The sequence below is a fragment of the Ochotona princeps genome, chromosome 4, assembly GCF_030435755.1.
Source record: "Ochotona princeps isolate mOchPri1 chromosome 4, mOchPri1.hap1, whole genome shotgun sequence".
NCBI lineage: Eukaryota > Metazoa > Chordata > Mammalia > Lagomorpha > Ochotonidae > Ochotona > Ochotona princeps.
In genome coordinates this window covers 46996510-47059511 of record NC_080835.1, presented here as the reverse complement: position 1 = coordinate 47059511, position 63002 = coordinate 46996510, and the positions used below count along the sequence as shown (strand labels likewise).

The 63002-nt window shown below is 46.4% G+C and overlaps 1 protein-coding gene across 4 annotated transcripts; it reads left to right on the top strand.

Moving 5' to 3' along the window:
* Positions 1-8875: 8875 nt before the first annotated feature.
* ZNF143 (zinc finger protein 143) lies at positions 8876-43736 on the top strand. 4 transcript variants are annotated; one of them, XM_058663400.1, is made up of 16 exons: positions 8876-9015; positions 16066-16184; positions 16822-16914; positions 17721-17804; positions 18334-18417; positions 19370-19566; positions 21763-21837; positions 24445-24564; positions 24725-24800; positions 25389-25514; positions 26859-27038; positions 34603-34830; positions 39361-39509; positions 40329-40490; positions 41182-41328; positions 42957-43736. In XM_058663400.1, exons 2-16 carry the CDS (start codon positions 16073-16075, stop codon positions 43038-43040), a joined length of 1917 nt encoding a protein of 638 aa, XP_058519383.1. In that variant the 5' UTR covers positions 8876-9015; positions 16066-16072; the 3' UTR covers positions 43041-43736. The 4 variants fall into 4 exon arrangements, with proteins under 4 accessions (XP_058519383.1, XP_058519382.1, XP_058519381.1 ...); XM_058663399.1 differs by having other exon boundaries at positions 8897-9015; positions 16070-16184; positions 18337-18417; XM_058663398.1 differs by having other exon boundaries at positions 8897-9015; positions 16070-16184.
* The last annotated feature ends 19266 nt before the right edge of the window (positions 43737-63002 follow it).

Sequence of the window (63002 nt, the reverse complement as noted above, 5' to 3'; positions counted from 1 at the left end):
TTGGAGATCTCCCCAATCGAATATATGTTTAGGAGAATGTGAAATACATGAAAAAGGGACTAATGAGTGAGTTGAACTGACATGTGATACAGCAAGTACAGCAAAATGATAATTGTCTCATGGGATTACAACTGTCTTTACCATAACTCAACTTTCTGTATGTTTTACATTGTCACAATAAATTAATACTACTACTACTGAAAAAAAAAAAAAAAGAAATAGCAGCTGAAAGATCCTTGAAGTATTTAGGTCACAGCACCCCCATGTGAAGACAGCTAAGTCAACCAGCAGATAGATCTATCTCTCCCTGTATAGCTTTCAAATAAATATATCTTAAACTTTTTGCAGCAGCAACTACTGAAGGCAAGTGGATCTTAAGAGTGAGGTTCAGGGCCTGGTGCGGTGGCCAAGTGACTTTAGTCCTTGCTTTGTAGGAACCAGGATCCCACATGGGCACCAGTTTGTATCCACTTCCCTTCTAGCTCCCTACTTGTGGTCTGGGAAGACAGTAGAGGATGGCCCAAAGCTTTGGAACCCTGCACATGCATGGGAGACACAGAAGAAGCTCCTGGCTTTGGATCAGCTTGGCTCCAGCCATTGAAGCTACTTGTGGGATGAACCAGTGCAAGGAAGACCTTTCTGTCTCTCCTCTCTGTAAATAAGACTTTCCAATAATAAATAAATCTTTTTTTAAAAAAATGAGGTGCAGTGTTGAGCATTGTGGAGGCCTCTGGTTGGCTCATGGTATAAAAGATCTCCCTTGAGTTGGTCAGCAATAGACCAGTGTGTTCTGAAGATGGTATGATGACAACCTGATCATTAGCCCATTTTAAGTTCCTGAAAATAGCTCAGATAGTGTTAGATTTAAGTTCCTGAAAATAGCTCAGATAGTTTTAGAATGTTAATATTGAAATGATAAATTCTGGATTTTGTTAATGTGCAGTCCAGAGGGAGCAACCTGACCTTTGAACCAATCCCATTAGTTATCTCTAGTAGAGGAAGCAGGGGAGCTGACTGATCATCAGTGAGACCAGAGGGATGGCCCAAGGGAGCATCAGAGCCTGGCTGTGTACTCAAATCCAAGACATTAGCAATGGGGGCTATCTCAGAATAACCGCAGTTAATACTTGAAATAAGGGAAATCATTCAGTTAGCTACGAACAAAACACCTGTTGCTTAATTACCTTACAGTTAAATCAATATACACATTGAGAACATTTTAAATAACATGATCATACAAGGCTTCTCAAAACCATGCTTTATTTTAGCCCTAATGATCACAACTCCTATGCATGTGTCCCTTCCAGTATTGAGGCTGTGTCAGAACAAACAATTGTTTACCAATGGCTCTTAACTCTGTGTCCAAGAGATCTGCAAACTCTAGTATAAATATTTTTTCTTTAGCCTTATGAATGAGGCAATTTATTAACCCAGCATCACTTGTTCTGCTGTTTCTTGTTGGCAGCTGTCACCTGTCTGGCGATTCTTTCCAGGTCTCTGTCCCTGAGGCGTCACTTTGCATCCCTCACCTTGGTCCTCTTCCACCATCTGATGAACTGTTGTTTGTCTTTGATGGTAACTCCAGGCATTGTTCAATGTCCTTGCTGCCAGCCAGAGGAAATGACTAGTATATTTTTCATAGCTGTCAGCAGAATCTCAAGTTGCCAAAAACCGAGAATTCTGTGTAAATCAGTAAGTAGGGATCAGGAAAAGATGAGTTAACACAAAGCACTTGCAAAGCTCTAGGCTCCTGGATTCAAATGGCCCTTGCTCTAGCCATTTCAGGGGGTAAACCAGTTGGAACACCACTATTTCTCCTTTCTATACTTCTGCCTTTCTGAATCTTTAAAATAAAAAGAAGCTGCTGGGCCCAGCGCGATAGCATAGTGGTTAAGGTCCTCACCTTGCATGCGCCTGGATCCCATATGGTCACCGGTTCTAATCCCAGCAGCCCCACTTCCCATCCAGCTCCCTGCTTGTGGCCTGGGAAAGCAGTTGAGGACGGCCCAAAGCCTTGAGACCCTGGCTTCGGATTGGCTCAGCTACAGCCGTTGCGCTCACTTGGGGAGCGAAACATCGGACAGAAGAGCTTCCTCGCTGTCTCACCTCCTCTCTGTATATTTGCCTTTCCAATAAAAATAAATAACTCTTTAAAAAAAAAAAGAAGGCACCCCGGTTGGGGAGCATTCCTGAATGCTTCCAATTCAGCTCCCTGCTAATGTACCCAGGACAGCGGAAGATGGTTCAGTTGCTTGAGCTGCTACACACAGTAGGAAACCCAGAAGCTCCTGACACCTTGCTTCAGCCTGCAACAACCTGGCACTTGTGGTGTAATGGGTAAACAACCTGCCTGCAACAGCAGGTTGTGGCCCTGGTTCACAGCCCAGCTGCACTACGTCATTTTTTTGTTTTTTAAAGATTTTATTTCGTTCACTGAAAAGGCAGATATACAGAGAGAAGAAAATACAGAAACATCATCTACCTAGTGGTTCACTCCCCAAGTGGCTGTAATTGCCAGAGCTGGGGCAATCCAACGCCACGAGCCAGGACCTCTTCTGGGCCTCTCATGAAGGTGCAGGGTCCAATGCTTTGGGCTATCCTTGACTGCTTTCCCAGGCCACAAGCAGGAAGCTGAAAGGGTAGCGGAGCGGCACAGATACGAACCGGTCCCCAAATGGGATCCCAGTTCCTGCAAGGCAAGGATTTAGCGACTAGGCTACTGCACTGGGCCCCAGTTACTTCACTTCTAATCCAGCTTGTTTGGGACAAGCAGAAGATGGTCCACGTGCTTGGGCCCTGCCCCTTACATGAGACCCTGATGAAGTTTATAGTTCCTGCCTGACCAAGCCCTGACCACTACTGCCACCTGCGAAACAAACCAATACATAAATAATTTTTTTAAAATAAAACAAAGGCCCAGCGCGACAGCACAGCAGTTAAAGTCCTTATCTTGAACGCACCTGGATCCCATATTGGCACCAGTTCTAATCCCAGCAGCCCCACTTCCCACCTGGCTCCCTGCCTGTGGCCTGGGAAAAACAGTCGAGGACGGCCCAAAGCCTTGGGATCCTGCAGCTGCGTGGGAGATCTGAAAGAAGTTCCTGGCTTCAGATCGGTGCAGCTCCAACTGTTGCAGCCGCTTGGGGAGTGAATCGTCGGATGGAAGATCTTCCTTTCTGTCTCTCCTCCTCTCTTTATATCTGACTTTCCAATAAAAATAAATCCTAAAAAAAAAAAAAATCCATCGCTGGACACCAGTGCAACTGGCTCAATTGCCTAATTCTCCCCTTGCAAGAACCAGGATCCATTATGGGTGCCATTCATGGCTCATGTACTCCCCATCCAGTTCTCTGCTTGTAGCCTGGGGAGGCAGTCGAGGACAATCCAGAGCCTTGGGACCCTGCCCACATGTGGGAGACCAGAAGCAGCTCCTGGCTTTGGATTGGCTCAGCTCTGGTCACTGCAGCCATTAGGGGAGTGAAAACATTAGATGGAAGATCTTTTTGTCTCTCTGTGTAAATTTACCTTTCCAATAAAACTGAATAAATCTTAAAAATCTCTAATATGCAAAACATTGTAAACTAAATGGATGGACTTTCTAGAGGCAACAGATTCTAATCAAGTGGCACATCTGTAACCAGCTTCCCAAGGAGAACATGGAATAACTTGAAGAACCTCAGTATCAATAATGAAGTTAAATAATAAATAATTAAAAAAAAAAAATCCCAACCATGGGCCCGGCGGCGTGGCCTAGCGGCTAAAGTCCTCACCTTGAACGCGCCACGATCCCATATGGCGCCGGTTCTAATCCCGGCAGCTCCACTTCCCATCCAGCTCCCCGCTTGTGGCCTGGGAAAGCAGTTGAGGACGGCCCAATGCACTGGGACACTGCACCCGCGGTGGGAGACCTTGAAGAGGTTCCAGGTTCCCGGCATGGGATCGGCACACATTGGCTGTTGCGACTCACTTGGGGAGTGAACCATCGGACGGAAGCTCTTCCTCTCTGTCTCTCCTCTCTGTATATCTGACTTTGTAATAAAAATAAATAAATCTTAAAAAAAAAAATCCCAACTATTTGTTCTTGGTTCATTGCTACTAAGAAACTGTATGAGCTTGCAAGCTAAAAGGCTTACGTGACCTTTAGTACCGAAGCACCCCAATTCTTATGAATCAAGGCCCACCTAAGACTGGTTATCTCACAGGTGGCTCCAAGTAATTAAGTAGGTGCTGTCCAGCCTAGATAGGTACGGAATGTGTGGTATTTCCCCTCACCTTGCAGGCTATTGTGGACTGCCCCTATAAATACCCTATGAATGTGCTGCTTGGGGCCACACTCCAAGTAAGGGGTGTTGGTCCCAGCTGGCCAGTCAGCCAGCTGTCTGCTTTCAACCAAGAACCCAGACTCGGATGTGCTGAACTTAAATAAACCATCCTTACATTCTTGGATCGACTTCAGAGTCCTGGTGATTTCTGCAGATCTCAAAATCTGGACACAACAAACTCAGTGTCAAATTCCTTGTGTTTATATAAATATGTCAAAACCAATCCTCCCAAATTTTTTAACTAAGTGCTTTATAAACACAGTGGTGACAATAAGCTGGCTCTTATTTAGAAAATTAGGTTAAGTGGTCTAAACTACACTTAAGAGCTTGGAATGGCAATGACAGTAAAATACTGTCAAGGCATTCATTGATAGGATGTAATTAAATACATGGGGGACCCAGCACAATTTGACTAAATCCTTGCTTTGCATTCACCAGGATCCTAATGGGCACTGGTTCATGTACTGGTACTCTGCTTCCCCTTTAGCTCCCTACTTGTCTGGGAACGCAATAGAGAATGGAATCTGCACAGGAATGGGTGACCTGGAGGAGGCTCTGGGTTCTTGATCAGCTCAGCTCCAGCCACTTCGAATGCTAACTAGCAAATGGATCTGTCTGCCCTCTCTCTGTAAATACATCTTAAAAAGAAAAAAATAAGGAAATTGGGAAAATTTTAAGTTTGTGGATGATTTTGAATACTATAAACATTTTGATAGTTGCTGGTAAACAGTGTTTACTTAAGTTTCCAATAACTGTGACAAGATCATAATGGGTGTAGGCTGGTGTTGCAGTACAGTAGGTTGTCACCACTTGCAACACCTGCATCCTTATGTGCACTAATTAAAATCCTGGCTGCTCTACTCTTAATTCAGTTCCTTACTAATTTGATTGGAAAACCAGCAGCAAATGACCCAAGTGCTTGGGCCCCTGCTCTTGCACAGGAGACATACTCCAGCTGATGGTCTTTATTTGAATCACAGAATTATTTTCTGGCAAGGCCAGTGGGGTAGCATAGCATGCTAACTCTGTCTAAACCACCAGTGCCCTATATGAGCGCTGGTTTGGTGTTTGGGTTGTTCCATTTCCCATTCAGCTTCCTGCTCACAGATCGGGCAAGCAGAGAATTACTGAAGTCCTTGGACTCCTGTATCAAGATGAAGACTCAGAGGAAGCTCCTAGCTCCAGATAGGCTCAGTTTCGGCCATTTAGGAAGTGAACCAACAGAGGAAGACCTCTGTAAAAATCTGTATTTCAAATAAAAGTAAATAAACATAAACAAGTCTTTTTAAAAGCCTTGCACCACTATTCAACTTTGACAACTACTCAGCAAGTTCTAAAAACACGTTAGTGATCCTAGGATGACATTAAGTGGCTGTCCTTCAACCTGGGCGGTGTGGTAAGGCTGCTGGGAGAGGCCCTCCCCTTCTCTCACCTCTGCCCCCAGACGTTAGGGGGGGAAAAATTGGAACCAATTGTTTCATCCACTTCCCCCCATACCTGGACCCTTCCCATCCTAATCAGTGGTCCACATGGGAATACATCCTTGTCAACTATGTAAATGTTGTAGGGTTTTTGAACCCCGAATACTGCAGCAACCTCAATTCTTGTCTCGCAGGAAAGAATTTTCATGCGGACACAGTTTCATTTTAAAGTAAGATTTATTAGGAAAGCTAAGAAAGGAGACTCCCGCCCTAGTGACGGGAGGGGGTTCTGAGATAGAAAAGACCCTTATCCCCTGCCATAGTGGCAGGAGGAAAAGCTAAAAGACCCTAGTCCCCTGCCATAGTGGCAGGAGGAAAAGCTAAGAGAGAAAAACCCGTATCAATGGTGAGGAAAGCATCTTTTAAAGGTTCCCCTCAAAGATGTTTCTCCATAAACAAAGAAAATTCCTGGTTTCCATGGTACCTGGCCTTGGGACAAAAGGCCAGAAAGGTGTCACTGGCCAACTTCCTTGGTCCCTTTCTAATGATAAAGAGGCCAGTCTGAAGCCCTCCCCCTTGGCAATGGCTGGAGACAGAATTGGGCGGAGGCTTCAGGTGGGGAATAGATATGTTAATGTCACCCTTGTCTCCTGGGGAAGCATTCCTGATAAGATATGCATTTGTCTTGGGAATCCAAGACATGGTGGGGAAAATAACCCTTTATATTTGAGAAAAAAATGACTTGGGGACCCAGAAAACCCTAACTGCCTACTACCCAGTCTAACTCCTCTCACATAAACATAATCAGAAATAAATTTATATACAACAAAAGATCTGTGAGTGCAACCTATAATTACAAGGCAAATTTAAAATTCTTTTTGTGATTTTGTATTGTACAGTTTTAATGAATAGGCTAGAAGCATGATACTCAAAGCTGAAAAAATATTTCCATTGGCTAAAAATAAAGACTGGGGTCCGGTGTGATAGCATAGTGGTTAAAGTCCTCACCTTACATACACTGGGATCCCATAAGGGCCGGTTCTAATCCTGGCGGCCCTGCTTCCCATCCAGCTCCCTGCTTGTGGCCTGGGAATGCAGTTGAGGATGGCTCAAGACTTTGGGACCCTGCACCCTGCGTTGGAGACCGGAAGAGCTCCTGGCTTCTGGCATTGGCTCAGCTCCAGCCGTTGCACTCACTTGGGGAGTGAGCCATCAGAGGTGAAAAGGAATATTTAGGATTAAAAGGACAGAAAGATTTGTTTTTTTTGCTTTCTGTAGTTTGCTTGCGGTAGAGGACAGTGAATAGCTGAACGAACATTTCATGATTAAGTTTAGATAGAGCCTGGGAGCCTGAGAGATAAGGGGCACCTGCAACTAGCCTCTGCCCCTAATTGAGTGGCCCCCTCCCTGTTTATGTTTACGGTTTTATGATTTTAGCCTTGGTTTAGCCTTTAAAAAGAATACTATACAATGATTCGGGGTCAGTGTGTCTAGCCTCCTGTGTGAGGTACTGACCCTGGCCCCAGCGTGCTGGTGATGGAATAAAACCTCTTGCTTCTGCATCATGCCTTGTCTTCGGAGGTCATTGGGGAAACTCTCTCGTGATAGGTAAGGTTGTCCCATCTCTGGGCGGCCTTACAGAGGGTTGATGTTTCTCTCTGTCTCTCCTCTGTATATCTGCCTTTAAAATAAAAATTAGATCTTAAAAAAATAATAATAAAGACTGACTATGAAACACAAATTTAACATCGAGAAAGTACAGAAAGCGTCTAAATCTATTTTTCATCTCAACCTTCTGCACTAAAGGTACCCACTGAGTACAAGTAGTAAAAAAGCGAAGTGCTCCAGTTTCAAGTGCCTTCCTCCTACTTCCAAGGTCGTAGTATTTTTAAAGATCTGAGGTTATCAGAACTACTTTTATCTTCTGAAAAATGTGTCCCTAGCAAAGCATTTGGCTATGAATGATGCAGTTTAACATCCTGGGGGTTTCACCAATTCAAATATAAAACACTGTATCAAACAACTTCCTATCTGTCTTTTTAAGTAGGCTCCTGATCCACTGCAGTGGCTCAGCCTCTTCACTGTCTTGGGAACTCCACTTCACCTGCCACTCCCAACTAACACATCTTGAGTCTACAAACCGCGTGTTCACTTGGTCTGGCTGCCAAAGCAATGGTATCTCCCTCTCAGACCTTTCTGAAACGGAGCGGATCGACACCTACCAGAGCCTATTCCACACATGCCACCACGAATTCCCACTTACTAATAGGTTTAGGGCGCCCGACTGAACGCTTTCTTCACCTTGTTTAATGTTGCTACACCCAAAAAGGAAAGAATAAACAAAAGAATGCAGTGACACAATACCGGACAACCTCAAATTTGGAGCCGAAATTTATATACTGAAGGCTCGGAAGCAGACACGGTGGCTGCGTGGAAAGTTCAACACACACCCCCCCCACCTCCCGGCCCGCGTAGCCCAGCTCCGACCCCGGTTCCTCAGGGCCGGAGGCTCGCCCTCCCTTCGCCAGCTGATGGCCCAAGGCGCTGGGAGCAGCGCAGGCAGCCTCGCAAGCTGGTGTCCGGCACAGAGCAGCTCGCGAGGCGGCAGAGCTCAGACCGGGGACGAAAGGCCTCAAGCCGGCGGCGAGAGTCCCGAGGGAGTGCTCAGGCCCTGTCTCCCACTTCTCCCTTCCCCAGCCCTCCCGATGGGAGAACACTCAGCAATCGCTAGGCAAAGGCCGACCATTCTCCAGAACACGATCCGCCAAGCCCACCGGGAGCTCCAAGGCCGCCCGCTCGCCCCTGTGGGGAAAATGGCGGCCGGCAATCCTTTCTCCCTCTCGGGTGATCACAAGGACCAGCCTCCCTCCCTCGCTACAAAATGGCGCCTCCCGCTGGGGCCCCAGAATAGGCATAATTCACTCGTCAGTAAGGCGGTGTCGGTCTGGGTTGGGCGGACCTACCCACCAGTCAGACACAGGAACTTCGATTCCGCCCTTGGCGCCAGCCATTCAAGCGCGAGTTGGAAGGCCAGGTTGGCCTGACGTCAAGAGGAGAGGACGGGATGCAGGCGGTTTCCTTGGGTGTCAGCCACTTGTGAGCCAATGGCAAGTCGCAGTCGGCCAATGAGGGACATAATGCTAGCCCAATGGCGGCTGGGGGCCGGGCCTGAGCGGCGCTATGCGGGTTGCGGGGCCTGGGGGCCGGACGGCTGTTTCCTGTCCTGGTGCATGGTGGTCGGACGAAGGAATTGTTGGAAAATTTTCTCGGAGGTTCGTATATAAATGTGTTTTTACCCAGTGTGCATTATTCTCCGCCCGGCCGCCGCCCTCAGCGCGGCGGCGCGGGCCCGCTTGGGCCCGGGCTCCAGCTCCCGCTCCTGAGCCTGGGCCGCAGGCCCCGCCGCTCCTACGCTCGGCCTCGGCAGCGGCGCCGGGGCAGAAGGGAGTTTATTAATAACCCGCGGCGGCCACTCCGGGGCGGCGGAGCTCGTCTCGCTGCGGACGCACCCCCCTCGCCCGGCGCGCCGCGCCCCGCCTGTTCCCCTCGGGGGACCGCCGAGGGAGGGCGTGGAGGAGGGGAGGGTGGAGCCGGTGGGAGCCTGGCGGCGGTTCTCGGCCTGACCTCCGCGCCGAGCCCGGTCCCCAGGCACGCCGAGACCGAGAGCCCCAGCTGGACCGCCGGCGGCGGGGCTGGCCCGGGATCCGCTCGGGACCCGCCGGCACAGCACATCCACGATTTCGTCCTAACCGGATGGTGGACAGATTGCTAGTTTCGTCCGATACAACAACTCGGCAATTCTGTTATTCGTCCTTTTCTCTATTTTTGTCTCAAGAGTAAACAAGTGTCCGCAGTGGTTTTTGTTAGCATTTTTATAGTGGATGTGAGCCTAGTCTAGCCACCCCACCCCCTTTTTATGTTTTAAGTTTTTTGCACATCGTAACAAAAGTTGAGAGACCAGTCCCATTGTCGACCCATTATTTGTTCAAAGTTAGCTTCAGTGTTTGGACCTGTATAAATTGGCGTACTTGTTGCGGTTAGGCTGCTGGGAGAGGAGCAGGTTGGGGATGTGATGTCTGCTCCATTTTTAATAAAAGATCATGTACACGTTAGGCTGTAGTTGACAAAAACATGATCCGTATTTTAGTTTTTTCTTACAGAGTACTAGGTTAAGTTCATTGTTGGCTGTTTAGCAAAGAAAATACATACATATGCTACCACAAAACATTGATTGGATGTGTAATGCTATCCTAGCATCTTTTGTACACTTGAAAATTCTTTAATTGATTTTGTGCGGTTTGCCTATTTTGTAAAACTTTAAAAAAATGCAAGTTTGTTCATGAAAGTCACATGCCTTCTACAATGATTTTTAAATGTATACTCAAATTTTGTGCAGCTGGACAACACAGTCAATTTTTTAGCACATTGATCTGCAGAAACCTACCCCTTCAAACTGCGTTTACCTGCTCTGGACGTTACATGGAACTGAGTTATAAAGTTACATGGGCATTTGTGATTGGCTTTTTTAATTTACCATAGTATTTGCTAGGTGTTGCAGCTACATCAGCAGGTCATTCCTGTATATCAGCAGATAGTATTGCGTTATGTGGGCATGCCACGTTTTATTTATTCGTGTTTCCTCAGCCATGCAGCTTTCTACCCCCACAGCTGCACTGCGTGCTTCCATGAACATTGATGTACAAAGTTGTGTGTGAATATACATTTTCATTTCTCTTGGATATAGGAAAAGTTGATTTGCAGTGTTATTAATAAGTTCGTTCACCCTTTTGAGTAGCCGTCAAAATGTTTTTCTAAGTAATTGTATTTTCCATTCCTCCAGTTTGGTGTGTAAAGATGCCAGTTTGTTTAAATGCTTGCTAACCTTATCTCAGTCTTGGATGAAGCCGTCCTAGTGGGTGTGACATGGTGTCTCGTGCTTTTCGTTGGCCGCTTCCCTTGTGGCTGAGGATGCTATGCTTCTTTCCATGTGTTTCCTGATCATTTATATCTAGAGAAATGTTGGGTCATATGTCTTTTCTAAAGTTTGAGATACTGCCTTTTTGTTGTTCAATTCTGAGTTTCCCTTGTCAAATGTGTGATGTGCGGAATGTTGGTAGCCCCTGGCTGAGCACTGGGAGAGTCCTGTGAGGTGAGGTCGTCCTGTTTGCTGCGAGATGACCAAGCCGCCTTCAGGAACTGTTTTTTTACTGTTGTGTTAGCTGTTGTGAATTATGCCATGTATATGGCTTATAATCATTAAGGAGAACTTTTGAGTTCTGCAATTTTCATTATTTTTGGGTTTTGAGATTTTTATCTTGTTTTTCCTGGAGGGAGTGGAAGTGTTGCTTAAATCTGATGTTTTGCCTAATTTTGAGTATTTTTGTCCCTGGCTTTGTATCAGGACAGTGAGTTTTGTTTTGTTGTTTTAAATTTTTATATTTTGGGCCCGGCATGGTAGCTTTGTAGTTAAAGTCCTCACCTTGCATGCCCCTTGATCCCATATGGGCATTGGTTCCTGTCCCAGTTGCTCCACTTCCCATCCAGCTCCCTGCTTGTGGCCTGGGAAAGCAGTCGAGGACGGCCTAAAGCCCTGGGACCTGCATGGGTGGGTGGGGGGCGGGGAGGAAGCAGGGAGAGACCTGGAAGAAGCTCCTGGCTCCATTCCAGCCATTGCGGCCATATGGGGAGTGAACCAGCAGGTGAAAGATCTTTCTCCTCCTCTCGGTATATCTGACTTTCTAATATAAATAGATAAATAAATTTTAAAATTTAAAAAAAAAACTTCATGAGCCGTTCACTGCTTTTCCAGGCTACAAGCAGGGAGCTGAAAGAGAAGTGGAGCAGCTGGACACAAACTGGCACCCATATTGGATCCTGGTGCGTGAAAGGTGAGGGCTGCAGACACTAGGCTACCGTGCTGGGCCCTGTTTTTGTGTTTTTGTTTTCATTTTTTTTTACAGATTTATTTGAAAGGCAGACCAGCAGGGGTGGGCAGTGTTTTCACTTGCTGTTCCACTCCCAAATGTCCGCAATAGCCTGATCTGGGCCATGCCGAAACAAGGAGCCTAGGATTGCATCCTGTTGTCTCACATAGATGGCAAGGGCATCGGCACCTGGGTCATCATCCAGTACCTTAGCAGGTGCATTAGCAGTAAGTCGGATGGAAATGGAGATTGGCACTCTGATACAGGGATGCTGGTGTTATAAGCGGTGGGTTACGCCACTACAACACACCAATCCAAATCACTGTACTAGCAGGCGAGGGGTCTTTCTTTCTTTCTTTCCTTCTTTCTTGCTTTCTTTCTTTCTTCCTTTCTCTTCCTTTGGTGAAGAGGTAGAAAAATTTATTTTTGGGTCTGGGGTGATAGCATAGCATAGTGGTTAAAGTTCTCGCCTTGAATGTGCCAGGATCCCATATGGACGCTGGTTCTAATCCAGGAGGCCGTGCTTTCCATTCAGCTCCCTGCTTGTGCCCTGGGAAAGCAGTCGAGGACGGCCCAAAGCCTTGGGACCCTGCACCCACATGGGAGACCCGGAAGAGCTCCTGGTTCCTGGCTTCGGATTGGCACAGCACCAGCCTTTGCAGTCACTTGGGGAGTGAACCATCAGACAGAAGATCTTTCTTTCTGTCTCTCCTCCTCTCTGTATATCCGCCTTTCCAATAAAAATAAACTAATCTTTAAAAAAAAATTTATTTTCACCTTGTATTGGGCACTTGGAAAGAAAATCTTATGAGCAGTCTCTTGCATTTACTTACTGTTCTTTTAGCTAACTCAGCTTGGATACAACTGCTTTTTTGTCAACTCTTAGTTACACTGATGTGTTCAGTTTTGCATTTTCACGTTTCAGTTGATTTTATGAAACATTTTAAAATGTAAAGATATGCAGAAACAGCTCCGTCTTTGTGTCCGGTGCAAGTAGTTATTTTCCATAGGAAGAATGTACCCAATGCTTCCATACTGCATTTTCTTCTGTCCTCATTGGCAGGCATTACGTGGGTCTGCAGATTTCAAAAACATTGACTAAGCTTGTAAAAAACATTTCTATTAATTACTGATTGTTTTAAAATTTATGTATTTATTTTAATTTGAAAGACAGAGTTACAATCCAGATGGAGATAGAGATAGAGGAAGATCTTTCATCTGCTGCTTCTCTCCTGAAGTGGGAGTGAATAGCTGAAGCTGAGCCCATGGGAGTCAGAGCTTTCTCCTGAGGCTTCCACACAGGTGAAGGATCCCAAGGCCCCGGGGCATCCTCCAATGCTTTCCCATAGGAGACCAAGAGCGCTGGATAGGAAGTAGAACAGCCAGGACTGCAACTGGAGTCCAGACCTTTATCTAGCACCACAGACAGAGGCTTAATACCACTGTGCTGGCCCCACTACTGTTTCCTAACGCCAATTAATCTGTTTGAACGTACTGTAAGATCTATAAAAGGGCCCAGCGTCGTAGCCTACTGACTAAAGTTCTCACTTTGCATTTGCCAGGATCCCATATGGGTACTAGTTTGTGTTCCAGCTGTTCCACTTCCCAACCATCTCCCTGCTTGTGGCCTGGGAAAGCAGTCAAGGACAACCCAAAGCCTTGGGACCCTGCACCTGCGTGGGAGACCTGGAAGAGGGTCTAGGCTCCTGGCTCCTGGCTCCTGGCTTTGGATCAGCTCAGCTCCTACTTTTGCAGCCACTTTGGCAGTGAACCAGTGGATGGAAGATCTTTCGGTCTCTTCTATATATATATATATATATCCTCCTTTAATTAAAAATAAATAAATTGAAAGAAAATCTATAAGAAATGATTGAACTAAAATGTGTGAGTAAGGGTTGTTAATTGCATTGAGTTTATTGGTTTAAAAGAGACCATTGCACTTGAGTCTGAGGGCTCTCTCATCCAGTGGTTCAGTCCCCAAAGGCCTGCGGTGGATGAGAGGAGTTGTGGCCAGAGCTGCAAGCTAGGAGCTCAATTCAGGTCTCCTGTGTGGGTGGCAGGCAGGAATCAGGAGCTGCGATCAACCCCAGGTCCTGTGTTGTGGGATGCGGCGTCCTAACTGCTAGTGAACACCCGTCCACCCCACCTTACTTAACCTATTACTGTGATTTAAAGTTTTGAGGGGGTAAAGTATTTAGACCAGTGGTTAAATCACCATTTAGGACTGTGCATCCCATATTGGAGTTCCTGTTTCAAGTTCTGGCTACGTTTCCAGTCCAACGTCCTGTTAATGAGCACACTGGCAGGCAGCAGGTAATAGCTCAAGTATACCTCAGATATTGGGTTCCAGGCTGTGACTAGTTCTGGCTCTTAGGCATTTGAAAGTGACAGCAAATGGAACATCTTTCCTTTTCTTTTTCTCTGCCTTTAAATAAAATGAAGGTAAAAAGCAGTCATTCAAAAGTTGAGTTTAGATGGTCTTATCCTCATTGAATCAGAAAGGTTGAAAAGGTTTTACTTAAATACATTGATAATAAAATGTCACGTCAGGCTTTTTTTTTATTATCATTCAAGGATTTTTTTTGAATCACAAAAATTAAAAGTTTTTATAATGTTCACAGGTTGTTCAGACTGGGATCAGAGTGAGGAGATGGTCTGAAAATAAAGTAACACTGATTCAGAGTAACATTATGCCTCAAAACAGAAAATCTGAAGACTTGAAGAGATTCTCTTTTTCCATCACTCAGAATTAGAAGACAGAACAAGAAAAAATATATAAATCATGTGTGATGAAGGATTAATCCAGAATATAACTCAGCAATAGGAAGACTTCTCTTTTTTTTTTTTTTTTTTTAAGATTTATTTTATTTTTATTGGAAAGTCAGATATACACAGAGGAGGAGAGACAGAGGGATAGATCTTGGGTCCGTTGAGTCACTCCCCAATTGACCATAACATCCGGAGCTTCAGTGATCCAAAGCCAGGAGCCTGGAGCCTCTTCCGGGTCTCCCACACTGGTGCAGGGTCCCAAGGCTTTGGGTTATCCTTGACTGCTTTCCCAGGCCACAAGCAGGGATCTGGATGGGAAGAGGGGTTGCTGGGATTAGAATTGATGCCCATATGGGACCAAATAGTTGTGGGAAATCAAGAAATCTTCTCAGCAACTTTTTTTTTTAAAGCAGCAACTTTTAAAGAAATCTAGCTGTAATAAGGAAAGGGAAGGGCAGGCTGACACACGTGAGAAAGCAGCAGAAAATGGGCTAAGTCCTTGGGCTCCCGTACCCACATGAAAAACCCAGATGGATTTCTAGACTCCTTGTTTTTGCCTTGCACATTCCCATTTTTCTTCATGTTTTGTAATTGCCTTTCAAATAAATAAGTAAATCTTAAGAAGAAGCTGGCCTGGCACGATGGCGTAGTGGTTAAGGTCCTCACCTTGCACGTGCCGGGATACCATATGGGCGCCGGTTCTAATCCTGGCAGCCCTGCTTCCCATCCAGCTCCCTGCCAGTGACCTGGGAAAGCAGTCGAGGACGGCCCAAAGCTTTGGGACCCTGCACTCGTGTGGGAGACCCGGAAGAGCTGCTGGTTCCTGGCTTCGGGTTGGTGTAGCACCAGCCGTTGCGGCCGCTTGGGTAGTGAATCATCGGATGGAAGATCTTCCTCTCTGTCTCTCCTCTCTGTATATCTGCCTTTCCAATTTAAAAAAAAAAAGAATAAGAAGAAAAGAGGACTAGACAGTGAGTTGGAGGTGAGGTTTTTATTTATGGGAAGGAACTCGCAGCTGGCGTGGGGGCGGCCTGGAGGTTGGGATGTTTGCAGCAGAGGCCCCTGTGAGCCCCAGGAGGAAAGCCAGGTGCCTCACAGAGAACAGTCTGGAGGCTGTGGGGAGGATGTAAGATGGGAGAGAAGGAAGAAATAATGTATGGAACCACAGGAGTGACAGGTTTGTTTCAGACCTTTCTGATGACTTGTATGTGTATAATTTTCTGTGATGATTAATTTGCTCAGAGTGAGCAAGGGGAAGCAGAGTATTTAAGGTGAGTGCAAAGTATTTTGAATTGTCATTTTGAAGAAATGAAACCACTGGGCAGCTTTGGGAATCTGAAGGTTGAAAAGAGCTCAAGAACTTTCAGGGTCCTTTGAGACTATTCTTGCTGGTAAACTGCTTGGGGGACTTATGCCCTTCATGGCTACGTCATTAGTGCCACTTTATTGGAGTTTAAGAGCCTTTATTTTTTAACTCTAATTATCTTAACCCACACAATAAGTGAAATTTCATCTTATTTCAATCATGACTCACATCTTTAGGAATTTATTTTGTGTTGTTAAAGTTATTCAAGGTTTCATTTTGTGTGTACCAATCATTGTCCTCAAATGCCTCTCTTTTTCCTTAAGGTAGAAAATGTTGTTAGCCCAAATAAATCGAGATTCTCAGGGGATGACAGAGTTTCCAGGAGGAGGAATGGAGGCTCAGCATGTTACCCTGTGCCTAACAGAAGCAGTGACCGTGGCAGGTGAGTAACGTATTCCAGGGAATCATGTGGTTTTGCAAATGCCATTTACCAAAGCAAAAATGAAAACTTACAACACTGTGTTTGCTTCCCTGTTTTTCATTTAGCTAAATGTAATACAAGCCTGCCTTTCCTGGAGCATATTTACCTTGGCTTGGATGCTGGATACAACAGGGAGGGGAAACCCCCCTTTTTATTTATTTATTTTTTTAAGATTTATGTGTTAGTTATTTCAAACACAGAATTCTAGAGCGTGGAGCAGAGGCACAATCTTCCATCCTCTGGTTCACTGTCTGGCCTCAGTAGCTATGGCTGGGCCAATCCGAAGCCAAGAGCCCAGAGCTGCTTCTGAGTCTCCCTTGTGGGTACAGGGCCCTAAGGACTTGAGCCATCCTCCACTGCTTTCTTTAGCAGGGAGCTGGATCAGAAGTGAGTGAAGCAGTTAAGCTGAAGCTTCGCTTAACTGTTATTCCACAACACAGGCCCTAAGATAAATGTTTCTGTAAATGCTAAAAGAAATCCTATCTGAGTCTAAGTTAAGTAACTTGCCTCTTGTCTACCCCCATCCTCTTAAAATTTAACTTAATTGGCATGTGACTATGGTAATTGTCTAAAGAAAATAATTATTTTTGTATAATAGATGGTGACAATTTAGAAAATATGGAAGGTGTAAGCTTGCAAGCAGTTACACTAGCAGATGGCTCTACTGCCTACATACAACACAATTCTAAAGGTACGTGCCCCACATAGAGCTGATTTAGCTAATTAACACCAGCCATTCATAACCCACAGTTAGAGTGGGTTATGAAGCAGCTATACTTCCTTTTAAGTCTCAATAAACCGTACTGCATTGCATATGATAATTTTAAATAATTTTATTCTCACTTAAATTTTGTTTTGATAATTTAAGAACACCTTTCAGGTTTCTGGGAAATACTAGGGTATCAAAATTCAATGGTGAATGAAGGTGAGGAGAGTGTTTTTGACCTATTTCTAGTAAGATTTTTCTTGTTTTTATCTCAGCCTATTATTTGACTTTTTTTTTTTTCCAGAGCACACTGAGTAAAGAGCTTTGGTTTTGCTAATACAGTATTGTCTCTGAATCAGTGTTTACTTTGGTCTAACCTAATTCTCAAGCTTCTTGTTTTTATGAAAACCCACTGAGCACAAGTGTATGTAGACAAGGGTCTTGCAGCTCCCAGAGGTGGGAGTGACAGCTAGTCTCATACAGATGGAGTCAGGGTCACTGGTTCTAGGTGGTTCTGAAAGGTATATTGAGGTTCAACTCATGTGTCCTGCCATGAACCCTCTTGCACTTGTCTGATTGAAAATTGGAGGGGAGGAAGGATGGCTGAGGGAGCATTTTCTGCTTTCTGTAGGATCACTGGATGTGTAATTGAATTGCCTCAGAACATAGAGGGAAGAATCAAGATGAACATGAGCTTAAGTAGTGTATGTTTTTATAGTTGATATCATTTTGAAATTGTATGAAGATTAGTTTAGTTTAGTTTTGCTAATTTATTGTCTTTTTTGTTCCAGATGGAAAACTCATAGATGGTCAAGTGATACAGTTGGAAGATGGTTCTGCTGCCTATGTCCAACACGTACCCATACCTAAAAGTAGTAAGTATTTAAGCTGGAGTACAGGAAACTACCTCGGTCTGACTACTAGTTTTGATGCCTTCAGCTCCTTCTTAAACTTGATTCTGGTCTCTAGTCATCCTCTGAAAAGTGCTATCAGGTAGATGTCACGGTGAGATGCTAAAGGACTTTTTTAACTTAACACTTTATCTGAAAGATAAAGGAAAAGAAGTTACTAGACTGTATTCTACAGACCAATGGTCAGTAATCCTAAGTGAATGTTTGTTTCTGTTATTTGAGCTGAACTGTTCATGCCCCTATTTTTTTTTTCCTCTTTCAACTCTCTTCATATTTTGTCATATAGAAGATTATTCCTAAAATAAAAACTCATGCCTTTTTTAACTTTTAAACATTTCCTCCTCTGAGATTATGTAAATGTTCAATCTCAGAAAGCAAGTCTAAGCTTTTCTTAATGATGGTTTTAATGGTTTACTCTAACTTTGCATTGGTAAGTGAGTGTATCAGAACCAGCTAGGAAACATGGCATCTAAATGTATGTGTTGCTCTCGAGCAGGGGACAGTTTGCGTCTGGAAGACGGTCAAGCAGTGCAGTTAGAAGATGGAACCACAGCCTTTATTCATCACACCTCCAAAGGTAAAATAGTTTGGAAATATGACCAAAATAAGGGAAAAGGGCAAATGTGGAGAACATAAAACCAACCTTTTGCTACTGAAGTGTTGTCATATGTAAGCACTGTGTTCTTCAAAGAAGTGGGGATACAGATTCGAGCACAACTTTTAAGAAAATCTTTCTCTTTTTTTAAAAGGGGAAAGTTTTCTTATAATTTGAAGTGTCCAATAATAGGGTGGAACAACAAAAATCCCTGGCCCCTGGAAGACTTCAAAGAGAGGCTACTTTTAAAATATAAACTAGAACCCTTTGTGCCCTAATCAACTATGTAAAGATTATCAAAATAAAAGAATTTTTAAAAATGTAAACTAGGGTGGGCCTTTTGTGTAATAACTTAAATTTCTTCTTGGGACACCCTAATCTCATATTGGAGTTCGGCTCCAAGTTCTGGCTCTGGACTGGTGTGTAGCATGAGGGTTAACCTGTGATGCCAGCATCCCATGTGAGTCCTGATTTAAGTTCTGGTTGCTCCATTTATGACCCAGCTCCCTACTAATGCTTTTGGGAAAGCAGCAGAAGATGGCTCAATGCTTGGGTCTCTGCACCCAAGTGGGACAACTGAAGACCAAAATGAGCAGATATGAGCTGATCCAAAACTAAGAGCCAGAAGTTTGTTTTGGGCCTCCCACATTGTGCAGGGTCCCAAGGCTTTGGGCCATCCTCACTTGCTTTTCCAAGCTATTAGTAGGGAGCTTGATGGGAAGTGGAGCAGCTAGAACACAAACTGACACCCAGTGGGATGCCATGCTTGGAGGTAGAGAATTGAACCATTGTATTGGGCCCAAAACATAAATCTTTTTTTAAAAAAAGAAAGTTCTGGTTCCACTTCTGACCCAACCTCCTGCTAAAGTGGCTTGGAAGGCAGCAGGTAATGACTTCACCTTTAATTCAGTGCTGTTTTCTTCTGATCCCTCAGACAGTTATGACCAGAGTGCATTACAGGCAGTTCAGCTGGAAGATGGCACCACAGCTTACATTCACCATGCAGTGCAAGTTCCACAGTCTGACACCATCTTGGCAATTCAGGCAGATGGGACAGTGGCAGGTCTGCACACTGGGGATGCTACGATTGACCCCGACACCATCAGTGCTTTGGAACAGTATGCAGCAAAGGTATTGCGTTTCACAGTGTTATGAACATCCCAACTATAGCTCCTTTATTTCTCATGGGAGGAAAAAAAAAGGAATACTTTGTCAAGAAACTAGCAATTCAAGATCAAAGTTGACCTGAATATTTAAAAGAAGTGACACGTTAAAGACACATAGGAAGAAAATAAGAGACTGGGATAAGGGCTTATGGGGAGAAAGTAGATAACAAGTAACTCACAAAAAGATCCCCAGGGCCCGGCGCCGTGGCCTAGCGGCTAAAGTCCTTGCCTTTAATGTGCTGGATCCCATATTGGCGCCGGTTCTAATCCCGGCAGCTCCACTTCCCATCCAGCTCCCTGCTTGTGGCCTGGGAAGGCAGTCGAGGACGGCCCAAAACCTTGGGACCCTGTACCCATATGGGAGACCCGGAGGAAGTTCCTGGCTCCTGGCTTCGGATTGGTGTCGCACCAGCCGTTGCGGTCACTTGGGGAGTGAATCACCGGAGAGAAGATCTTCCTCTCTGTCTATCATCCTCTCTATATATATCTGACTTTGTAATAAAAATAAGTAAATCTTTAAAAAAAGAGATCCTCAGGAGTGAGCACCATAAAAGAAATAAAATGTAGAAGAAACTAACTATGAATTAAGAAGTAGGGGCTGACACCATGAAGCAGTGAGCTAATCTGCCACCTGCAATTCAGGCATCTTCTGTGGGCACTGGTTGGGGTCCTGGTTGATCCACTTCCGATCTAGCTCCCTACTAATGTGCCTGGGAAAACAGTGGATCGTAGTGCATGTCCTTGGGCCCCTGCCACTCACAGGAATTACAGAGAAGAAGCTCCTGGTTCTTGGCTTTGGCGTGGTCCAGCCCCCAGCTGTCAGGGCCATTTAAAGCGTAAAACCAATAGATGGAAGGCTGTCTCTCTCTCTTTCCTACTATCTCTTTAATTCTGCCATACAAATAAGTAGATAAATAATTTTTTTCAAAAACAGAAATTATAGGGCCAGAGCCACGAGATGAGCCTCCTCCTGCAGTTCCAGCATCACATAAGGGTGCCAGTTCAAGTACCAGGTGTCCCACTTCTTTATTATTTTATTTTATTTTATTTTTATTGGAAAGTCAGCTATACAGCTAGGAGGAGAGACAGAGAGAAAGATCTTCCTTCCATTGATTCACTCCCCAAGCGAATGCCGTGGCCAGAGCTGTGCCAATCTGAAGCCAGGAGCCCAGAACTGCTTCTGGGTCTGCCACACAGGTGCAGAGTCCCAAGGTTTTGGGCCGTCCTCGACTGCTTTCCCAGGCCACAGGCAGGGAAAGGGGTAGAAAGTGGGGCTGCCCAGATGTGAACTGGTGTCCATGTGGGATCCCAGCTTATGCAGGGCAGGACTTTAGCCACTAGGCTACTATGCTTGGCCCCCGACTGCTCCACTTCTGTATATCTCCCTGCTAATCTGCCTGGGAAAGCATTTGGGAAGTGCCCAAGTGCTTGGGTTCCTGGTTCCTGGCTTCAGATCAGCCCAGGTTTGGCCATTGTGGTCATTTAGGGAGTGAATCAGAGGATGGAAGATCTCTCTCTGTCTCTATCTGTAATTCTCCCTTTCAAATAAAAACAATATAAACCTCAAAAACAAAAAAAGTAGAAGTTAGAGGAAAAAATCAAAGGAAAGTCTCAAGTTCCACGTTGAAAAGGTTAATTTTTTTAAAAAGATTTATTTATTTTTATTGGAAAGGCAGATATACAGAGAGGAGGAGAGACAGAGAGGAAGATCTTTCGTTCGATGATTCACTCCCCAAGTGAGCGCAACGGCTGGCTCTGAGCCAATCCGAAGCCAGGAGCCAGGAGCTCTTCGGGTCTCCCACGTGGGTGCAGGGTCCCAAGGCTTTGGGCCGTCCTCGACTGCTTTTCCAGGCCACAAGCAGGGAACTGCATGGGAAGCAGGGCCTCTGGGATTAGAACCAGTGCTCATATGGGATCCTGGTGCATGCAGGGCGAGGACTTTAGCCACTACACTATCGTGCCGGTACCAAAAAGATTAATTTTTCTTCCTGCATTTGAATATGCTTCTCTCAGAATTTAAAGATTTTTTTTTGGTACTTTTTTTGGGAATTTTCAAGCACACACAGAAATAAATGATAATGAATCTCTGCTTTTACCCTTGTCACCCAACTTGAACTATTATCAAAATGAAATTTTTTTAAGCTTTATTTTGTTTCTGTAGGTTTCCATAGATGGAACTGAAGGTATGACAGGTACTGGAATGATTGGAGAAAATGAACAGGAGAAAAAAATGCAGGTATGTAAAGCTGCTTTTTTATATTATTCAAAGAAGAATCAGCATTTCTAAGTCTTTTGTGGATGAACATGAGAATAGGGGGCTCAGCACCTGTCTAGGATAGTCACCCCAGATCCACGCAACAATGTGTGTTTGCACAGCTTTCTCGGGAACATGGCGCAAGGTTCAATAAAGTGGTTGCAGAAAGGCGCTAACATAGCATGAATATTGCAGAAATCTCAGTGCAGCTTGTGTTCTGGGACCTGAGGCAGTTTTGGAGACCGGATCATCTTCCTCTCCTTCCGTGACTGTTCATGGGTCCTTTTTCAATGTGACTTTTGGGCTAATGGGCACAGCAGGTTAACCTGCCTCATGGAATATCCACATCCTATATCTGAGTTCCATCTGAGTGCTGGTGATTTTAATCTGGCTTTCAGATCCCTGCTAACGTACCGGGGAAGGCAGCAGACGAAGGCCCAAGTACTTGGACTCGTAGAAAACCCAGAATCCAAACTAAAATGTCTTGCAAATGGATTTCAGAAACTTACCATAAAAAAATGTAAAATAACTGATTTTACATGGATTATATGTTGAAATGATAGTTTCAAACACATGGGGTTGAATAAGATAATTATTAAAATTAATTTCACCTTTTTTCACACAGTTCTGTGTGTGGCTGTTAGACAGTTTTTAATTACATAACTAGCTTGTATTTATAATTCAGTATTTCTCCTCATCACTGCTGGGCGAGAACTTCATGGTCTACTCATTGTTCTCTAAAATAGTTACCCTATTCAAGGTTGAGTACTTAGTACATAACGTTAAAAAGCTAGATTGTTCCAAAAGAATCAGAGCAAACAAGTAGAACCAGTAACTTCTTTAAATTGCCTCGCTTCAAACACTTGGCAATATCTGAAGATAGTTTTGGTTGCTACACTTCGACGAGTACAGCCTGGAGCTAGTGGGTAGGTGTTCTGCAAGGCACGGGACAGCACCCTGCAGTGTAGTCGTCTTCTGCTCAGGATGTCAGTAGTGCTACACTTGAAAACCTCCCTCTAAAATAATGTCATTGGGAATGTCCAGATGTTCATTCTTACTTGATAAAAGGATAAAAGGGAGAACATTTGGGAGAGGCGCTAGTGACTGTCATGGCCCTCATACTATATTTTAAGTAGAAAACAACAAAATATTGAAATACTGTATAACATAATAAAATATTCTGGGGGCTGAATTTCTACTCTGCTGAATATTAGCTGTGTTAATTTGGACAAATTCTGTGGTTCTGGGATTTTCTTATCTCTTAAAGGAGAGCAGAAATAATCTTTCACTTTAAAAAAGTTATTTGTGCGTTTGAAAGATACAAAGATTATTTCCGTTTGCTGGTTCATTCCCCGGTTAGCTTACAATGGCCAGGACTGGATTGGGATTCCCACAAAGGTGGTGGGAACCCCAGTACTGGAGCCTCAGCACTGCCTTCCCAGGGCTATGTTAGCAGAAAGCTGAGATCAGGAGCCCAAAGTGGCTATTGGACACAGGTACTTAGTATTGCAATATGAGTGCAGTATCCTAACTGGTGTAATAACCTGCGGGCCAAATCTTTGCCTTCATTATTTTATAGGGCTATAAAAACTGGATGAAATTTTTACCTCAGTATTTTTGTAAAAGATTTTTTGTTTGTTTTGTTTTTTATACTGGGAAGTCAGATTTACAGAGAGGAGAGAAAGAGAGAAAGATCTTCCATCCACTAATTCACTCCCCAAGTGGCCACAGTGGCCATAGCCAAGCCAATCTGGAGCCTAAAGCCTCTTCCAGGTCTCCCACTCAGGTGTAGGGTCCCAGGGCTGGCTCACTCTGCAAATGCCTGTAATGTCCAGAGCAAAGCTAGTCCAAAGCTGGGAGCTAGAAGCTTCTTTTGGGTTTCCCACATGGATGCAGAGGCCCAAAGCACTTAGTTCATCCACTGCTACTTTCCCAGGCCATTAACAGGGAGCTGCATAGGAAGTAGAGCAGCAGGGACTTGAACCGGTGCCCCATGGGATGTTGACACCGCAGACAGATTAGCGTGTTGTGCCATGCTGCCGGCCATGTAGATTTCCTTTTGGCTGCTTCCAGAGCCACTGATTTTAGCTGTGAAACACAATCAGACTGACTCAGAGTGAAAGAATCTTATAATAAAGTGATCACCTGAGACTAGGATCCCATAGTAATATTTTATCTTTTATTCTGAAAATAGTAGTTTTGTCTACCGTATTTCTTTTTTTATATATAATTTTTTGTTTTATTAGAAAGTCAGATTTACAGAGAGAAGGGGAGACAGAAAAATCTTCCATCCGCTGATTCATTCCACAGGCAGCCGAATGGCTAGAGCAGAGCTGATTTGAAGCCAGGAGCCAAGAGCTTCTTCTTGGTCTCCCACATGGATGTAGGGTCCCAAGGCTTTGGGCGTCCTGTACTGTTTTTCCAGGCCTGCCTGGATGGGAACTGGATGGGAAGCGGGGCAGCTGGGACAGCAACCGGTGCCCATATGGGATTGTGGTGCATTCAAGGCAAGGACTTAGGCTACTGCACTGGGCCTATCTACCTTATTCCTATATAAATAAATGTAGTCATACTCTTTCTTTCATCTAGATTGTCTTACAAGGACATGCAACAAGAGTAGCTGCTAAAACTCAACAGAGTGGAGAGAAGGCATTTCGATGTAAATATGATGGATGTGGAAAATTATATACAACAGCTCATCATCTTAAGGTATACATTACATAAATACTGTATCTAGTTATAAGAATGCCTAGAATGTGAAATGCTGTCAGGATGTACTTGCGACATTCAAGCACCACTGTTTGCTCCAGTCCTAGAGACCCGAGGACTAGATAAAGAAAGTGAAATCCTGCCTGTGTTTTAATGACAGGTCCATGAGAGATCACATACCGGAGATCGACCTTATCAGTGTGAGCATGCAGGCTGTGGGAAAGCATTTGCAACAGGTAAACCAAGAATTTTCATTATTTCCTGGTTCCTAGTCAGGTGGAGATGGGCCGGAGGCAGGAACTGACTCCTCGCCCTTGACTGCACAGGAGCACATGACCTGTTGACAGTCTTACTGCTTCCTGTCCTGCGTTCCTGTTTTCGCCACAGACTTGTCCCTGCCTACTGTGTTTAGCGCTGTTCATACCACACTAGGCTTTCTTTTAGCAAAAAAAGAAAAACTCAGCTTGAAAATGTAAGATAATATTTAATATGAAAGGCCATAGGGAACCATGGAGAGCAGTGGGAGGTGTCCTCCCCAAGGATACCTCAAGCCTCCTGACTTCCATTCCTGGTTGTTTGTGTTGATTCCACTCTAGGCTTTTGGGGTATGGCCTCTATACACCTGATGACAAAAAAGAAACTATTGAATTTTCAGTGTTGGCAGCCCTGAGCTATCTGTATTCTTCTCCATTTAAATGAGTTATTCTGTTGTATTTGCCCAGCAAGTTTTTCCTTGGTGATTACTGTATTTTTCCATAGCTTAATCTCAGTGTGCATGTCTAGAGGAGTATTGTGTCATTAAATATCTTAATTTTTTCTTAAAGGTTATGGATTAAAAAGTCACGTCAGAACTCATACAGGAGAAAAGCCATATCGGTGTTCAGAAGATAATTGTACTAAATCTTTCAAAACTTCAGGAGACCTACAGAAACATATCAGAACTCATACAGGTACTAGCATGAACAGAATGTCATACGCAGGCCAGGAATTCTTAATCCACAGAGAGGGAGCTGGGGAAGGCGTCTCTGGAAGGGCTTTGAGCAAGGGCTTCGCCTCAGCTTGTTCATTTCCATGCAGCTTGCTGTTGATGTAGGTCTGCCTCGCCACAGTGGGGACCCAGACAGTCACAGTGCCCTTAGGGCACCAGCCCTCTCAGTTGTCAGGTATTACCTAAACAGTAAGCTTATTTACCTGGGACTGAATAAACAAATGAATCGCTGAACTGGGTTTAAACAGGAAGACACCTAGTTCCTTCTCAATTTGGTGTTGCTTTTCCTGAACTAAACTGCTGTGAAGGGGTATGTCCGAGCCTTTATTATGCCACAGAAATGGACTTGTCTCCTGTCTCTGTAATTCTGTCTTTCAAACAAATAAATAAATTCAAAAAGGAAGGGGGCAAGTGGGAATCAATGGCGGCTTCCTTTCTGGGTCCAGGATTCCATACAGCAAGTCTGAAGGGACGCACTGTAATCGGCAGAGTATTTGTCGGCATTTGGATGTGTATTATGTACTGGACTATTACATTTTAAAGAAACCCAAACTTGAACTTTTCTTCAAGATACTATACATAAAATAAGAGATAAATTTTGTAGGGGATTCTAAAATTGCCCTAATTTAATCCTTCAGTCTAATCTCTTTTATATTTCTATTTTTTTTCTGCTTTTCTCAGCTCATTTTTATATTATCCATCTGGCTAATTCCATCTTTGAGAGTCATGAATTCACTGATGAGTTTAGAATATCACTCAGGGTTTCTTATGTTAATTTAAATTTGAAGTAGAACATGTTGTTTTCAGGAAAAAAAAACGAGAGAGAGAGGGAGGTGCCTGAAGGGAAAGTCAACCCAAGAATGCTAGAGCTTGAAGTCTAGTCCTAGGTGAAATTGAAGAATAAGGGCCAGGAGCAATAGTGTAGTAGTTAAAGTCCTTGGCTTGCACGCCCGGGATCCCATATGGTCGCCGGTTCTAATCCCAGCGGCCCTGCTTCCCATTCAGCTCCCTGCTTGTGGCCTGGGACAGCAGTTGAGGACGGCCCAAAGATTAGGACCCTGCACCCGCGTGGGAGACCCGGAAGAAGTTCCTGGTTCCTGGCTTCGAATTGGCTCAGCTCAGGCCGTTGTGGTCACTTGGGAAGTGAATCATTGGACAAAGATCTTCCTGTCTCTCCTCCTCTCTGTATAGCCGCCTTTCCAATAAAAATAAATAAATCATTAAAAAAAAAAGAAATTGAAGAATAAAACATTTTCATTATCTATATGTTTTGCGCTATTTAATTTGTTTTTCTTTGTATTTTCAGGAGAAAGGCCCTTTAAGTGTCCCTTTGAAGGCTGTGGTCGTTCCTTTACAACGTCAAATATCAGAAAAGTCCATGTTAGAACACATACAGGCGAAAGACCTTACTACTGCACAGAACCAGGATGTGGGAGAGCATTTGCCAGTGCAACCAATTACAAAAACCACGTGAGGATACACACAGGTAAGTCTCTGGCCTTTTGGTCTTTTATCTTTCAAAGGATTTAACCCTTATCTTCTCCAAAAACCGTTTTTAGTTTCTTTTACCTTTCCTACCACTTGGTGTGGTGGGAAGGGATTAAGGAATTTAAAATGTTTCATCTAAGCATCACTGCACTGACATCCTGCAGTTATTAAGCATCCCTTCTGTGTTCCTCTGTCAGGATCAGCTGAAATACAGCTGGGGGTGGTCCGTGGGGGGGGTCTGATGCTGAGTGTCTCCCATTAGGTGAACACAGTGCCATCAGAGCAGAGGGAGCAGTCATTTCTGCAGGGATGGGAGAAACATTGTGCTTTACTAGGGAAATTTTTTTTCATTTTTTTTATTATGTTTTTGACAATCTTTACATAGTTAATCAGGGCAAAAAGGTTCAAGGGCTACAGGAAAATGAGTAAGACTTATTATTTCCATATTTTTCCTTCATGTATCTGAGGTAAAGGCAGATATTAAGGGAGAAGCCCCACCCAGTTTCCAACCCACACCAGGTCCTGGATGTGGGGCATGCTCCGAGATTGTTGCTCAAGTGGTTTTGATAGTTCAACAGTTCTGAATCGCTGCCAGTCTTGCCACTCCAAACACAATGAGGTCGTTGGAGAATCCACTGATTGACATAGTCCATCTTAGAGTCTCCATTTGCCCAGTATTTCACTGCAAACATATACCTGAGGTGGTTGATTGACTTGTTCTGTCTTCTGTCCTCTCTTGGCTAGGGTTCTGAGTCTGGCATTTCGATTGGGGAGATCTCAAAACAAACTTTGTCTGAGGTGTTCCCAGTCCAAATTCTTGTGTGCACTGGCAAGTACAGGGCCCGGCACAGTCCATCGCCCCGATCAGTTGGTGGTTGCAATTGCTGGGTTGGTTCTGTTTTCAGCCCCGACTTTCACTGGAAGCAATGGGTGTTGCAGTCCAGCCTGGTTCTGCCCAGCACACACTCAGCCCTCACATAAACCAGTGGGAGTTGCAGCCTAGTCAGAGCGATCCACAATAACCCCCACCCGGCCCACCCCCTATCCTGGTTTGCCAGTATGTGCAGCAGACTAGTCCAGTCTGTCCCACATCCCATTTGGCTCTCATACGTGTCAATGGGCATTAAAACTTAGTTCCATCTAACCAGCCCCACTATGCAGCCCACACAGATGCTGTTGGGTGTCTCTTGTGTAGCCACCCCAGCTCCTGTACTGATTTTCGTGCCCTCCAATGAGAGTGGTAACCCAAGAGGGAGGAGCCCACTATTTCTCTCCCAGGCCTCTCCCACTCCCAGATTATGCACTCTCCAGGTGGTTCTGTGGTTTGACTTGACAGAATTAGCCACCCGTGCCACCTTCTGCCAGCTGATGCTGCGGCTAAGCCCAAACAACCCTCACCCACTCTAATTTTTGTTTGCACCAGTAGGAACAATCAGCCCAGCCTGGCTTTTCCCTGATCTAGTCCACGTGAGGCCCACAGGTGTTGTAGACCTGCTTAGTCTGGTCTGCCCCCATCCCAGCTTACACTCTCCAGTGGGAGTAGCTGTCCAGCAGGGACCCCTCACCCACATTCTCCCTGCCAGTTCTGCCCCCTCCCTCCCTGGTTCTCACATGTGTTGGTTTGGCGCTGCGGACACATCCAGTACAGGTCACTTCACCTTGACATTCCGTAATGTGCACTGGTTTGTGTCACGACTGAACCTGGCTCAACCCACTCTGTTCTGGTGCTTGGATTTGCCAGTGGATGATATGAACTGATTCAGCCTGGTCTGCCCCCGACCCATGCCAAGTGTATGCCACTGGGAAACTTTGCATGGCCTGTTCTGGGCTGTTTCCTATCATGCTTCTTGCACTTGCCTACCAGGTCTGTGTCCTGCCAGAGGAGTTGCCCAGGCTCCTCCATCAGAACCTCTTCCAGTGCCAGATTTCACGCATACCAGGGGGTCCATGAGCCAGCCCTACTCAGTTCACCTCCTGTCTTAGCAGGAACAGTGGCTTTTCCTGACTGGCCTTCAACCCAAACTGGTTCTTGCTGTTGGATGTTTCAGCCCAGCCATGGCTCGTCCATACCCACGTATATCCCACACATGGCTCAGTAGGGGCTGAAACCTAGCCTAGTCCGTCCCACATCTACCCTGGTCCTCCAGGACACCAGAGGGTGTTGGAGTCTGACCTGGCCCATGTGTTCAGTCCCAGTCCACACTTGTGCCAGGGGAGACTACAACCATTTCCTAATCAGAACACAGCCCCCATTCCAGCCCACACACCCCTTGGTGGGAATCTCGACCCAGCTAGGGTGTCGTTTTATCTCCTAACCAGGCCTGTTCCCAGCCATAGATCGTGCGCATGCCAGTGGTTGCTCTGACTCAGCTTGGCACAGCCCCTCGTTTGTCCCGGCCTCTGCCCTAGATGCTGTGGCTTAACGTCCCTGGCTCACACAGACCAGTAGGTGCAAGAGCCTAGCTCGGCATGACCTGTGCTCCATCCTGGTTTCTAGTTTCACTTGTAGGCTAACATTTGCTCAGTCCTGCCTGGTCTACCCTGTTCCATTACCAAGTGACACATTAGCCAGCTATTGGAGCTATTTTACCCAGCTTGTCTGACCCCCAGGTCTGGACCACATGTTCACCACTGGGAGCTATGACTTGCCAGAGGCGTTTTCCAAGTTCCTCCACTTGATCCACTCCCAGACCCAGTTCTCATATATGCCATTGGGTTTGCCTGGCCCACCCCACACCCTATTCAGGATGCACATTTAGGTGCTGCTGCCTTGACCAGTCCAGACAGTTGTGGGTTCCTTTACCTGTGATTGATGGAAGGCTCCTTGGTCACACCTAGCTTAGTCCATCACCACCCCAATTCTTGAGCTAACCAGTGGGACTAGTATTTCCACAGGGTTTGGCCCACACATCCCTCACAGAATCTACCCCCGGATATGGTTCTGTAGTGCTAGTTAATGTCATGTCCCTGCCCAATGTGACCTGTCTCCTGATCTATCATGTCAGGTAATAGGACATGATCCTGCTGGGCAAGCCGTAAACCTTAGCTTTTGCATGGACTGGTGTTCAGTGCTCAGCAGTATTCAGCGATTATAAGTTCTTCAAGGGAAGAGTTACTGTCTTTGGGAATCTTTAGGATTGACTTACATCCCAGAAGCACAGTGGGTTCAACCAGTAGCTGCCTAAGCAATGATTCAAAGAACCAAAACCCTAGAGCTCCCGACCAGGTGGCCAGCAGGCGGAGCCTGGCGCCAAATGGCGCACTGGCTGCCCGGGGACAGCTCACCACGTGCGCGCGGTGGCTATAGTCTGGGATCTGAGCATAAAGACGCCCTGGCCTGGGAGCCACCCGCAGCTGCTGCAGGAAGTTTAAACCCCCAGGCCAAGGTCGCGCCCCTCCCCAATCCCATCCCCCACCCAGTGATGGTGGTGGCTGAGCCCCAGAGACCCCCCCCCCCATCGGCATACTCACCCCAAAGGGAGCAGGCCCAGAGCCCAGGCAAGCCCGGGGACGGCTCACCACGTGCACACAATGGCTGTAGTCTGGGCACTAGGAAAATTTTAAACTGAATCCTGAAGTTTCCATGGCAAGGGAAATGTCACGGATAAAGTCCCAGTGTATTCTGTATGACGGGAGCAAAGGGTTGTATATGTGAGCTGGGGAAGTAGTCAGGACCCTCTGTGTGCTGTAATGATGAGGTGTCTGTCCCTAAGCAGAACGAGGTGGAGCTGCAGGGATGGTGGCCTATGAATATCTGCTCTTGGGTAAACAGCCTTTCTGAGTATGACTCACCTTGCGCTCATCCATGTAAAATGGGTGATTCTGTCTTTCAGAGTACATTCAGAAGGTGGTGCAGTCATTTCCACAGTCCAGTTTAGAACATTGGCATCCCTCCTAAGGAAACTGCAGCTTTGTAGCAATCTTTTCCTAGCCCAGCCCCCAGCCATAAACAGTCTAACCCACTTCTTTCACGTGATGAGACATTGGCCTGTTCTGAACATTTTCACATCAGTGGAATCTTGCAGGACTTTTTCTTCAGACTCCTTTCTCTTATTATGTTTTTGAAGTTCTGTCTTAGCATCTTTCCAGTTCTATTCTTTTTAAATAACTAAGGGATATCTCTACCTGGATGGGCATTTTCACCAGTTGGTTTCACTTTCTAGCTGTGTTGAATTATGCCATTCTGGGCATCCAAGTGCCTGTCTTAGGGGGTTTAAATGGTAACTATGTTTAACATTTTGAGGAACCTGCAAACCTATAGTCTCCTATAGCTGGACTGTTTTACATTCTCAGCAGCAGTTACTTGTGGGTTCTGCTTTCTTCACACCCTGGTTAGCAACCTAGTTGTTGTTAAATATCATTTTTGACTTATGCTTATCTCAGTGGTTGTGAGGTAGTATCTCACTAAGGCTTTAAAATAAATCTGAGGCAGAAAAGGAGGATCACAGACTGAGCTTCATCTGCTGGGCATTCCCCAAATGCCCACAATGAGCAGTGCTGGGGCAGGAGCACAGTCCACTTCTTGCATGTGGGTGGGAGGGAGCCAGCTACTTGAGCCACCACCTGTTACCTGTCAGGGTGTATGCTGGCAGGAAGCTGGCAGAATTAGTGAAGAGTGGTATCAGTGTGGCACAGAGGGTTAAGCCTCCTGCCTCAGTGCTGGCATTCCATCTAAGAGTGCCTGTTCAAGTCCTAGCTACTCCATTCTGATCCAGCTTTCTGCTGATGTACCTCAGAAGGCAGAGCAGATGACCTAAGCACTCAGCTCCCGCCACCTCGTGGGAAAGCCTGACTTCTTTCTGACCCACCTGGTGATTTGAGGAATGAGCCAGTAGATAGGAGACCTCTCATATTCTGGATATAAGTCAGTCAATCTATCTGTCTGTCTCTCTCTCTCTCAACAGTTTGTTAATTTGAGAAACAAATGGCCACAATGGCTGGGACTGAGCCAGGCTGAAAGCAAAAGCCTGGAACTCCGTCCTCATCTGCCTTGTGGGAGGCGGGGATCCAGGTACTCGTGCCTTCCCACTGCTTTCTGCATGAATTAGCAGGGAGCTGGCTCGGACAAAGAGCAGGCAGGATGTCTTCACTTGCTGAGTCACAACAGCAGCCCCTGGACTCTGGTCTTATCAGATACAATTTACAGTTGTGTTCTCCCATGCTTTGGGGTTGCACTTTTACTTTCTTGGAGGATACCATTTACTGCATAATAGTTTTTTTGTTTGTTTGTTTGTATTTTTTTATTCTAAAGTCAATTATATAGAGAGGAGGAGAGACGTAGAGGAACATCTTCCATCCAATGATTCACTCCTCAGGTGGCCACAACAGCCAGAGCTGAGGCTGATCCAAAACCAGGAGCCAGGAGCCCCCTCTGGGTCTCCCACGCAAGTGCAGAGTTGGCTTTGGGCTGTCCTTGACTGCTTTCCCAGGCCACAAGCAGGGAACTGGATGGGAAGCAGGACTGCCGGGATTAGAACCAGCGTCCATATGGGATCCCGGCACCTTCACGGCGAGGACTTTAGCTGCTAGGCTACCATGCTGGGCCCAGTAATTTTTCATTTGATCAGACAACTCAGGGAGGGTCTGCATCAGTCAGTAGGAAACATAAGAGCCCAAACCAAGCCATTTACTTGTGTATACATACATATAAAGTACAACTTTTTAGTTTTTTTTTTTTTTTTTTAATTTTATCCAAAAGACAGATCTTCCATCCATTGGTTCACTCCCCCCAAATGCCCACAACAGCTAGCCAATTACTTGCTTCCTTCCCAAGTGTGCATTAGCAGAAAGTGGATCTGACTTGAACCAGGTATTTTGATATGGTGTGTGGGCAGCCAAGTAGAGACTAACCTGCAGTGCTAAACCTCGGCCCCACACCCACACCCTACCCCATTCACTCCTGCTGGACTGTGGTGTGGCGCCACCTAGTGCTGATTGTTGCTCCAGCCTGGACAGCAGAGTAAATTACCTGTTGTCTACTTCCATTTCTCATACACATTTTTCCCACAACAGTCAGCAGAGATTTTAAAGAACTTTAACCCAACCTGCCCTTTTTGAGAATGCGGACTGCGCAGAGGACAGGAAGCAATCTCCTATTATCTTATGTGTAAGACGTAATAGTATGAGATCATCGTTTCCCAAAAAGGTGTAAGATGAGGAAGTGCATATCTATGCCCAATTTAGAAATGACATTCACACTAATATCTCCAAATCCAATTCAACCCACAGGACTCATTTTTCCTTCTTCCATTCCATATTTTTATGCCTGTCTCGCAGCCAGAACCCTGGCTTTTAATAGCATTGAAGCAGTTAACTACTCCTGTGCTAACACTCTGGTCACATTTGAAATAGCTTCAGAATTGCTTAGCTTGTACCACTATAACTTACTGGATTTTTTTTTTAAAGTTAGATTTATTGGTATTTGCCCCACATATGTTTGCAAGACTGAGGGCATTACTCAAATTCCACATAGATAAGCTGTCTCATTTTCTCCCACTGTCACAGCCCCCTTCTCTTGCCAAAACGTGGTCTTTTAAACCATAGTTAGGTTCATTTGTGCCAGCTTGTTTTATTTTTAGGTCACTATTTCATCACATGTTGGCACTGCCTAGATACGTTGATATTAAGTGGTTGTTTTTGTCTACATTTTCTTTTGTAAAAAAAAAAAGACCCATTGGGCTCAGCACGATAGCCTAGTGGCTAAGTCCTTGCCTTGCATGTGCCAGGATCCTGTGTGGGCACCAGTTTGTGTCCTGGTTACTCCACTTCCCATCCAGCTCCCTGCTTGTGGCCTGGGAAAGCAATCGAGGACGGCCCAAAGCTTTGGGACCCAGCACCCATGTGGGAAAGCCGGAAGAGCTCCTGGCTCCTGGCTTCGGATTGGCTCAGCTCTAGCCGTTGCGCTCACTTGGGGAGTGAATCATCGGATCGAAGATCTTCCTCTCTGTTTCTCCTCCACTCAGTATATCTGACTTTCCAATAACAATAAATAAATCTTAAAAAAGTAAACCACATTAAAAAAATCAGTTAAATTGGGCAACTTCTCTATCCTAACTTTTCTCCCCCTTTGAAATTAAGTGGTTGATGCATAAGGACAACAACTAGCATGCAGACCACCTTTTGTAAAATGTTACTGTACTTCTTTGGAGAGGCACTGAGAGAGACGGGTCCCATCCATTGGGTTATTCCGCAGCTGCTTGCAACACATGAGACTGGGCCAGACTGAAGTCAGGCCAGGTCTCCCATGTCAGTGGCAGGAGCCTAACTGTCTGAGATGTGATTTGCGGCCTCCTAGAGTCTGCATGCAGCTGGGAGGTGGAATTGGGGGTATGAGTCAGTTATCAATCCCAGGGGCTTCAGTATGAGGTACAGCTCCGAACCACGAGAGTCAGTCAAGACCATGGTTGGGGACTCCTTTTTTTTCTGTAGCGATTTTCTTGCATACATGCACATGGTAGGAGTCAGAGGGATTTGGCGGCAACTTATTTTTAAAGTTTTCTCCCCTGTTGGAGAGAGAAGGGTGATTATATCTGCATTTTTTGTTTTTGTTTTAATGTTCTTAGGAGAAAAGCCTTATGTTTGTACAGTTCCTGGGTGTGACAAAAGGTTTACAGAATATTCCAGTTTGTATAAGCACCATGTTGTTCACACTCACTCCAAACCATACAACTGTAACCACTGTGGGAAGACATACAAGCAGATCTCCACACTGGCCATGCACAAACGGACAGCCCACAACGACACTGAGCCCATTGAGGAGGAACAGGAGGCCTTCTTTGAGCCTCCCCCAGGTGAGAGTTTCAGCCGTTCTGTTTCTGAGTTTGAGAATCAACAGTAATAAACATCAATTGGGGTGCATACCATTTTCTCCAGTGATAAGGTATCTTTCATGTAATCACATAAGCGTAGACTTCACAATTGTGGTAAGTGCTTTGGTGCTTTGGGGGACATGTGTTGAGAACTTAGCATAGTCTGGGAAGTCACTTCTGGGAATGTGATTTTGAGACAGAATTAGAGGGTGAATGAGGAAGTTTAGTTATGTGACAGAGTAGGAGGGGGAATGGAGCAGAGGCAACAGAATGTTCAAACTGAGAGAGGGACACATACCAACAGCCCTGAGGTTGGGCAGAGCACAGCAAACTGACAGTCCTACAAACCTGGCTGGGAGCTTGGTGAGATGAGGCTGGGCCTCTAAGGATGAGGCACTCCCAGATAACTTCATTGATTCAGACACGGTAAGGTATATTTTAAGAGACTAAATTATTTATTTCACTAAAAGTAAACTCTAGGAAAAATATTTTACTTTCTTTGGTCTTAAATAATTAAGCATAGGTAAATAGGTTAAAGGAAGTAAGTTTTTTTCCTTCAAGATTTGTCCACATTGAAAACACAGATTTTAAAAAGATAAAAAGAGAAGGCAGATTTAGTCCCCAGCAGCATGGCCTAGCGGCTAAAGTCCTCGCCTTGACGGGATCTCATATGGACACTGGTTCTAATCCCGGCAGCTCCACTTCCCATCCAGCTCCCTGCTTGTGGCCTGGGAAAGCAGTCAAGCACGTCCCTACACCTTTGTGGGAGACCCGGAAGAGCTCCTTTCTCCCGGCTTCGGATCGGCACAGCATCAGCCGTTGCAGTCACTTGGGGAGTGAATCATCAGACAGAAGATCTTCCTCTCTGTCTCTCCTCCTCTTTGCAATAAAAATAAGCAAATCTTAAAAAAAAAAAAAAGTAAATACTGAAGACTGAAAAATACTTAGAAAATGAGCAATAACAACAACTGAAGAAAAGTTTTTAGGTGCAGAAGTTAGTTGCAGAATAAGGGGAAGAACGGATCATCTGTTCTAGTGATACCTGTAGTCTTAGTTTGTTGACATACTTGACAGGTAATTATCTGAAAATGACAATTTCTATAGTTCTGAAGACTGTAAGGCGTTATTTTCCATCTCAGTTAATTCCAGTATACATGGTTAGATAGGGGAGACACTGTTCACAGAGTCCAAAGGTTCAGGTAGACAAAAGATTAAGTTCTAGGACCCGGCAGAGTGGCCTAGTGGCTTAAGTCCTCACCTTGAACGCTCCGGGATCCCATATGGGCGCCGGTTCTAGTCCCGGCAGCTCCACTTCCCATCCAGCTCCCTGCTTGTGGCCTGGGAAAGCAGACGAGGACGGCCCAGAGCTTTGGGACCCTGCACCCGTGTGGGAGAGCTGGAAGAGAGCTGGATTGGCGCAGCACCGGCTGTTGCGGCTGACTTGGGGAGTGAATCATCGGACGGAAGATCTTCCTCTCTGTCTCTCCTCCTCTCTGTATATCTGACTTTGTAATAAATAAATCTTTAAAAAAAAAAAAAGCTTAAGTTCTAGAAATCTGTTGTACAATATGATGACTACAGTTAATATACTCTACTTTTTTTTTTAAAGATTTATTCATTTTATTACAGCCAGATATACACAGAGGAGGAGAGACAGACAGGAAGAGCTTCCGTCCGATGGTTCACTCCCCAAGTCAGCCGCAACGGGCCAATGCGTGCCTATCCGATGCCGGGAACCAGGAACCTCTTCCGGGTCTCCCACGAGGGTGCTGGGTCCCAATGCATTGGGCCGTCCTCGACTGCTTTCCCAGGCCACAAGCAGGGAGCTGGATGGGAAGTGGAGCTGCTGGGATTAGAACCGGCGCCCATATGGGATCCTGGGGCTTTCAAGGCGAGGACTTTAGCTGCTAGGCCACGCCGCCGGGCCCAATGTACGCTACTTGATAATTGCTAGAAAAAAAGTAAATGAAAATATATTAAAGCAACTGCTGAATCGTGTTAGTTAGAAAATGGATTTTTTTTTTTTTTAGATTTATTTTATTTTCATTACAAAGTTAGATATACTGAGAGGAGGAGAGATAGAGAGGAAGTGGAGCTGCTGGGATTAGAACCAGCGGCCATATGGGATCAAGGCAAGGACCTTAGCCACCAGGCCACACCGCCGAGCCCAGAAAATGGATTTTTTAAAAGATTTCTTAATTTTTATTTGATAAGCAGATTTTATGGAGAGAGGAGAAGTAGAAAGAAAGAAATGTTTTCCATGCACTGGTTTACTCTCCAAATGGCTATAATGACGGAGCTGAGCTGATGATCCGAAGCCAGGAGTTTCTTTCCAGGTCTCCCACATGGGTGCATGGACCGAAGGACCTGGACCATCTTCCTCTGACTTCCCAAGTCATAAGCAGAACTGGATCAGAAGTGGAACAGAAGGGACTCAGAGCAGTGCACATATGGGATGCTGGCACTACAGGTGGAAGATTAGCATGTTATACCACCATGCCAGCCTCAAAGACAGGATTTAATAATGTCAAACTTAATTTTAACAGTCTTTTTAAACTTTATCAAGTCTGTTTCTTAAATGCTAGTATTTCAGATTGTCAGAGGTCCTGGTGTTCTAGAAGATAGTCTATAATATACCTTTTGGAAAAAAAGAAAAAAACACTCAGATTTTTCCAAGAGGGCAGATTTGTGTTCTGATTTTTCACATCGTGATCCCCTGGATCTTGTAACCTTTTGGAAAGATGATAAATAAATATGTGGGACCGAATAAACAGAAGTTTGTTGAACTTTGTTAAACTTAGCCAAATGAGTGTAAGCATAAATCTTGATTAGCATTAGCCTATTAAGGCCTTCTTTGAAGGGAGACAGTATTTTTTTATTGTTGTTCTTTCATTGGCGAGAAGGCTCGGTAATCTTCCCTGTCAGCAAGCACAGCAGTAATGGGCTGTTAACTGTTACTTACTCGCTGGCACTTTATGAAATAAAGAAGTGGATGGGGGTTCCTGCTCTGTGCCTAGAAATGATTAACTTTACTCCACATAATATGCCATTGTACATTGTCTTTACACAATGATGTCATTGTGTACTGATGATTTATAATCCTTCACCTGTGTTAAAGACTAAGTAAGTTGGAAGGTTGTGTTTACAAACCCTCCTGGTTCTGTGGTTAATGTTTATGAAGATTGTCTTATCACTTTTAACAGCTTCTTGAGTTGACTGCAGAAACTTAGTGAAACTTAGTGTATAATTGCTCTAGTGGAAAGATTATTTGCCGATTTTTGTGTGAGGTTCCCTGCCCCCAACACATAAGCCGAGAATCAAGCAACTACTGAAGCTGAGAAAATAAGAATTATCTTGAAATCAGAACACTTAAATTTAATTTGGAAAGGTTTTATTAGACTGTCTTTGGTTTGGTTTCGTCTTATAGATGTGGAGGTAGAGAAATTGAAAGGTCCTAGAAGCCGTTTTTATTTAGAATATAATGTGTTCACATTTTTTTTTTTTTAAGATTTATTTTTATTACAAAGTCAGATATACAGAGAGGAGGAGAGACAGAGAGGAAGATCTTCCGTCCGATGATTCACTCACTCCCCAAGTGGCTGCAACAGCCGGTGCTATGCCGATCCGAAGCCAGGAGCCAGGAACCCCTCCAGGTCTCCCACGCGGGTGCAGGGTCCCAAAGCCTTGGGCTGTCCTCAACTGCTTTCCCAGGTCACAAGCAGGGAGTTGGATGGAAAGTGGAGCTGCTGGGACTAGAACTGGTGCCCATACGGGATCCCGGTGCATTCAAGGTAAGGACTTTAGCTGCTAGGCCACCACGTCGCCGGGCCCTTTCCTTCTTTCTGTATATTTGATTTTCCAATAAAAATAAATAAATCTTAAAAAAATGTGAACAGCAGTCGAGGACGGCCCAAAGCCTTGGGACTGTGCACCCGCATGGGAGACCTGGAGGAGGTTCCTGGTTCCCGGCTTCGGATCGGCACGCACCGGCCCGTTGCGGCTGACTTGGGGAGTGAATCATCGGACAGGAGATCTTTCTGTCTCTCCTCCTCCTCTCTGTATATCTGACTTTGCAATAAAAATAAATAAATCTTTAAAAAAAGAAAAAAAAAGAGGAGAGAAGGAGAGGAAGATCTTCCATCCATTGATTCACTCCCCAAGTGGCTGCAACTGTTTGGGCTGAGCCAATTTGAAGCCAGGAGCCCAGAGCCTCTTTTGGATCTCCCACACAGGTGCTGGGTCCCAAGGCCTTGGGTAGTCCTCGACTGCTTTCCCAGGCCACAAGCAGGGAGCTGGATGGGAAGTGGAGTAGATGGGACACTAACTAGCGACCATATGGGATCCCAGTGTGTTCAAGGCGAGGACTTTTAGTCACTAAGCTACCGTTTCAGGCCCTAGAATAAAATGTGTTCACATTTTAATTTATATCATTTTCTTAATCTTTAAAATGTTCTCTGTTTTCTGCATATATTGGTTGGTTAGTTAAATAAACTAATCCTTTGTTTTAAACAGGTCAAGGTGAAGATGTTCTTAAAGGGCCCCAGATCACCTATGTGACAGGCGTAGATGGGGATGACGTTGTATCTACACAAGTAGCTACAGTGACTCAATCTGGCTTGAGTCAACAAGTTACACTTATATCCCAGGATGGAACCCAGCATGTAAGTATCCTCCAAAAGCCACACAAAATCACATTTCTCTGAATCCTGGCTTGAATGACCTGCTGGGGCCCTACTTGAGACAATGCTTGAATGTCAGAGTACAGACTTGGACCTCAGCCTACAGCAAAGGTGCATCTCATGGGTTCTCAGTACCCGCTAGCACCATTGCCTGCAGGAAGATAAGCAGAGAGGAAATATTTGTGACTGTGGAACCCAGTGTTATTGCCTCAGCCCAAAGGTGAGGCAGGGAAGGATAGAACCATAATAAGACTGAGAATTTGAACAGTAATCACTAGGCTGGCACTGTGGTGCAGTGGGTGAAGCAACTGCTCGCTGTTCCCGTATCCAAATGCCAGAACCAGTCCTGGCTATTCCCTTCAGATCCAACTCCCTGCTAGTATACCTGGGAAGGCTGGAATGTCAGATGTGCATTTGGAAATAGAAGATGCTGCTGAGCAGGTTGGTAAAGGCCTGATCATAGAAGTTTCAGGAATGCCACATAAGAATTCTGAACCTGAGGTGATGGGAGTTACTGAGGATTTGCTTGCGGGGGCATAATGAGACTTAATTTTGTTTTAGAATGTGTCAAGGTAGAGAATGGTTAGGAAAGAGTAACACTGGATCATCTGGAGGGAAGTTGAATTATTGCAGAAATTCAGGTAATTGAAAAATAGGTGTTTTTCTCATGACTGAAAGAATTTATCCAAGTATGAAAGGCTTAGAGGATAAATTTATACAAAGATTAGGCCCAGACCTGTATTAGGATTATCAAACGTAATAAGAAATGCTGATTGGTTTCTAAAATGCATTCTATTGCAGGTCAACATATCTCAAGCTGACATGCAGGCCATTGGCAATACCATCACTATGGTAACCCAGGATGGCACCCCCATCACAGTCCCTGCTCATGATGCAGTGATCTCCTCCTCAGGAACACACTCCGTCGCCATGGTTACTGCCGAGGGGACAGAAGGGCAGCAGGTCAGTACTTGTTTTTATCATTCAACACACATAACAAAATCAAAACACCCTCTGTGGCACAGTGGTTAGACACACACACTTTGGGCTGAATCCTACTTTTCAACTCCTTAGCTCTTTGCTCCTCACAGCCTGTTTCTGCTCTCCGATAGAACTATAGTGATAGCTGGATCCCCCTCGAAGTTGTCATAAGGATTCAGTGAGGTCATGCAGATGATGTGACTTCATTGACAGCAACTACTGTATGTTAACTTCATTGACAGCAACTACTCCTCTTCTTCCGGGACGCTAATTATGTGTATATTAACTTGGTTTTGTCCACAAGTTGCTAGGGATCTTTTTTAAATCTCTCATTATTCCACTAATCATTGAATTAATTTGACCCTTTCTTTTGCCATCATTGTCTTCTGTTGCCCACTTGGATAACTTTTAATTCTGTATACTGTTAATTTTAATTATACAGTTACTCCTGGCTTCAGTCTGACCCAGACTTGGCTCCTGCAGCCATTTGGGGAATGAACCAACAAATGGAAGATCTCTCTCTCTCTCTCTCTCTCTTTCTGTCTGTCTGTCTTATTAAATAAATAAATCCTAAGGAGAGACATGTCAGATCCTGCTTTTGATTTTGATTTTGAAGACAATTTCTTGCATTAAGTGAACGTCAACTTGGCTTCTTCTGTTTATTTTGCTAAAGGTTGCAATAGTGGCCCAAGATTTGGCAGCATTCCATACTGCGTCATCAGAAATGGGACACCAGCAGCACAGTCATCACTTGGTCACCACAGAAACCAGACCTCTGACCTTGGTGGCAACATCCAATGGCACCCAGATTGCAGTTCAGGTGAGTACAAAACCCAGCTGTGCTCTGCTGATGACAGTGCTACTCACAGTTCTCAGCCTGGTACACTGTGCTTCCTGCCAGTGCTCGCGGGGAGGCAGTGAGTGACAAAGTGCTTAGGCCCCTGTCACTCAAGGGAGAGACCTGGATGGAATTCCTGGCTTCTGTCTTCAACCTGACCCAACCTACCTCCCTGCACCATTTTGGTTTTTTTTTTTAAGATTTATTTTACTTCTTTTGAAGACAGAATGAGCAAGCGGGCAGACAGACAGACAGAACTCCCATCTGCTGGTTCACTCCCCACATGATCCCAGGAGCCAAGGCTGAACCAGGCAAGAGCCAGATGCTTCATTCAGGTTTTCCAAATGGGTGAAGGAGACCAAGCACTTGGGCCAGCCTTCACTGGCTTCCCAAGCACATTAGCAGGGAGCTGAATTGGAAGTGGAGCAGCAGGTTTAGATATCGGATGCTAGCAAAGCAGTTAGCAGCTTTACCTACACCACAGCACCGACCCCCAAGATTCGCCTCTTCTGTCTTTCCCTCTCTTTTTTCACCCTGCCTTTCAGATAGACAAATAAATAAACAAACCAGGGGTGAGGTGGTGGGGATAGGGAAGGAGCAGAGTCTACAGTGTCCTAGATGCAGATGTCATCTCCTGAGGGAGAGTTGCTTCTCTGTGTGCCTAATTGCTGAAGAGTTAGCACACACTTAGACAATACCAGCCTGCTGTTCTACTGAGTTGATGAGCATTGAAGCTAAAGGCTGGGGCCTGGCTGCTCCACTTGTGCTCAGGCTCCCTACTGATGGCTCAAGTCCTTGTGCCCCTACACCCATGTGGGAGACCTGAATGAAGCTCCTAGCTCCTGGTTTTGTCTTGGCCCAGCCCTGGTGGTTGCAGTCATCTGGGAAGTGAACCCAAATGGACAATTTCCCCTGGCTGTCCTTTGTAATTCTTTTTAATAAATAAATCAACTTTAAAAACAACAATGAGGGGGCCTGGCACAATAGCTTAATGGTTAAAGTCCTCGCCTTGCACACGCCAGGATCCCATATGTCCGCCGGTTCTAATCCCAGCAGCCCCGCTTCCCATCCAGCTCCCTGCTTGTGGCCTGGGAAAGCAGTCCAGGACGGCCCAAAACTCTTAGGACCCTGCACACACGTAGGAGGCCTGGAAGAGCTCCTGGCTCCTGGCTCCTGGCTCCCGGCTTCGGATTGGCTCAGCGCCAGCTGACCACTTAGGGAGTAAACCAGCAGACGGAAGATCTTACTCTCTGTTTCTCCTCCTCTCTGTATATCTGCCTTTCCAATAAAAAAAAAAAAAAATCTTAAAAAAAAAAAAAAAAAACAACGAGGAAGATGCAGCTGAAAGGCTCAGCGAATCATTTGTCCCCAGTGGCCAAGATGACATTTATTGAAAAATTTATCAAAATTCTAAATAATGAAACTATTGCTCTGCCCTGCACAAATCTGGTTTTATGCTCTTGATAATTGGGTCAGTAATAATATTGTAACAAGCATACAACGTATCCAAAATTTACAGACAAGTTTTAATTCTATTTTACAACACTTGTTTGGCGTTAGCTTGACTGTGGCTTTTGAGCTGTGAATGTGCCATCTGTGGTGTGTTTCAGCTTGGAGAACAGCCATCCCTGGAGGAAGCCATCAGGATAGCCTCAAGGATCCAGCAAGGAGAGACGCCGGGGCTGGATGACTGAGCTGCTACACCAGCGGGGCACTAGGAGGCAGGAGGCGCCACTCGCCTCGGCAACCCCAGTCCACCAGACCCGGGCCCAGGACGCCGGGAGTTGTCGTTCCTGACCCGCTGTCCACATTTTTATGCAAGAGTGGAGAACATTTTATTCTTGACACTTTTATGTACATAACCCTTGGAATAGATTCCCAAACTGATTCATTCTATACAAGGAAGTATGAAATTAGGGCAGCACAGTAAATTTTCATGTTATTCTTTTATCAGACCACAAACTCCTAGAATCTATTTGCAAGACCATTGCGGTCTCACAGGGTCTTAGGATGGATTTTAACTTACTGTGAAGAAATAAAGGCTGCAGTGTCTAAAATTTCAAGGTTCTACACGTCAAGCAATCCTAATTCCAGAAGCCATCATGGATAAGAAATGAGCCTTCAGCTGTTTTCCCCAGTTAGTAGAATGTCTACAGTTTTTGTTCATTGGACACTTATCCATTTTTATTTGTATCTCATGGTTTGAAGATCACTCATTCAGTCATTGTTTCCTGTCCCTGTTAAAGATCAGCTCTTCAAGCTGCAATTTGCATTACATTGGGATTATGTATAAAATTATAAAGTTTGGTTATTTAAAATTAAAAAAATACAGTGTTTGGATTTTGTTAAAAACTTTACTTACAATTTTTTTTGTTACTGTTAAAAAACAATGAACTATCAAAGTTTGACCATAGGTTGGTGCACAGGATTACAATGCTGTAATTGGAAATGGCTTTACTCTGAAAATTAGGTTAGTGAGTTGGTATAAATTATTTATTTTTGCTTATGTACTTTTGTTTTAAAGCTGTTTGCCCTAAAGTTTATTATTAATTTTGAATACAGCAATTTTTAAAATGTTAAACCTTTATATTTGTTTCATTAAATTGGTGAGAGGGTGGGGGCAGACATTGTGGAAGAGGCTGTAGACCTGACAGACTATACCCCAGGACGTGCACAGACGTTGCATGTAAACACAGAGTCAGTACCCGTCAGTACCCGTCCATACTATCAGGTCTTAGCAGCAATGTTATGTATGAGATGCATGAAATTTACTACCTCCAGCTTGGTTGGGTTGGATGGATGGATGGAAGGATGGATGGTTCTTACACGGTTTTTTACTTGTTTGAAAGGCAAGCAGTGTAATCCAGGGCTAGGCCAGGGTCAGGAGCTGCAGTCAGTGCCAGGAGTTCCACCTGGTTCTCCCACATTGATGGCAGGGACCCCAGTACGTAAGGCATCCACTGTGTCCCAGGTCTGCATTAGCAGCAATGCTGGAAAAGGCAAACAAAGCTCAGTATCAAACACGCACGTTCTGATGTGGGACTCAGGCTTTTTTTTTTTTTTTTAGATCTATTCATTTTTATTGCAAAGACAGATCAGATTTACAGAGGAGAGTCAGAAAGATCTTCCATCTGCTGGTTCACTCTCCAAGTGGCTGCAATGGCCCAAGCTGAGCCAATCCAAAACCAGAAGCCAGGAGCTTCTTTCAGGTCTCCCATGCAGGTGCAGGGTCCCAATGCTTTGGGCCATCTTCTCCTGCTTTCCCAGGCCACAAGCAGGATGCTGGATAGGAAGTGAAGCAACCAGGACATGAACTAGTGCCCATGTGGGATCCCGGCACTTGAAAGGTGAAGATTTAGCCATTGAACCATCATGCTGGGCCTGGGATACAGGCGTTAAACCACTAGGCCCAAACCTATCCCCATTGCCCCCATCTCACACGTCACTGACTCAAGGTCCCATATGGGTTGTTTTTTTTTTTAGATTTATTTATTTTTTATTACAAAGTCATATACAGAGAGGAGGAGAGACAGAGAGGAAGATATTCCGTCCGATGATTCACTCCCCAAGTGAGCGCAATGGCTGGTGCTGCACCAATCCGAAGCCGGGAACCAGGAACTTCTTCCAGGTCTCCCACACGTGAGTGCAGGGTCCCAAGGCTTTGCGCTGTCCTGGACTGCTTTCCCAGGCCACAAGCAGGGAGCTGGATGAAGGTCCCATATGGTTTTACACTACACCTCAACTATTGCCTTCAGTGATCATTTGTAACAAAGTCTGTCAAGATCACTTTTGGGGCCTAGCAAGATAGTCTAGCAGCTAAAGTCCTTGCTTTGCACACACTAGGATTCCATATGGGCACTGATTCTAATCCCAGCAGCCCCACTTTCCATCCAGGCCCCTGCTTGTGGCCTGGGAAAGCAGTCAAGGATGGCCCCAAAGCTTTGGGACTCTGCACACGCGTGGGAGACCCGGAAGAAGCTCCAGGCTCCTGGCTTCAGATTGGCTCAGTTCCAGCTGTTGTGGTCACTTGGGGAGTGTCAACCAATGGAAGATCTAATTCTGTCTTTCTTCCTCTCTGTATATCTGACTTTCCAATAAAAATAAATAAATATTTAAAAAAAAAAAACACTTTTGGGCCCAGCGTGATAGTGTAATGATTAGGGTCCTCGCCTTGAACGCGCCAGGATCCCGTGTGGGCACCGGTTCTAATCCCGGCAGCTCCACTTCCCATCCAGCTCCCTGCTTGTGGCCTGGGAAAGCAGTGGAGGACGGCCCAATGCTTTGGGACCCTGCACCTGCGTGGGAGACCCGGAAAGATGTTCCTTGTTCCTGGCTTCCAATCGGCGCAGCACCGGCCGTTGTGGCCACTTGGGGAATGAATCAATGGACAGAAGATCTTACTTTCTGTCTCTCCTCCTCTCTGTACATCTGGCTTTCAAATAAAATAAATAAATCTCTTTAAAAGAAAAAACACTTTTGGCAATTTCTGATGACCTAATAACCTGAGCATTTGAAAAGCATTTGTTTATTAAGATTTACTTATTATTTTGAAAGAGGTACAGAGCACTGGGAAAAGGGAAGACAGGTCGTCTATTGACTGGTACATTCCCCTGATAGCCGCAATGGCCAGCACTTGGCCAGGCAAGACTCAGGAGCTGCTTCTGGGTCTTTTCACATGGGGAGTAGGGGACCCTAGCAATTGGGCTATCTTTCACTGCTTTTCCCAAGCCATTAGCAGGGAGCTGGGTGGGAAGTGGAACATCTGGGAAGCAAAGTGAAGCTCACGTGGGATACCAGTGTCACAGACAGCAGTTTTATTGCCATGCACTGACCCCCTCAAAGCCATTTACTAGTGTTAGAAATTCAGCAGTCTACTGAGGTTAAAAAAAAAGCTAAACGGGCTATCCTGCTGTGACCACTCCTGCACTGCCATTGCCTGATCTCTTGCCTGAAAACTGAGATATGGCTATTTTTCACTTCAAGCTTCACAGTACAAAGAGGAAAAAACTGTACTGTTCTAAGGAATGTAAATGTTATCTTTGATCAGGTTCTTTGAACTCTTGCTCAATAGGGTCAGACTTCCTTTGAAGTGGGAAACACTTCAGGGCTAGGCAGGGGATTGGTTGCTTTTCCTTTGAAGCCTTCATAGACTGCTTTGGAAAAGGACCTGGTCATCCAGCAAACAGGGTCTTCACTCTAGGCTGAAACAGAACTCCCATGTGAGGCTCACTAATGCTGACCAAGGGGCCTGCATGGTGTATCAGGAGACCAGAGGCTGTGGGATCACTGAGGAGCTCCAGCTTCTTCAGGCAGGTGCCTGCTGCTGATGGGCAGCCACTCTGCTAGGCCCATCCACTGCTTCCTGGGACTAAAGCCCAGGCTGTCGGCTTCCCCTGGACCCCTATGACCCAACATGATGCTGGGCTTGGATGATTGATGTGCAGAACGGTAGAGCAATAAAACAGACAGGACTTCTCATCTCCAACCCCAGCTTCTTTGCTTTTTGGATTCGGCAGAACCGAACTGGCTTGTTTTCAGTGCTTTATCCCTTAGCTCAGAAAATGCCTTCCTGTTGCCATCCAGTGAGAAGGGCTCAGGGGCATGCTAGCTGACCCGGTCTGCCTTCCTGGAAAGCAGACCTTGGGTGGGTGGGGGGCTCCTGAAGTGGTACTTTTCCCCCAGGGAAGACTCTAGCTGCTGCGGGATCTCTTCACGGTGCCAGATAGAGCGGAGTCCTCCCAGATTCAAAACCCCCTAAAAAGCCTTTTAATTAAAGAGTACTTACTCTTCAGGGCATGGAGCCACTTGGGACATGACCTTCTGCAACATAACCCAGCAATACTCAGTACCAACCCCTGCCCTGTCCCAGACACGACCTGCAGTCTGTAAGTTGTGTAGTAACCCGGGGAGGGCAGTAACAGAGATGCTTGACTTCCTTCCTTGGCAGCTGCCCGAGCAGCCAGAGCTCTGCCCCATGCCAACCTCACAGGCCTCTGGGAACACTCATTGTGGACAGTCTCACATGCCGCCTACCTTCCCAGGTGGCAGTCCTGGGGCTGGCTAAGCAAGTTGGGATGTTGGGGTGCTGGGTTCCTTGCACAAACCCAATGACCTGTTTTCCTGATTCAGATGAGATCATGGATCAATGACCTACCAGCAGATGCTCACAGGGAGTAGTGATCAGTAGGAAGAGTGGGGGAGCCCAGCTGAAAAGCCTTGCCCAGGAGGGGCCTTCCTCCCTGGGTTTCCTGGTGGGAAGAGAGTAAGCCAGCCAAACACCCTCTTTTCTTTGGCCTGATGAACAGGGCTGGCTTTGTGGGTATGTGATCTGCAATCAAAAGGACCCTGTACTTGAGGTTTCATGGAGTGTGGTTGCAGTCTTGAAATTGTTTATTATTATTTTCATTATATTTGAATGGCAGAGAGATAGAGATCTTCCATCTGCTGGTTCACTCCCCCAAGTGTCCATGACAACCAGCACTGGGCCAGACTGAAGCCAGGAGCCAAGAATTCCATCTGGGACTCCCACAACAGTGACCTGGGCTCAAGGCCAGTACCTGCTGACGCCTGGCGTGCCCATGACCAGGAAGTGGGATTGGTGGAGTGGAGTCCAGCCTGAAACCAGATACTCTGATACGGGGGAGGGGGGTGCCTCACTGAGTTAACTACCCCATCCCAAAGACCTGCTTTATGCAGTCTTGAAATTCTTTATTCACAAGTCAATTAATTTGTAAGGTCAGTGGGGGAGGAGGGGACAACAGAGACTGAAAGACAGATCTTCCATCTGTTGTGGGGCACAAGAGATCACACCAGACAAGCATAGGGTGTATTAAGGAGTCTTTATTAAGCTTGGTGACAGCAGTGCCGACTAGAAATTAGCAACTGACAAGTCCATGTAGCAACCAGTCTGAATTGAAACTCTGGGAGGAACAAATAGTCATTACCCTGAAGTCTGTCCATTAAACTGAAGACCTATGTTCCAGCTTCCCCAGCAATGTAAATTATCCTAAGAAATATGCAGCAAACAACCTGGACACACTTACAAAACTGCAAACATTTACTTTTTCCTGACTTCTCTGCCCACATTCCATTACTGCTAGGCCTCACCTCTCCTGGAACTCCTGATAGTACACACATTAGAAATACAAAGCATGTTAGCATTTGCATCTTCACTGACTTCCCCAAGCAGTGAACAGAGGGTAAGGAATACAGATGTACAGGACCCATGTTCAGAGTTACCTGTCCTCAGAGTCTGTCCACGGGAAGCCAGAAAACAGGTGGTACAAGGGAGCCCAAGAGTTGGAATGCAAGAGTGAAGGAAGCGCATGAGAGGAGCCGTTCTTATGGGGGCTCATGAGGGGAGTGGCTATACAACAAGACAATACCGCCAGCTCTCAGGTTCCAGGTGATGATAGGTGAGCATCACAGGTGGGCAGAAAGGTGTAGGTGGGAGAGGTGTGGCTTTCCACCTTGTGACCCTGAACTAGCTGCTAAGACCACAGCACCACCCCACTGCTTCATTTCCCAAATGGATATAACGGTAGCCAGTGTTGGGCCAACTATCAAAGCAGCAATTCCATCCTGGTGTCCCCAGTGGTTGGCAAGGACCCAAGCACTTGGATCATCTTCCACTGCCTTCCCAGGTGTACTAGCAGGGAGAGAAAACTGAAGTCTAACAGCCAGGACTCATGAGTGGCAGCTCAACCCACTGTGCCACAAAACTGGTCTCCGGTCTTGAAATTCTTCCTGAATTTATCTTCAAATCTGGGCTTTGTGAATGAAGTCCCATTCATGTGCTAGGGGCTGCAGTCTCACAGGTGCTCATTTGAAATGCCTGTGCTACAGGCAGTGGCTTACCTTGCTATGTTGCAATGTTCCTTTACCCCATCCCCAGTTGTAATTTCAAAGATAGCTGAGGGGCTGGCATTGTGACACAGTGGGTTAAGCTGCAGCTTGGAATGTCTGAATCCTACATAAGTTCCAGCTGCTCTACTACGTACCTAAGAGGCAATAGATGAATGCGCCTGGGCCCCTGCCACCCACGTGGGAGCCCTGGACAGATACCCTGATTCCTAGATTTGGCTTGGCCCAGCTCCAGCACTGCAGGTATTTGAGCAGTGAATCAGCAGAGAGAAGCTCTCTCTTCCTTTCAGACAGATACACAGGAACCAGTGCGGTAGCCTAGTGGCTCAAGTCCTTGCTTTGCACATGCCAAAATCCCATATGGGCACTGGTTCTAATCCCGGCAGTCCCGCTTCCTATCCAGCTCCCTGCTTGTGGCCTGGGAAGGCAGTCGAGGACGGCCCAAAGCCTTGGGACCCTGTTCCCACATGGGAGACCCGAAAGAAGTTCCTGGTTCCTGGCTTCAGCTCAGCTCAGCTCTGTTCGTTGTGGCTACTTGGGGAGTGAACCAGTGTATAGAAGATCTTTCTTTGTCTCTCCTTTACTCTGTATATCTGCCTTTCCAATAAAAACAAATAAATCTTTAGGGGCCCGGCCTGGTGGCCCAGCGGCTAAAAGTTCTCGCCTTGCACGCCGGGATCCCATATGGGCACCAGTTCTAATCTCAGCAGCCCCACTTCCCATCCAGTTCCCTCCTTGTGGCCTGGGAAAGCAGTTGAGTACCACCCAAAGCCTTGGGACCCTGCACCCGCGTGGGAGACCTGGAGGAGGTTCCTGGCTCCTGGCTCCTGGCTTTGGATCAGCACAGCACTGGCCATTGCAGTCACTTGGGGAGTGAATCATCAAACGGAAGATCTTCCTCTCTGTCTCTCCTCCTCTCTGTATATTTGACTTTCCAATAAAAATAAATAAATCGTTTAAAAAAGAGAGAAACTACAGCAGACAGAAATGCTCTGCCTACTTTTGTGGGTGTGTGGTAAAGCCATTCTGACTGACCTGAAGGCCCCATCTTTTTCATGTCCTGAGCACCGCCACAGGGTAATGCTACCACTGAGCTTTTCACTTCCGCTAGCTCATCTCTTTCTGTGAGAGCTGTGGGACTCACTGCACATCCTGGAACCCTAACTTCACTGGCACTCCTGGAGGCATTGCAGACGAGGTGGTGCTCTCTAGCTGTCGCCTCCAGCTTCACTTACTTGGACTTCAGCCGCTAGGCCACGCTGCCGGGCCCAGCTCCACTCACTTGGTTGGAGAAGCAAATGGCTCCTCATTCTCCACACAGAGTTTCATTCCACAGCCCCAGCCCGGTGGGGATAAAATGCAAGGACACAGAGTCCTGCTGGGAGTGAGGACTCCTCCTAATACGGGGTGATTACTCATTCCAATTGCAGATTCAATGCTAGCTGCCTCTGCAAGATTCTGTAGTTTCCATGAGAAAGAGAGAGCAGAGAGAAGGTCAAATGCCCTGCAGCTTTGGGGAGCTCGCTTATCTTTCACAAACAGGAAACTCTGGCCCAGAGCCAGCCACTGGGCTTTTGCGCAGTGCAGGGGCCCAGCCTGGGAGCTGTCCCACACTCCCCAGCTTTACCCAGCTAAACCTGCTCAGGCGACTCTTTCCCAACTGCTTCCGGGCTGCTCTGGCTTCCTGAAGTTGCTTTGCATTCTTGAAACCACAAAAGTGGACCCTATAGCCTGCACCCTTCCCACCACCCCTACCACCCCCAGCAAAGGCAAACTTCACTATTGCAAAGCTGTGCAAACTTGGAGGTATTGTAAAGCCAAAACACAAAGGCTGGCTGGTGGGCGCTGGCGTCGGCCACCAGCAGGAGGCGCTACGGAAGTTCAGGAGCCGGCCACGGCCACAGGCTTTTTCTCCACCTCCTCCGGGACAAACGAACCTCCTGAACGAACTTCTGCCAGGATTCCTTTTTCTAACGTTGGTGACAAAGGAAACCTCCCCTCCGCCTTCCGAGAGCTTGAAATTTGAGTCTGCTGAAATATATGAATAAGAGATTAACAAGAGCAAAGGTGTACAAATTAATTATGGACATTTGCCTGTGTGAACAGTGCATAATAATGAAACTCAAAGAAAGACCAAACGGTGAGCACTTCTAATAGCATTTTGGGCCTCTGAGGGCACTGAGGGGTAGGGGTTTCCTGAGGAGCAGTGGAATACATTATCTGTAGGGCTGATGCAGGGGCCCAAAAAGCAGACACCACTGCGGAACAAAACTGGTCTGGGCTCTGGATGTGGTGCTGATTTTGGTCTTCTTTCCTGTAAATTAATCTGCATTCCAGTGAGAGAAAATGAGATTCCAGACCGATGAGGTTATACAGATGCCATTTGAGGCAACTGCACGCCTTCTGGAAGGCAAGAGAAGGCGGTGGAACTGCAGAGAAAACCCCCTCCCTCTGAGTCAGGAGAGACAGTGGCAGAGACGTGGGGGCTGGCAGGAAGGCGGAGAGAAACCTGGAAATTGTTTTTCTTCAGTGCAACGTTTCCAGCCTGTCATGGTGTCATTCTACAGGATAGCATTTACAGAGTCCCAATTCCTCTTTTGAAACAATTTTTTTTCTTTATTTTTTTAAATGATTGACTTGAAAAGAGGCAGTGAGAGAGAGACAAACAAAGACAGAAAGATCTCCCATGCACTGGTTCACTCCCGGAATGCCTGCGACAGCCAGTGTGGGTCTTAAATGTTGTCTGGGTCTTCTACAGGAGGGATCCCAGTCCGAGAATCACCATTTGCTGTTCCCAAGGGGTGCTCTAATAGGATACTAGAATTAGAAGGGAAGCAGCAACTCAAGCCCAGACGCCCTAACATGGAATGTGCTTGTCCCAAACACCATCCAAAGGGGTTTTAATCAAACTCCCTGGAGCAGATGTCACCGTGCAGCCGATGAAGCCCCTGCTTGGTTGTCCACATCACAAATCGGAGTGCGGATGTTCAAGTCCTGCCTATTGTGCTTACAATCCAGCTTCCTGCCCAGGCAACTGGGAGTTAGCAGATGGTAGCTCAGCCTTGAGTTCTTGCTGCCCACAAGAAAGACCCAGATGGAGGTCCTGATTCCTGGGTCTAGTTTGACCCAATCCCAGCTGCTGCCACCATGTGGGAAGTGAGTCTAAAAGTGGAAGATCTTTCTCTTTCTTCATCACTTCACCTTTCAAATAAACAAAATCGTTAGATGGTGTGTGAGGGGAGGCCTGTGTCTCCTAATAGAATACCTGGTATAATATCCGAGTCTGGGGCCCGCCGGTGTGGCCTAGCGGCTAAAGTCCTCGCCTTGAACGCCCCGGGATCCCATATGGGCGCCGGTTCTAATCCCAGCAGCTCCACTTCCCATCCAGCTCCCTGCCTGCTTGTGGCCTGGGAAAGCAGTTGAGGACGGCCCAAAGCTTTGGGACCCAGCACCTGTGTGGGATACCTGTAAGAGATTCCTGGTTCACGGCTTCGGATCGGCACGCACCGGCTGTTGCAGCCACTTGGAGAGTGAATCATCGGATGGAAGATCTTCCTCTCTGTCTCTCCTCCTCTCTGTATATCTGACTTTGTAACAAAATAAATAAAATCTTAAAAAAAAATATCGGAGTCTGGCTCCTAAGTCCAGCTTCCTGGGAGGCAATAAGAATGACACTAAGAATTGGGTTCTTGCCTCCCAGGTGGGAAATCAGTGTAACATTCCCAGCTCCTCTTGCCTCAATCTATGCAGCTTACAAGGTAAGGGACAGGGGTTGTAGAGCCCACAATGACAGGCTATGCACTAAACAAGGGACCGGTCAGACGGAGGCCACTGAGGGCTACATGAGGTGTTTAAAGTGGCTGCTGGGGACTTCCACAGAACATGCCAGCAAGACAGCGGTCAACTGAGGCTGGTGTGATCACTCAATTGGGTAATCCTCCACCTCCAAGTGCCGGGGTCCCATATGGGCGCCAGTTGGTGTCCAGGCTGTTCCACTCTCCATCCAGCTCCTTACTTATGGACTGGGAAAGCAGTCGAGGATGGCCCAAAGCCTTGGGAACCTGCACCTGCATGGGAGACCCTGAAAAGGCTCCTGGTTTCAGATTAGCTCAGCTCTGGCCACTGTGGCCATTTGGGGAATGAAGTAGTGGGTGGAAGTTCTCTCTTTCCTTCTCTCTGTAAATTTTCCAATAAAAAAGAACAGGCCAGGATACAGCACCAGAGTCCCGTATAGAATCTGGTTCCTGTCCTGGCTGTTCAACTTCCCTTCCAGCTTTCTGCTTGTGGTCTGGGAAAGCAGCAGAGGACAGCCCAAAGCCCAAAGCCTTGCAACCCTGCACCGGTGTGGGGGAGACCTGGAAGGAGCTCCAGGCTCCTGGCTTCGAATCAGCTCAGCTCCAGCTGTTATGGCTAGTTGGGGCTGGACCAGCAAATGGAAGAATCTTTCTGTCTCTGTAAATCTGATCTGTCTTTCCAATATAAATATTTTTTAAAGGCTAAACTATTAAAGTTTGAAAATTATTTATTTATTATTTGAAAGGCCGAGCAACAGAGAAAAAAAATGGAGAGAAATCTTCGATTCTGGAAGTTCTCACCCCAATTGCATGCAACACCCAGGATGAAGCCAGGAGCCAAGAACTCCAACTGGGTGTCCCACCTGGTGGCCGGGGCCCAAGTCATCTGCTGCCACCCAGGCACAGCAGCAGGAGGCTGGACTGGAGGTGGACACAGGACTTCATCCCAGCTATCCTAGTTTGGCATGCAGGAGTCCCAACTTCTTGCTCAACCAGAAAAATACTTTTCTTTGAGTTCCATTTTTTTTTCTTTTTCTTTTTAAATTTTTATTGCGAAGTCAGATACACAGAGAGGAGGAGAGACAGAGAGGGACATCTTCTGTCCAATGATTCACTTCCCAAGTGACTACAACGGCCAGTGCTGCGCTGATCCGAAGCCAGGAGCCAGGAACCTCCTCCAGGTCTCCCACGCGGGTGCAGGGTCCCAAGGCTTTAGGTGGTACTCAACTGCTTTCCCAGGCCACAAGGAGGGAACTGGATGGGAAGTGGAGCTGCCGGGATTAGAACCAGCGCCCATATGGTAGGCCACTGCGCAGGGCCCCTATTTTCTTTTTTAAAAAACATTTTTTTCCCTCTTTTTCATGCTCCAAGATTTCCTCTTCACCTTCCCCATTTTAGTTGAATGTTCCCCATTTTAGTTGAATGTTCCCAGGGAGTTTTTGAGGTAGCCTTGTACAATTCTAGCTAACTGTGCCAGGCAGGCATTTCCTCAGCCTCCCGGGTTTCATTTTCTTCACGTGCAAAATGCGCACAGATACGAAAACACATCCATGGTGGAGAGTTCCCACATAGTTGAAGAGAAATGGGCAAAGCCTCTGACTCGGTGCTGTCCCCTAGCCGGCACCCCGGCTCAAGCAGAAGCACCCCCGGTGCCCAGGGAGCGGCGCCGATCCACACTTCGGACTTCCTAGAGGCCCTGGGCGGGCAGCGCTTGACCTGGGCAGAGGGGACTCCCGCCTGCAGCACCGGGATCTTCTGTGTGCACATGTCCCCCAGCCAGTGGTGGATGGTTTCGACCACTGGGGCCGGAATGAGCTCATCTCTCAGGCCTACGCTCATTAAGGGCTCTGAGCGAGCGGCGGGGCACACTCAGCACTGAGTCACCGAAACCTAGCAACACCCAGCCCGTCTGCCTTGGCTAACAAAAGCCCAGCAGGGAACGTCTGTCTGTCTTATCTCCTTCTCTCCCCTAATGAGGCAGGCCCCTGACTCGTGGCTAAAGAGTCCCCAGCCCTCTTTTGTACTGAACCGAACTGGTTTAAATCATCACAATATGGCCAGCAAGCAGGGAACAGCCCTCGTGGTCATCCAGGTCATTTCCTGTGGAAGCCCCAAAACCTAGAGGAGAGGCAATTAATCAATTACTCACTTTTTTCCTTTTTTAACCAAGCGCCTGCCTGCTGGGAGGCACTCACAGCCAGCCACTGTTTAGGACATTTCTGTGGAGTGACCTTTCCAGTTGCTGAAACTCCTTACACAGAGAAAAGCTGTCCCTCCTGCCTCTGAAAGGGGGAAAAAGTACTCCATATTAAGGCATCACAAAACAACACGTGGAAAGCAAACTCTTTGGCCTACATGCTTCAGAAGGCTCCGGTTTTCCAGTGTGTTTGGTGGAGACTGATTGTGGATCTGGGAACTGCACCATCAGTGGTAAGCATTTTCTCTTGGGAAAACTGGCAGTAAGTAAGGGTTGTCTGACCAGTTGCTGTAACTATCCCATCTTTCAAGGCGAGGAAGCCTGCATGAGGTGGAGGGCTGCTGAGCTGGCTTGGTACAGGTGCAAGGCTCCTTCCTCTAGGACAGCTGTTTACAGCTGAGGTCCTCTGGATGCAGGGACCCAGTCCTAACCCACCCCATCATGAGCGCTTCCTAGCTGAAGAGCCCCAGCAAAAACGGAATGAGACTCTCAGCTCCTCCAACGCTTTGTGCAGACTCCAAACACACAACATTTCCTCGGCGAAGTGCTATAAGCTGCCTGTGAGCGTCTTTCCAGGGATATTCGAGGAGTAGATGGAAGTTACAGTCTTTAAAAACCAGTTAGGCCTAACGAGAAGTAATGCTCTCTGGTCATTAAGATTGGAACTCTCAGCTGGTCTCTCATCCTCAGTTCTAATTACGGCAGTGCTGTCTGCATGCTGACGAGTTGATTCTGCCCACCCATATGAAGCCAGTTTGGGGGCCATCAAGAAACATATGGTGGGCCTGGCGGCGTGGCCTGGTGGCTAAGGTCCTCGCCTTGAATGCGCTGGGATCCCATATGGTCGCTGGTTCTAATCCCGGCAGCTCCACTTCCTCTCTATCTCTCCTCCTCTCTGTATATCTGACTTTGTAATAAAAAAAAAAATAAAATAAATCTTAAAAAAAAAAAGAAACATATGGTGAGTGTCCTATGAAGCCATTCACAAATGTGGGACATTTTCAAAACCACCGCTGCCATTAAAAGCACAATTCTAACATGACTGGGCCTGGCAAATTAGCCTAGTGGATGGAAGATCTTTCTCTCTGTCCTTCTCTCTGTAATTCTGACTTTCCAAAAAAAAAAAAAATAATAATAAATAAAATAAAATAGAGCCCAGCGCAGTCCCTAGTGACTAAAGACCTCACCTTGAATGCATCAGGATCCCATATGGGCATCGGTTCTAATCCCAGCAACCCTGCTTCCCATCCAGCTTCCCGCTTGTGGTCTGGGAGAGCAGTTGAGGACGGTCCAAAACCTTGGGACCCAGCACCTGTGTGGGAGACCCGGAAGAAGCTTCTAGCTTTGGATTGGCTCAGCTCCGACCGTTGCAGCCACTTGGGGAGTGAATCATTGCATGGAAGATGTTCCTCTCTGTCTCTCCTCCTCTCTGTATATCTGATTGTAATAAAATAAATAAATCTTTAAAAAAATAAAAGAATAAAATAAAAATATTTATTTTGTAAATAAATAAATAACATAGGATCCAGAGCGGTAGCCTAGTACTTAAAGTCCTCACCTTGCAAGTGCCAGGATCCCATATGGGTGCCAGTTCTAATCCTGGCAGCCCTGCTACCCATCCAGCTACCTGTTTGTGGCCTGGGAAAGCAGTCAAGGACGGCCCAAAGCCTTGGGACCCTGCACCCGTGTGGGAGACCTGGAGGAAGCTCCTTGCTCCTGACTTTGGATTGACTTAGCTTCAGCCATTGCAAGCACTTGGGGGTGAATTATTGGATGGAAGATGTTCCTCTCTGTCTCTCCTCTTCTCTGTATATTTGACTTTGTTTGTTTTAAAAAATATTTATTTGACCCAGTGCTGTGGCCTAGCAGCTAAAGTCCTTGTCTTGAATATACCAGGATCCCATTTGGGCGCCGGTTCTAACCCCAGCGGCCCCACTTCTCATCCAGCTCCTTGCTTGTGGCCTAGCAAAGCAGTCGAGGACAGCCCAAAGCCTTGGGACCCTGCACCCTCATGGGAGACCCAGAAGAAGTTCCTGGATCCTGGCTTCGGATCAGTGCAGCACCGGCCGTTGCGGTCACTTGGGGAGTGAATCATTGGACGAAAGATCTTCCTCTCTGTATATATGACTTTGCAATAAAAATAAATAAATTTTAAAATTTAATTTTACGTACAAATAAATAAAATAGGGCCCAGTTCGGTAGCCTAGCAGCTAAAGTGCTCGCCTTGAACATGCTGGGATCTCATATGGGCGCTAGTTCTAATCCTGGCAACTCCACTTCCCATTCAGCTCCCTGCTGGTGGCCTGGGAAAGCAGTCGAAGATGGCCCAAAGCCTTGGGACCCTGCACCCGTGTGGGAGACCCAAAAGAAGCTCCTGGTTCCTGACTTTGGATAGGCTCAGCTCCAGCCATTGCCGCCACTTGGGGAGTGAATCAGCAGATGAAGGATCTTCCTTTCTATCTCTCCTCCTATCTGTATATCTGACTTTCCAATAAAAAATAAAAGTAAGTAAACAAATAAATAAAATAAAATAATCTATGCACTGGGTCACTCCCCAAGTGGCCACAGTAGCTGTAGCTGATCTGAACTGAGAAGGTGCAGGGTTCCAACACCTTGAACTATCCTGCACTGTTTTCCCAGACCACAAACAGGGAGCTGGATGGAAGTGGAGCAACCAGGATACAAACTAGTGCTCATATGGGATCCTGGTGCATGCAAGGCAAGGACCCCAAACCACCTGAGTGGTTTTGATAGTTCTGAAAAGTTGGTTTCATTGCCCCAGGGTTGACAAATTCTTTTAAAGGTCTGTTGGTTGACAAATTCCACCTTAGTGTATCCGTGAGCCAGAGCATTCCACAAAGCTTGGCAAGGAGAGTTGTCCAACCTGATCTGCTTTCCTGCTGACAAGGCCATCAGTGTTTCCTCTTGGCCAAGATGAGCTGGCTGTCATGTTCCCTGTGTGCATCTGGGCATGCTGTCCACGGCAGAGGCATCAGCAACTGAGGAGGCTCAATCCTGATACATGCACCAATTTGAAGTCAGACCACTATCTTGTGATTGCCCTGTGGTAATCACAAGTGGTCTAGTTGGGGAATCTCCCAAGAAACCAGCCTGGGATGACCTCACACTCGACTCTTGTGTGCCAGCCTGTGCAGGGTCAGCTTCAGTCTGTCATCTGCACCAGGCAACACATGTCCCAGTGGATGGAGCTGCCTGCTCAGTTCCATCCCAGCTCCATAGCTCACGTGAAGTAACTGCGGCTTTGGCCCAGCCCAACCAGCCCGCACAGAACAGTTCCTCACCCACATCAGCAGGAACTGCAGCCTAGTCAGGGCGACTCCCAATAACTCCCGTCAGTACCACTCCTAACCCCAGTTTTTGTGTGTGTCAGTTTCTGCAGTAGCATAGCCTGGCATAGCCTGTATCCCATCCAGTTCTTATGCACACCCATGGGTGCTGCAGTTTAGCTCAGCCAGCCCAGTCCCAAGACTGGTCCCTCAAGTATGCTGACAGGTGCCACCACCCTAACCAGCCTGACTCACCCCCAGCCGTGGTTCTCATGCTCACCAATGAGAGATACAGCCTAGCATGGGAGTGCCCATAGTTCCTCTTCCAGTTATGCTCCCAGCCACAGATCTTGTGCCTTCCGGAGGGGGGAGGGTACTGAGCTCAAGCCTTACATGACTCATGCCCAGTTCTGGCACTTGCCAGCTAGTGTTGTGGCCTAGCTCAGCTGGCCCAAACCCATTTCTGGCTTTCATGTACATTGGGGTGTGTGTGTGTGGTATGGCAGCCAGCTTGGCCTGCCACTAATCCCAGCTCTCATGCTCACCCATGGAAGCAATGGCCCAGTGAGGGTGTCCTGGAGGTTCCCCTACTGGGCCTGCTCCCAGCACTGGATTTTGCACATGCCAGTGGGTGCTGGTCCAGTTTGAGATGGCCCACTCCCAGTCTCAACATTCAGCAGCAGGTGCTACAGCCTGGCTCATCACATCCTCCCCCAGATCCCAGCTCTAACTGGTGGGTGCAGCAGCCTAGTCCAGCCTGACCTTCTCCCAGCCCTCATGTGAGCTCGCAAATGTTGTGGTCCAACCAAGCCCAACCTGTACTGTTTTGGCATTTGCCTATGCCATTATGTGCCATGGACTGGCCCAGCCTGACCCCCACCTTAACTTGGTCCACACACAGCCCCAACTCTTACATTCACCAGTGGGAAATGCAGCCCACTAGGGGAATGCTCAGAGTTCCCCTAGCAGGCCTGTTCCCAGCTCTGGGGCTTGGACGTGCTGACAGGTATCCTGACTCAGTCCGGCCTGGCTTGCTGCAGTCTCACTCTAGCTGGCAGCTGTTGCAGCCTATCCCAGCCAGGCACCACTCACACACCCTGCCCTTTCTCTTGTGTGTGCCAGCAGGTGGTGCAGCCTGACCCAGCCAGTTCTGTCCCCAGATATAGCTCACACAAATGCTGAGGAGTGCTAGAGCCCTGCCTGTCCTGGCCTGCACCCACCCCTGGCTCTTGTGCTCCTTAACAGGAGCAAAGGCCTAGCAGGGGAGTTCCCCAAGTTCTCCTATCTAGTACACTCCCAGCCTGGGATCCCACGTATGTTGGCACGTGCAGTGGTCCTGCTTGGCATTGTCTGCTCAGTTCGTTCCAATTTTAGTATATGTGCTGCCGAAGCGAGCACATTGTCTGCTCAGTTCGAACCCCTGCATGTGCCAGCAGGTGCTGCAGCATGGCCCCACCCAGTGTCCTCCCAGCCCTAGCACCTGTAAGTATCAGGTGGGTTCCTGTCAGGTAAGTTCCACGGTCCAGTGTGACTCAGCCCATCTTCACCCATAGCTCTCTGTGTAAACTGACAGGTGCTATAGTCCCACAAAGGCAAGCCTGCACTTCCCTTGCAGAATTTGCCCCCAAATCTGATTCTTTGGTGTTCTGGTAGGCGCTGCGGGCCAGCCTGAGGTGACCCACTCCCTGCTCTGACACTTGTGGGCCTAGTCTGACACTCTTACACTCTGACACTCTGGCCTAGCCCAGCCATACATGCCTTTCAGCTCCAGTTTTAGCATGTGTCAGCAGGTGGTGGGTGATGCTATTTAGCCCAGCCCAAATCTCCCATGTGGGCAGGTACCTTGGCCTGCCCCGGACAAGCCTTCGCATTTCCCGCAAAGCTACTCCATCTCAGCTCTCTCATCTATCTGTAAGTGCAGTAGCCCAATCCATGAAAGACCCCAGAAGTCTTCCTGGTTAAACATGCCCTTAGCCGCTCCCACTGCAACACGTCCCCAAACCCTCTTTCCCCTTTTTTTTTTTCGTTTGTTTTTTAAAGTAAACAACTAGTATACTAGTATACTGGTATACTAGTATAGTTAACACAAATTTGGCATTAACCAGGCCCAAAATGCCTGCCAGTTACTGGTTGTTTTTCTCTTATAAGTGTAACACTTCAGGCCCAGCGCGGTGGCCTAGCAGCTAAAGTCCTCATCTTAAACATGCCGGGATCCCATATGGGCGCGGGTTCTAATCTCAGCAGCTGCATTTCCCATTCAGCTCCCTGCTTGGGGAAAAAAGCAGTCAGTCGAGGAGGTCCCAAAGCCTTGGGACCCTGTACCCACATGGGAGATCTGGAGGAGGTTCCTGGCTCCTTGCTTCGGATTGGCGTAGCACCAGCCGTTGCAGCTCACTTGGGGATTGAAACATCAGATGGATGATCTTCCTCTCTGTCTCTCCTCCTCTCTGTATATCTGACTTTGCAGTAAAAATAATCAAATCTTAAAAAAAAAAAAAAGTGCATCACTTGGCTAGGTGCAAGGCCACCTGGGCAGTTGCTGCAGCTGGGACCATTCCTGGTCCTCCAGCTGGGACCATTCCTGGTCCTCCAGCTGGGGCCAGTCCTGGTGCTTCAGGATCTCTTTCAGAAATGCAGGACTCATGTCTGTCTTAAGCAGACCATGCACACACCTTCCTGGACTGTGTTTGAAGAACTTGACAGCGTGATCCTTTCCATTTGAAATCCTCAGGGCTAGAATTTTGCCTGTACTAAGGCTAGAAGTTTGAACTGTGAAGGAAAGTGACTAGGCATACAATGGGTGATAGAAATCTTCTACTTGCTAAGTCATGAGTCTTTGAAAAGAGGATAAACAGGTTAAGTTTGTTCTCCTGATAGCCAGAGGCCAGATTTTTACTCACTTATTACAACATTACCACAAACATGTGGATTCTGCAAAAGTTGCCTAGCAACACTCTACTTAGAGACAACACCAAATGGGAGAGAGTAACTGGAAATTTGAATCAGAAATGGCCTGGGGCAGGTGGGTGTAGCTTCTGTCTCCAGCTAGCCGGTACTACTACACTTGGAGGAGCGGGACATTTTAAAACCAAAACGGTCACTTGAAATTTCAGTTGGGGGTTCTTGCACGGGAGCCCAGTGCGTCCGGTGTGGTCTTTGTGAGATTCCATCATGGCGTACGGGGCCAGGGCTAGAAAGTGCAGAAGAGGTCTTGCATGCCGGTGTGGCTGTATGAGCAGGTGAACATGTGGATAGAGGGCTGCATCATTGGCTTTGATCAATACATGAACCTCGTACTAGATAATGCAGAAGTGATTCTAAAACAAAGTCAAGAAAACAACTGAGTCGGGTCATGCTAAAAGGAGATAATATTACTTTGCTACAAAGTGTCTCCAACTAGAAATGATGAATGAAATGAGAACTTATTGAGAGGGCAATGCTGTGTTTTTGTTTGTTAGGTGTTTTTTTATTGGGAATATAATTCTGAAACACTTGTTCATAATGCTTTGATTACCTTTATGTTATTACCACAAGGCAATAAATACTGCGGTATTTTTGCTTTAAAAATTTTTTTTTCGGTTGGGACATGGCTGCAGCTAGCTTAGAACTCTGTGCCATGGTTTTAATTTTGCCTTTTAAGTTTTCAAGACCACTAGATTTCCATGTCATTGTGTAGTGTTTGCTCCTAGGCCAATGTACAGCAGAGAGTGCTTTGTTGGGTTTCAGATAAAGAGCCAGCCAGGTAAACAGAGTGTTCTGGTATCATTCTGGCATTGTGCCTGGCCAGCCGCAGGGTCAGGGCAAGGTGGCACGGGGAAGCAGCTCAAGTACTGGCACTTTCTTCCACTTCCAGAGAATCCCCTCTTGCCCACTTAACTCCCATTCTGTAGATTGACCTGAATGCCAAGAAGTCCAAGGCTGGGGCTCTGGCCCAAGACCTCTTCCCTCCCGGTCTGGAACCCAGGCCCTTTCGCCCTGGCCTCTGTGGAGAAACTCTCAGTTCTAGGGAAGCCTGGCAGGTGGCAGAGTGGAAGTCAATCAAATATCTGATGGAGCGTTCGGCTCTCAGGAGGAGTGGGCTGAGGATGGAAACGACAGCAGGGATCTTCCGAATTACTTCAATTTCTTTTTTTTCATATAAAATTTTATTTTTTATAATGATTACAGGGTTGATCAGGGTGGGAAGGATAAGGGAAAATTGGGGGAACTCATTGCTCCTAAATTTTCTGTTTCTTCTTGTTGTTCCTGGGGGAAAGGGAGAGACAAAAGGGGAAGCCACACATGACTTTCCTTACCCAGGGATGAGGAACCCCCACTTCATATTGACCCAGAGTCTCAATGTGTACATATTCCAAAGGTTCTGTCCAAGTGGTTTGGATAGTTCTGAAATGCTGCTGTTTTCACCAATTCAAGCGTGATGTCACCCTCCCAATGTCCACTGACTTCATTCACCAAGATTTTTTTTGCTGTCATCGTTTGTTTGGGGTAGTTGTCCAGGTAGTTCTTTCTTCTTCT

Coding starts and splice junctions, on each gene's coding strand:
- ZNF143 (XM_058663398.1), top strand. CDS start 8,974: ATGGTGGTCGGACGAAGGAATTGTTGGAAAATTTTCTCGGAG. Junction 21,838..24,444: donor AACAGGAGAAAAAAATGCAG/GTATGTAAAGCT, acceptor TCTTTCATCTAG/ATTGTCTTACAAGGACATGC. Junction 41,329..42,956: donor GCACCCAGATTGCAGTTCAG/GTGAGTACAAAA, acceptor GGTGTGTTTCAG/CTTGGAGAACAGCCATCCCT.